General features: G+C 43.2%; 1 protein-coding gene and 1 pseudogene across 4 annotated transcripts; both read left to right on the forward strand.

The window, feature by feature from the left end:
* Positions 1 to 15,688: 15,688 nt before the first annotated feature.
* LOC147617690 (phosphatidate cytidylyltransferase 2-like) lies at positions 15,689 to 18,287 on the forward strand (annotated as a pseudogene). The gene is made up of 4 exons (XR_015262245.1): positions 15,689 to 16,122; positions 16,279 to 16,517; positions 16,645 to 16,796; positions 18,142 to 18,287. The product of XR_015262245.1 is annotated as a phosphatidate cytidylyltransferase 2-like (transcript).
* LOC147617691 (shaggy-related protein kinase epsilon-like) lies at positions 18,145 to 56,142 on the forward strand. Of its 3 annotated transcripts, XM_086775938.1 has the most exons (13): positions 50,423 to 51,942; positions 52,291 to 52,558; positions 52,706 to 52,815; positions 52,991 to 53,039; positions 53,374 to 53,646; positions 53,739 to 53,813; positions 54,287 to 54,343; positions 54,490 to 54,630; positions 54,750 to 54,800; positions 54,945 to 55,040; positions 55,119 to 55,202; positions 55,409 to 55,511; positions 55,615 to 56,142. In XM_086775938.1, the coding sequence occupies exons 1-13, from the start codon at positions 51,887 to 51,889 to the stop codon at positions 55,695 to 55,697; spliced, it is 1,446 nt and encodes a 481-aa protein (XP_086632064.1). In that variant the 5' UTR covers positions 50,423 to 51,886; the 3' UTR covers positions 55,698 to 56,142. The 3 variants fall into 3 exon arrangements, with proteins under 3 accessions (XP_086632063.1, XP_086632064.1, XP_086632062.1); XM_086775937.1 differs by lacking the exons at positions 50,423 to 51,942; positions 52,291 to 52,558 and adding an exon at positions 18,145 to 18,283 and having other exon boundaries at positions 52,706 to 52,801; XM_086775936.1 differs by lacking the exon at positions 50,423 to 51,942 and having other exon boundaries at positions 51,958 to 52,558; positions 52,706 to 52,801.
* The last annotated feature ends 15,947 nt before the right edge of the window (positions 56,143 to 72,089 follow it).

Below are 72,089 nucleotides of genomic sequence, written 5' to 3' on the forward strand. Positions count from 1 at the left end.
CCATAAATATGGTTCACATCCAGCAAATGGAAACAACACCTGAAGTAAATATCATAAAACCAGGTCTATGCAAAAGAAGTCCGACATGCTAGGGCAAAAGACTGCCAGACAACTGGACTTGGAGGAGCAAGCCCGAATCAGACAAGAAGCAACCAAGGAAGTGCAGGAAGCACAAGGTTAGGGTATGTTGATTCCGACTTGGCAACCAAAGTCACTGTCAAATGGGTGTCCGCCCCTTCAACTGCTGCCAGACAGCTAGACTTGGAGGAGCAAGCCGCCGAATCAGACAAGAAGCAACCAGGGAAGTGCAGGAAGCACAAGGTTAGGGTATGTTGATTCCGACGACTTGGCAACCAAAGTCATTGTCAAATGGGTGTCCGCCCCTTCAACTGCGGAGGAGACCAAGAAGGCAGAAATAGCCTTCGAAAAGATGAAGGTTCATGAAGAGGAAGATCAATCCCTCAAACCTCTGGATAGTCTCTGGAGGGGTGACACATAGTAGCATTTCCTAAGTTTGGTCTCTGGAGGGGTGACACATGGTAGCATTTCCTAGCTCTGGTCTAAAGGGGCCTAAAATACTGAAAGAAAAGGGGCCTCAAAACTGATAATATGCTTGTTGGAGACAGGTATGCCAACTCGTGTGTATATATATATATATAGAGAGAGAGAGAGAGAGAACTGTTGGTTGGATCAAATAAATTATAATTTGCATTGGAAATGGGGAGGCACGGATATGGAGCATGCTTCAACGTAGTTGTCCACAAGACTGGGGGCGCCCACACCGCCAACGGAGATCAAGATCTCACACATGCAACTTAGAGTCATGCCTCGCACCAGTTGCTTCATCCCATCACAACACGGCTTTGAAGGGTGGCTCTCCACACTACCCGAAGTAACACAATGCAAAGCAAGGCTCAAAGCCTCATCTTCATCACTGCAATAACTCGCTCCTTCAACAGCAGAGCCGAAACCATCCAAACCGACCATCATCATCATCATCAGAAGGACCACCTGTGCAAGCAAAATTGAGGATGGTTTACCTCAGCCTTGTGCAACGCAATCTAATTGTATAATCAACATTTTGATAGATTGATTTTAGCAATGGATAGATAGATAGCTTGAACAAGGAGGGACGAGTTAATCTTTCAATAGATGGATTTTAGCAATGCATAGATAGATACCTTGAACAAGGAGGGACAGTGGATCATGCCTCCAAGAGCCATGGTTGATGTGATGAAGAGAAGGAGCGAGTAACCTTGATTGAAGAAATCATTGAATAATGTAAGCACTAGAGATGAAGCCAGTTCCCCACCATATATAATACTAGGAGAAGATCAAGACTCATGTGAGCGTGTGTTGTATGTGGTATTATATATCTCGTGAGTTTGATGTGGTGCCGTTACAAGAGAGATTTCTTCTTGCCACATTGTACCATGGGTAATGCATGGGAGCATTCTCTCTTACGAGAGAGATTTCTTCTTGCCACATTGTACCATGGGCAATGCATGGCGCATTCTCTATTACACCTTGTAGTACCATGGGTAATGCATGGGGCCTTCTCTACTATTACACCTTATGTAAAGTAATGAGAAAATTGTGATCTTCTTCCCACACTTGTACCATGGGTAGCACATGGAGCGTTCTCTATTACACCTGATGTAAGAAGAAAATGGTGATCTTTTTGAGAACACTTCTTCTCACAACAATGGAAGCCTCAAATTCTAATGGTCTTGATGTACTTTTAAACCTATGGTGTTGATGTAACCACCCTTAGTTAGTTACTAAAAGATTGTTTTTGGATATATTCTTGGGTATAGCATGCCTCCAAGCTTTGATTGCCATCATGCCCCCCCTCCTTTTTTCCATTTTGACTATCAAATACTTGTTAAATTGTTTCATCCTTGCCAAAAATTACATATAAACTCTAAAAAATTCATGTTTTTTACTTTTTTCATTTAATTTTTGAAGGGCAAGGGTGCTTGTCAAAAGGAAACTCTAGAAGTTGGTGTCAATATCCTAGTTACATTCTAATCACTTTGTGCATTATTAGATCTATACTTTTATTATTATGGTATATTTTACCTCTTAATTGCATTGACTTTAAGCCCTTAAAACTTCCTTTCTATAAGGAATGAGAATATTGCCTATGATCTTTGATGCTAGACTTGATTCTATCTAGACCCAACCATCATGCACTTGCAGTCATCCTAACTCCTATCCAAAAATATTATTTTCTTAAAACACAATTGGAAACATGGGCTATCATCAGAGGTGTTTGGGTTTGAACTCATGACCTTTGTGTAGGCTCATGAGTGTTAACAATTGGGGTAAGAGCCCACAATAAATCATTGAAATAATGACCATGTTGAAATCACTTGCATGATAAGTATATGTCATTTTACTTATAATTATTTACAACTTTTATAATAAGAACGCAATATGTTCTCAATAATCTTGTTTTTAATATGAATACTAGATAATGAAAGGAGAACTTGTTAAAATTGCTAGCCATCTTTTCAAAGCCTTATCCTCAACTTGTGGATATGGTGAATCATACAAGATTTCTTGGTTATAAGGATCTCTCAAAATCTAGATCAATGTGTTGGTACACTTATTTTCAAGGTAAGCGTTGTCATATACAATTCCTTGGTTAACATATTTTCTTCTACTTAAAATATGATGTTTGTTTTCAAAATTTCTATTACTATGTTTATAAGTCCCTTCCCAATTGTGTAAAGCTAAGTCATGATTAAACCTTTTGTGGCACCTTTAATTTTCTCATGGTATGTAAGTGTGCTCAATTAAATTCTTATAGATCTTGTATATTGTTTGGAAATATTAGGCTGCCTTGATGTTATTGTTAAAGATGGGTAATTTTGGCTTCCTATTAGCATTTATGTAAATTTTAGATTAAATATCTTTTTACTAACCTTCTTAATCAATATGCACATTTAAATTGTCTTTGAGTCTTTGTTATTTAAAGAAATATTTATTCTTTTAAAGATAGGTATTTTGATAATCTTAGGCTATGCACTTTCTTATTAAAAATAAATTAGGCAAATTATAATAAGGCAATTATTACATTGAATGTCTTTTGGTAGCCTTGTTAAGAATTTTGTTAAATGACCTTCTTCATATACTTAAACAAAACCATCATGCTAGACTTGCTAAAAATAAATCTAGATACTTCAATTCAAAAAATGAGAAAAGGTAGAGTACTACACCCAATTGTAATCTCCTATTTCTCTTAGCCTTCTAGAATGCTGCGATGATAGGAAGCATTATAAGCAAACTCAACCAAATGAAGGTAACTTAGCCACTTACGAGGTTCCCGTCCATAGTAGGATCTGAGAATATCCTCGATCACTTGGTTGACCCGTTCAGTTTGACCATCAGTCTCAGGGTGATAGGCTATACTGAGATTCAAGGATGTACCGACAGCTTCAAAGAAGGCGGTCCAGAACCTCGATGTAAATTTGGCATCTCTATCACTGACTATCCTCCTGGGTAACCCATGTAGTCTAAAGATCTCTTTAATAAAGACCTTAGCTATATCCATTGCGGTAGAGGTCACCTTAACAGGGATCAAATGTGTAACCTTTGTGAGGCGATCAACCACGACAAAGATTGAATTATACCCAGACTGAACAGTAGGCAAACCCGTGACAAAATCCATACTTATACATTCCCATTTCATTGATGGAATGTCCAGAGGCTGCAATGTTCCAGGCATTTTAACTCTTTCGGCTTTGATCCTTTGGCATACAAGGCATTGGCGAACATGACGCAATACAACACTTTTCAGGCCTAGCCAGAAGAAACTCTTCTTGATTGACATGTAGGTCTTTATGTAACCAGGATGTCCAGCTATAGGACTGTCATGTGCCTCTACCAATAATCTTTTCCTGATATCCACATCCTTAGGAATGCATAGCCGATTATTGAAGTATAAGCAATCATTTGTCAGCATATACCCCTACACAATATTCAGTTCCTTGGGAGTCTTGCTCTCTTTAAGAAGCAAGGCGATGATTGGGGCAAAGAAACTGTCTTGGTTGATCTTCCCTTTGACTTCCTCTACCAGAGGGCTGGAGATCACCGAGATTGCTAGCAGGGACACTTTTCGACTTAAGGCATCAGCAACCACATTGGCCTTGCCTGGCCGATACTTGATTTCAAAATCAAACTCTTGGAGAGTCTGCATCCATCTCCTTTGACGCATATTAGGTGAATATCCATTTCAAACTTTGATGATCAGTCACCAGGGTAAACCTTTGACCTAGAAGGTAATGTCTCCACAACTTTAATGCATAAATGACTGTAAGCAATTCCAAGTCATGGATGGCATAGTTCTTCTCATGTGTTCGGAGTTTTCTGGACTCATAGGCCACAACATGACCTTCCTGCATCAGAACACCGCCTATGGCAAAACCACTGGCATCGGTAATCACCTCAAAAGGTATGCTGAAGTCTGGCAACTTTAAGATGGGATCAGACACTAGGACATTATCTTGGCCGCTGTGATAATCTCAAAGCTCATACACAAATTTGATGGAACCCAAGATCTCATCACATTTATCGAGACATTTAAATTGAAATGTGAGGCCATGGGAAACCTTAGTTGCCTGACCAAAGTATATGTTTTTAGCTTATGCTTAGAAGGTTGAGCAAGATAAGGGTTCCAAACATTAAAACCTTTGATAAAAGTGATCTTCAAAACACTGAGGTAATTCAAGGTACGGACCATGTTGGAGTGCAGAGCACATGAGCTCTATATGATAGAGTGAGAACCTGAGGAAACCATATAAGACTATATCGTACATATGATAACCTTGAACTCACATTGAAGACTAGGAGAAATTGAATGAAAATCAAATGAGATGTTATTTCCTCATGGGCTTAAAGAAAAACAAGTTGTACATCCTAATTATTATCACATTGAAGATTGGGAGAAATTGAATGAAAATCAAATGAGATGTTGTTTCCTCATGGGCTTAAAGAAAAACAAGTTGTACATCCTAATTATTATCTCAAACTTGGATACATTTAATTCATTTTGTAAATGAGGCAATCTAGTTAGATGATGGGTTATTGGATGAGCATTCTAAAATTGGATGAGCATTTTGAAATTGCCTCCCTCCCACTAAAGCATGTGCCAACACAAGCCACGTAGAGATAATTCTTTAAATCATGTAGCAAATAAGGCAATCTAGTTAGACGATGGGTTATTAGATGAGCATTCTGAAATAACCTCTCTCCTATATTAAAACATGTGCCAACACAAGCCAAGGAGAGATCATTCTTTGAATCATACAAAATTGAACTTCAAAAGAGCATGCTAGAATGCTGTTAGGATTTAGGCATAGCACATCCATCTACATTTAGAATACAAACACCACCCCAGCTTCTAGATGCTTATGAACTATGTGCTCTAGCTACTTTTGAACTATGTGCTTCCATTCAAATCATACAAAATATGTGCCTTTAGGGTTTAGGAATAGCACATCCATATGCATTTAGTGTACAAACACCACCCTAGCTTTCAACTGCTTGACTACGTGCTCCAGTTGCTTGTGAACTATGTGCTCCAACTATTTGGTGAACTATGTGCTCTCATTGCTAAATCAACTAAGCATGATAGTTCACCAAGAAATTTTGACCAAAATAGTATTTACACATAAAGAAGTGCAATCCACATTGCAATACTTCTATTGTAGAGGACCCCAAGTCCACAAAGTAGTAGAGTGCCCAAGTTGGAATTCTCCAAATCTAGTAGCTCTATTGAACCTTCACAATCCCTATGGTCAAAATGTGTCATTAAGCATTTATTTAAGGACAAGATATTCTGTTATCCAAAATGTTTCTAACGTGATAGCTATCAATGTGGTAAGTGTGACATGATAGCCATCAATGTGGTAAGTGTGTAGGATGGACAATTGTCCATAGTGCCACTAAATGTGCTTATATGCTTATATGCTTGCAAGACAAAGAGTGAGCTAAGCTAAAAAGATCCCACCAATAGAAATATATGCTTGCAAGCCACAGAGCGAGCTAAGCTAAAAAGATCCCACCAATAGAAATAGTACAACAAGAGGAAGTGAGTTGTGAAACAACAAAAAATACTAAAAAGAGAAATAAAGGGAAAGAGTCAATAGAAAAAGTGTCGAGTTCAAAGGAAGCAATGGTTGTAGTAGAGGATAAAACATCGATCGTAGCTACAAAAGGAACTACAAAGACAATTACCATAGAAAGCACAAAAAAAGTCTGTTCATGTTGCATGGGCAAGAATGAAGAGAAACCAAATACCCAAGATAGGGAAGCAAGCAAAGCTATCATAGCTATCATGGGATGATGTGTTTGTGAATGAAAAATTGGTCCACATACATGAAATAGAAATCAAAGTTGTAAGCATAGAGAATGTATCATGCAAAGATGAGAAATTTCTCTTCCCCTTTGAAGATGAAATAAAAATCCCAAATGACATATCCTATAAAGAAAGAGAAAGACACAAGTCTTATGCATAAGACACAAGTCTTATGCATTAGAAAGGTTCGGTCACCAGGTGTGGTATCAACCTTGAATGTGTCCACATCAATGGATGCCAATGATGAGAAAGACCTAAATGAATATTTGGATCTCCTACTCCAAAATGTGTATATGAAACCAGTGCCTACAAAGTCCATGAACATGTGTAGTTTACCATCAATGAGCATATGGAGCATGATTTAGGAAATGTACCAAGAAACCGACTCCTTCCACTCCACAACCTCAATCTAGGATTGCCAAGATCAACAAAGTAAAAACCTCATATGAAGGAGAACCTTAGCTAGAGGAGACTCCAATAAAGAAAGAAAAGTACCATAGACATTAGCAAAACACATGTCATAATTAACTATAAAAGTACCATAGACATTAATTTTAAGTGGGTTAGTATACAATAAGATTACTTAAATTTACACATGTATAAATAAAAATCATTAGATCTAGTAATAAAATGGGTCTACAAGTAGTTAATTACATTGTAAAAAATGCAACATTGGTATTTCCATAAGCAGCATGGATTTATTATCAATGAGACGATTTGTGGTTACATATGTGTTTTCAAATATAAAATGGTGTGGACACAATACATATGTGTTTTCAAATAAAATGGTTTAGACACAATACATATGTGTTTTCAAATGTAAAATGGTTTAGACAATACAAACTATAGCTTAAGTGGGCTAATACTTTTTTAGATCATAAAGACACTAACAAATTATCATCTAAGAAGAATTGAAAAGAGCTCCACATTTTGTTATCTATAGTGTGTAGTTAAACATTATAACATTCTAAAGCGTGTAGTCAAACAATATAACTCCTCTTATTATTTTTTATGTAGTTAGGACTAACCATGTGAATGAGCTTTCTTGTGATCATACACAAACCATATTTTTTATAAATGCACATCTAAAAGAAAGAACACCATATTAGATAATTTGGGAAAAATCCCATTCCCATTTGAAAAATGGGATCATGGTGAACCTATCCAAGCTTTTGTCAAAACCCCATCATGTGACATATCATTAGAAAGATCTTGAAGAGTAGGATCTAAATCTATAATGTCCGACAAATTTGGAGTTAATATGCTCAAGATATGGCCAAAACTATGTTGTAAAGTTAATTCTCAAAGTATGAGATTTTTTCCAAATTATCTAATATTGTCTTAAAGAATAAGAAGAATAAATGATGATGGCCTAGAGAGTTGGTCTAGAGAATTTTGTCACCCAACTAATCAAACAAAAGGCACATTTTGATGGATATAAAAGAGTAAAACCAGTGTCACTCTTGAAATTTTGGATGGATACCATATTTTAACATTGAAATTTGGTTATAAAATATCCTTAAGAATCTCACAAATTTTTTTTTCAAAATTTGATATAAGCTTACAAAATATTTTATCAAAAGGATCTTACATTATTGTAATACATTTTCTAATGACAATCTCAACCTCACTATCAAGCTAAGTAGTAGGGAACTCCATGTGTATCCTACACTTGGATGATATGGACATACTATACCTACCAAAATATAGGGATCTAAGGCTAGACACTAGGCATTTTCATTGTGCACCCTTGTTTAAGGATTACTTGCCAATGTACTACACACAATGGTGGTGATAATTATGCATATCCCACCACATATGTCATTGTCATGACTATCCCACCCACATTTGTAACCCTCTTATATAATGTAATATTATCATGGCCATTTGGTTGGGTGCTCTTTTGTTCAAGTGCAATTTGAAGGAGAAGGTGTGTGTGTGTAAAAGCATGTAACAATGACCCTAATTTTTAGGGTGACTTGGACTAAGGTCTTTATATTGTCCACCAAGGGCCTCGCTCTTAATAAAATCTCCCCATATCATGAGAATGAAAAGGATACCTAAAAATAGGTCTACATACATGTTTTTGGGAATATACATATCATTTCTTATATGTATACATTCTTAAAAATACAATAGCAACTGATAAATAAGACACCTATTACAAGTAGTATAAATGGCCTAGTAAAAAACAAGTCTTTATATGCACTCACTCGATATCATAAATTTTTTTATGTGGAGCCACCAAGGTCTTAGGTAGGCCTAGTAATATAAAAGACCTAGTAAAAAATAAGTCTTTATATGGACTCATTTGATATCATAAATGTTTTAAAGTGAGGCCCCAAAGGTCTCAGGTAGCATATTAGCTACCTAAAATGGGGGCATGTGTAGTATAGAGTGCCTCAAGGCTAAGGGCAAGGGCTTAAGGAGGGCTTAAGTGTGGGTCGCATGGCTCTAGCACCCTTATATGTGCTTTTCTATCTTTTATATCCCATGAGACTAGCCCTAGAAGCATAGTTAGCTAGTCCTGTAGTAGTCTATGTGCTCTATATCAACCCACACCTCACCATCTCATTATTGCAAGCCTTGGTGTTAAAATATCACTAGAAAAGGTAGCCCTTATCACTAAAATGGAAGCACAATGGGATCCCAAGTTTCATTCCCTCTAACAAGCCTCTTTCTAGCCCCTTTTCTAGAAAAGTTCTAGCTACTTAAATTTACATTTAAAGGAGGGTTAACTTGCCTTGCTACCATGGGTGAATTCTTGATTCAACTTGATCACAAAAAGTGTAACTCAATTGCATGGATACATAAGAAATCCAAGCTTCTAAGGGTTTGTGAAGGTAAGAAACCACCTCAATTACTTAAAAAACATTCTCATATCCACATTCCTTTCATGAATTTTTTTTTTAAAATAAAGAACCTCTTATTCTATTACAATGATATACAATCATAAGATGATGTCTTGTAAGCTTTACACATGCAAGAATGATTTTTAACATAGTTGGATTCCCTTGTTCCATGTTCATTGATGATGTGCTACAATATATAAGTTTTACCGGCTGCTATGCAAGTGGAATATGATGCTATTGTGAAGAATGGCACATGGTCGTTATGTGATTTGCCTCTTAGTTTGAAGGCAATTGGCACTAAATGGGTATATAAGCTAAAATGTAAGCCTGATGGTAGCGTTGATCGCTATAAGGCTAGGCTTGTGGCAAAAGGTTATGCTCAGCAAAAGGGCATTGACTTTGATGAGACCTTTGCTCCCACTTGCCGTATGACCACCATTCGTAGCATTTGTGCATTGGCAGCTCATCATAGTTGGAATGTACATCAGTTGGACATTAAAACTGCATTTTTGAATGGTGATTTGCATGAGAAGGTGTATGTAACACAACCTCGTGGTTTTGTTCAGAAAGGGCAAGAAACCAAAGTATGCAGATTGAAGAAAGCACTATATGGCTTAAAGCAAGCACCTCGTGCTTGGTATGAGAAGATACATGCATACTTGATTGCACATGGTTTTTGTAACAGTCCAACAGAGAGCACCTTGTATGTCAAGTGTGCAAGTGATGTACTTCTGATCATTGTGCTATATGTGGATGACATGCTGCTCATCTCACTGGTCCTAACGAGATGCATGTTGCTGATTTCAAGGTTGAATTAAATTCAGCCTTTGAGATGTCAGATTTGGGCCTATTGCATCATTACTTGGGCATTCAGTTTAAGCAATGTGATGGAGGTATTGCTTTGTGTCAGACAAAGTATATTGAGGCATTGCTGCGTAGATTTGGGCCTATTGCATCATTACTTGGGCATTCGGTTTAAGCAATGTGATGGAGGTATTGCTTTGTGTCAGACAAAGTATATTGAGGCATTGCTGCGTAGATTTGGTCTTAAGGATTGTAAGCCTATTGCTACACCTATGGAAATAGGCTTACACCTTAGCATTCATGATGCTGGAGACTACTATGATGCCACTCTCTATCAGCAGGCTATTGGTTGCCTCATTTATGTATGCATTTCGAGGCCAGATATTCAGTTTGTAGTCTCACAGGTGAGCAGATTTATGCATAGCCCAGGCACTAAGCATTGGCAGGCAGTGAAACGACTCTTTCGCTACTTGAGTGGTACCAGGCACCTTGGGTTGTTTTATCCCAAGGGGGGATCATTGCCGCCAGATTTACATGCTTTTTCAGATTCTGATTGGGCTGGTTGCTATGACACTCGTGTGTCCACAAGTGGATTTTGCTTCATGCTTGGTAACTCATGCATATCATGGTTGAGCAAGAAGCAGCCTACTGTGGCCACTTCCAATTGTGAAGCTGAGTACAGGGCAGCTTTCACAGCTACAGTTGAGTGTGTTTGGCTCAGACGCCTTGTGGTTGATTTGGGTGTTGGGCAGCCATCTGCTACCACCATCTTCACTGACAGTCAGAGCGCATTGGCAATTGCGAGGAACCCAGTGTTTCATGCTCGCACTAAGCACATTGAGGTGCACTATCATTATGTCAGGGAGAGGCTCTCTGCGCGGGTGAGATCAGTTTGGCATATGTGCCAACATAGGATAACCTTGCTGATCTTTTCACAAAGGTGTTGCCTCGTGAGAAGTTCGAAGCTTTTCGCAAAGCTTTGGGCTTACTTCCATTTGTGGATTGATCATCCATATGGCCCGGCACTTCCCTATACATTGAGTGCCAGTTCATGTTCACAGCATCACTCCCAAGGGGGATTTGTTGCCATGTTATGGCAGTGATGTGTGTGAACACACTTAGGACCGCCGGGGCACTTTTTCCCTCACTAAGAGGTTTTTTCCCCCGTGCGTTGTATATACGCCCAACACTCTAGAGCAATCTTATCTTTGTTCTTGCACACTAAGTAATACTACTTTGTGTTGTGTGCTCTTGAGCTTCTTCTTCTCCAAGCTGTGTGTGCATTGCTGCAGCCCTAATTCCAACAATTTTATCCATATTTTGACCTACAATAAATGTGGTCCTATCCACACCTCTACACCTTTTGGATTTTTAATCTACCCTTTTATAAATGCAATCCTATCCACAACTCAACACCTTTTGGATTTTTAATTTACCCTTTTATATATGACCATATACAAATGAACCCTTCCAAATGAACTTTTACCCCTTTATAAATGACCATATACAAATGAACCCTTACAAATGAACTTTTGACAACTTTTGACAACCACAATTCTTACAATTCGACATTGCAACAATGACTAGGATTTTTAAAAGAGGGGGGCAAGAGTAAGGGGGAACTAGGAGAGAGAGAGAGAGAGAGAGAGAGAGGGGGAGGAGGAAAGGAGAAAAGGAGAGCTGAAGAGATTATAGAGAGAGAGGGAGAAAAAATGCTTGCCACTCGCGCTAAAATTCTCCCCTACCCAAATGATTTACATGAAGCTTGGCTTCCTCATTCCTCATATGTCATGAAGTTAATCTTAAGGTCACTTTTATAGAAATAGTTTCATCATACAAAAGATAAGATTAGTTAAAAAAATGGGCGAATGCCTTGCAAAAGAGGAGAGGTGAGGCCATGTTAATCATGGTGGTTATATCAACCACCTATATGTGACCTAGAAAGTTCTAGATTTCCACCAATTCGTATAATGTCAATGTAACTCTAACACAACAAATAACCTCTTGCTAATTTAGCCTTCCTAAATTTGCTAGTCACCTAGTCTCAACAACTAGGACCTAATGCTTAAATCCCTTAGAAAAAATAACATGTGTGAGTGTATTTTTGTGTTGTCATATGCTTCAAAGTTTAGGTAGCATGTATGCTATTTTGCATCCATGTAATTGATTAATGTAATAAATTTTATTATACTTTATGCATATCTACCTATGCATTTGTCAATGCATAGGTAGATATGCATTGACAAATGCATTTGTCAATGCATTTTTTTCAACATGCATTTGTCAATGCATGTTGAAAAAAATACTTTCTCTAAGTGCAACTTAAGTAGTGCATATGTAGGTAAATGTCATCTTAAGGGGCTGACAAAGTAACCTAATGCTTAAATCCCTTAGAAAAAATAACATGTGTGAGTGTATTTTTGTGTTGTCATATGCTTCAAAGTTTAGGTAGCATGTATGCTATTTTGCATCCATGTAATTGATTAATGTAATAAATTTTATTATACTTCTTTATGCATATCTACCTATGCATTTGTCAATGCATGTTTAAAAAATATTTTCTCTAAGTGCAACTTAAGTAGTGCATATGTAGGTAAATGTCATCTTAAGGGGCTGACAAAGTAACTTAATCACTCAATGGAGGGAGTTCTAGGTTATGCTACATGGTTCATAGGGGAGGGTGGGTTTTAGGGGGGAAGGGGCAACTTACCCTCACAATTAGAGAAGGTGCTCCATTGAATAGGTATTTTGGCATCCCTAAGGTGTTTATGTTGTTGACCTCATGGACCATGATATTTTCAAATAAGGATGAAACAATAGAGGGTTTGAGTTTTACTAAAGACCATAAAATTGTTATCTTGCTATGTGCATGTGGACATGCTAACACATGTAGTATGAAGACCACAAAACTCCTATGTTTGCACAACCCGTCTCTTGAGCATAAAATCTATATGTTTGCACAACCCGTCTCTTGAGCATAAAATCTATATGTTTTTATACTCTCTAAGCATTTTAGGTAGCAAAGATGCTCAATTTTAGGGCATGTTTTGAATGCTTGAACATTATTGGGTGGATATCTCCATTATGTGCCATGAGTATCATTTCTTTTTACAATGGGTGGAGGGTGGTTAAAGATATGGTTTTTAAAATAAAGTAAATAGACAATGCTTTATGTACAAAACATTGGCTCTATCCTTGGGTGAAGTTGACAGTAGCTAGTTTTCTTTAATGATCCTGGATTCTATTTCAACATATTACACTCACTCAACACATGAAAAGAAGATGTGCAAGGTTACACAATATACACTAAGGCAATGCTTTATGTGAACACAATAGACACTAAGGCAATGAAAAGAAGATGTGCAAGGTTATGTGAACACAATAGACACTAAGGCAATGCTTTATGTACAAAACAATGGCTCTATCCTTTGGTGGAGTTGACAATAGCGATCTACTAGTTTTCTTTAATGATCTTGGATTCTTTCATGTTACAACACATGAAAAGAAGATGTGCAAGGTCATGTGAAAGCATTGCCAAGGCTATGCCAAAGGATAGGTTAACTTGATTTAATACATAATTAGCAAACACTAGGGCCAAATTAACATAACTAAATGTAGTTAATTTGAAAGAAACATGGTGTGTTTTTACATGCCAATGAATGCTACCCAAGCAACACCAATCATTTAATGCTCCAATAGTTAATTACCAATAATAATTTCATTCATAATTATCTTAAATTTACTATAATTTATGCTAAATTATCATTGATTTATATTAATCACTTTATAATTATACTAACCACTCAATGCCCACCTCTTAGTATGTATCACACATTGATATATAGTGCACATTTGTAAGGTTCCCATTATGAGGAGAAGCCATTGGTGCATGTGTCTTTAGTGAGAATCCTGACTTAGACATTGATGGGGTCATTATTATGACCATTGATGGTTAAGAGATGGTCAAAGTGTTAGCGAGGGTCCAAGGGCGAGAGCTCACAACGACCTGATGGTATGAGTTCATTATTAGTGGGCAATGGATGATTGCCCACTAATAATGGATGATTGCCCGTGTTCTTGATATGTTGGCAGTGGTTATGTCTATGCAGCGTGATCGAGTGCATTGTATGGCAAGAAGCCATTGGTGCATGTATCTTTAGTGAGAATCTCGGCTTCGATGCTGATGGGGGCGTTATTATGACCATTGATGGTGGTTTAAGAGATGGTCAGAGTGGTGTTAGCTAAGGTTCAGGCCCTCAGCCTAATGATGGTATTAATTCATTATTAGTGGAAAATAGGTGGTTGGTCGCATTCTTGATATACAGGTGGTGGCCATGTCTATGCAACATAACAACTGCATTGTATATGTGCCTACCACACCACCTTTGCAACACTATATATGGACATAGTTATCACAAACGAAGGCATCCAATGCTTGTGAGTATCCACACCCTCTACCCTAAGTACATTCTCCATCTAAGGTCTGTCTAGATTGCCATCTAAGCTCTACACACGAGTGGACAAAGCCATCACATTATTGTACCTATCTCCTTGTTTGGTATAATTAGAATTTTAAGATTCTCTCGATTCTCTACTTATTGCATTTTCTCTTACTAGACTTTCTTTTCGTTGTGCCATATTCTTATAATCAGCAAGCCCTTTATAAATGTACTAAATTATCATTGATTTATGTTAATCACTTTATAATCATACTAATTAGACCCTTCATTACACTAAATATAGTTGTAATAAAAAACATCTCAATTTTTTTTACATAAACTAATGGGCATGGGACATGCATGTCCTCATTTTAGGAGAGGTAATGCTAACATGTATAAGGAACATGCATCTCAATTGGAATTGAGCTACACACATATGAATTACTGTGCTCACACAAATGTATAAAGAACATGCATTTCAATTGGAATTGAGCTACACACATACCTCAATTGGAATTGTGCTACACACATATGAGTTACTGAGCTCGCACACATGTATAAGGAACATGCATCTCGATTGGAATTGAGCTACACACATATGAGTTATTGTGCTCACACACTATGCTTGAGGTAAATCATTAGTGTGGGTTTGTGATCACACTAATGGACGTGAGATATGTACGTACTAATCTCACTAGAGGCAGTTCTAACATGCATAGGGAACATGCATCTATATTAGAACTACATATATGAGTTGTTGCGCTTACACACACAATGCTTGAGGTGATTCATATGTGTGGGCTTGTGATCACACTAATGGACATGAGACACACCCGTATTGATCTCATGATCTCACTAAAAAACATGTGACATGTACTCACTTAGCTTTTGCTTGAATGTCTTCTCTAATGTGATGATGATAGATAGTAAACTGATTCTTCTAGATTTTTTTTTTGGGGGTGCCATTGCGATGATGGAATAGGACAAATTTCACCCTTAGGCTAGATTCATCGGCGTAGGCTCTCTAGATTCATGGACATAGGCTCTCTAGATTCATGGACATAGGCTCTCATTCTAAGAGCCAAGGAACTACACCAAATCATCCTCACACAAGCACCCGTTCTAGTTTAATTAAAAAAAACTTAACATGATTAAGACATGGCTACAAATAAAAATAAGGTTACAAAAGGCAAATGTATAAATTGCGGTAAAGAGAGTTGTTGAGGGCCAAGCACGACTTCATTTGGGCCTGTTTTCCAAAGTCTTACGTGATCTCTTCTCTCCTTTTGTAGTAGCACTCTGCGTTTCTTATACGCATCAGATTAGGGTTTGGAGAAGCTACTCGATGGTCGGGTTTCCCTGCATTCCTGCCTAGCTTTATTCAGCTGCCCACCGTCAAAGCGGCAATGTCACCTGTTGAGGCGACTTCTATCGAGCTCGCAGAAGACACTGATAAGAAGCCCTAGAAGAATACATAGAGAGAATCAGGAGAGAGGGAAGAGTAGGATACAGGGGATAGAAACCCTAGCTGGAGACAGAGAAAAGAAGTCCTGCAGGAGACAAAGGCACAGTAAAGAAACCTTCAATGTTGAGCGCCAAAAGCAACGTATTGTCACAGTCCATACGGCATCGCATTCGCAGACGTGCTGCCGAAGGAAGCAGAGTAAATCTACCCTTCGCAGCAGCATTTCATCATTTGCATAGAAATTTCATGGATATTCTTGTTGCATTGAAGAAATCAGTTCGAGTCTCCCTTTATGTCAGAGTTTGAACAGAAAGTTCATGTGTTTTTTTTTTTGGGTGCATTTTCTATCTTCAGAACGAAGCAAACGGTAATCATCTCCTTGTAGACGATCGTGAAAAGTATCGGAAATTTCGAATTCGTACCCTCTCAACAGTATGGATGATCGGTGGCTTCATCCTCATCGTGTACATGGGGCATCTTTACATCTGGGGAATGATTGTGGTCATACAGATTTTCATGGCCAGAGAGCTTTTCACCCTGGCAGCCCGTTCCCAAAGGGAGAAGCAGCTACCTGGCTTTCGCCTGCTAAACTGGTTTGTGTCATGAAACCCTGCCCTTAAACTCTAGCTACTTTTACATGAAAGCTCTAGCCTTTATTTATGAAAATCCTAGCTTTGTTTATTCCAAGACACATTCTGAGTAAGAACAATCTTTTTGTAGGCATTTCTTTTTTACAGCAATGGTGTACGTATATGGACGCTTTCTCAGTAAACAACTTGTTAGCTCCATTTCCTCTGACAGGCTTCTAACTCAGATTTTCAGTGGATTCATCAAGTACCACATGCTCATTTGTTACTTTTTGTACATTGCTGGTGAGAGCTGCCATTTTTGTTGTGTGCCTTATGTTTTGGAATCTGTTGAGTTGTAAGAAGATCTGAAGTTGTAAGATCATCGTGTTTAGTGTTGTACATATGTTGTATAGAGGCCCCAGAGAGTATGTGGAGGATTGTATTTCTCATGTTCCATATCAGCAGAGAGCCATTTAATCTTACATGGGGCATAGTTTCTTGGCTTATGGTTTGTGGAGGTCAGGCCTCATATTATCTATGAGGGTACACAGGATTATCATGGCATACGTGCATCTAGATATAGTACAGGCCTTCCTCTTGGATTTGTTCCCCCTGTCATCCTTCAAGACACATTGTTTTGCTGTAGGCAGAGGCCATTAGGAGCTTGACTGCATGGCACGTTTGAAGAACTCGCCATACAAAGGCCGTTGAGGCACCCAGATTTTCCCCACTTAAGCTTTATCAGGCACAACCCTTGTACTTGAAAATTCTAGCACATAGGCGCAAATGTTCTACAGTTTTTATGTTGTTATTAGAGCTTAGGTAACTTGCAATTTTTTTGCTTTTCTGGCATCCATGCATTTTGACTACGTGGATAGTGTACAACCCCTATATTCCAGGAGTGCACAAGGTCGGGTTTGGGACAAGTCATTAATTGGGTTCTCTCTCGTTGTTTTGGGTACAGATCGTTTCCTTGTCCAACCTTCGCTTCCTCCATTGTGTAGGGTTGGATCTTTTGCCATTTCTTTTTTATCATTGGTTCTAGGATACTTGTCATGGATTCATAGTGCACTGATTGGCTTCTCAGCATGAAGGTCTCTATAGATGCACAAGCTGTTGCATGGAGACAAAGGCTGCTTAATTGGCAGAATTCTCTCTGTCTAGATAGGATGGGCTGGACACCTTGAGTGCTTATTTGCTGCAGATTTGGCGTCAACTATGGCTCAGGCTTTGGATAAAGGGTTGGATGGTTCCGAAGACGAGGTTGTAAAGCAAGTGAGGGTTGAGTTTCTCGCTTCCTTGGAAGCAGGTATAGATGTATGTGATGAGCATCACTCCTAGTTCAAGAGTCGTCATTCTACGCTTATAGGTAGTTGGCACGAAAGACGCCATTTGCATCGTTTTCATTTGCCTTCATCAGCTTGATGTTGGGGTCTACCGGTTTATTGAGTTTTTCCTCTGTGTTGAAGCCTCCCAAGTTCATGAAGAAATGTTTTTATTTTTAAAAATGTCACAAGGCTGTAGGATTCTGTTGACTTTAACCACAAAAGGTTGATCAACTTAAGCTTGCAAATCCTTTTCTATTTATTGTCTTGTTTACTCATTGCTACTTTTGTTGTTAATGATTCTTATTGATTGTGTCTTGCAGGTTTTGTTTGGTTCATTTTGACTTTGTGAAAAGGGAATTATCAATATCAATTTGGACAATATGCTTGGACACACATGATTCTGTTTGTTGTCTTTACTCAGTCAGCTTTCACAGTTGCAAACATTTTCGAGGGCATAATATGGTGAGTAAATAAAAATGTGAAGCTTTAGGACTTTGTAGACTACTAAGGTTCATTGTAGATATTCTTTTCTTCCAGTTTCCCAGCTCCCCCCGCCCCCCCCGGCCCGCCCCCTCCAAACATACACACCCCACCCAAAGAAAAGCTGCTTCTGCTACTAGAAGAAAAATGATGTGTGCTCAAAAGTGGACTACAACCCTCTCGTCTCATAAGGTAATGATACAATGTGATACAAGAGGGAGGGCTTGTAATACCAAACTAGGGCAGTTTCCTCGAGTAAGGAAGGGGATGCGGCTCCAAGTGTGGGGAAACTAGCTTGACACCGTTGCATCCACGTCCCTAGAGCATGTGGAGCACATGGACTCCCTTGACAAGGTGTCAAAACCCTCGATGACTGTGTTGTGCCAAGCTTGCCAAATATGTCAGGCCACAAAATGCTGTTGATAGATCATTATCTTTACACAGCCCAGGCGTCTCGGGTCCAGGAGGACATTCAGACTGATGCGATGGGGGTGGCTGTGATCTGAAAGTGGGTGAGCTGAAGTGCTAAATCTGAGCCGTCCTTCTCGAAGTGAAGTGTTGGGCCAGCCTCAATGGCCCAAGCGATGGCCCCACAAATGATGGTCGGTTGAGTGCTAGGCTTGATGGTGAAATGGCAGAAAATCCTTACTAGACTTGTTGTGCCTTTGGGCAATCCTAATGGTAATGATGTTGAGTCTCTAGAAGGGCTCCACATCAGCTACATGTGGCAGGACAGATTGTTGTTATGTACCTAGATCTAACCTTAGGATTAGGGGACCTAACTAGGGTCTAGGGGGACCCGAGAGTTAGGTAATGCAGGCTGATTATAAGGGTCAGGGTTATAAAAGCTTATACGTTAATTATAAGTAGTTTCTCTAAATATAGCTTTATTAAAGCTATATATAAGAGAAGGGGGTGTGGGAGTTATTGTATTGTGCCTTGGTGCAACACACTTGGTCAGTACTTGACCATGAGAGTGTGACCCACTCCTGCCCAGCCATAGCGATGTAGATCCGTCTTACCAACGGCCCTTTGGGACGGGACCTAGTGGTATGAGACGCCAAGGCCTCTTGGTATGATCTGTCTTGGATGGAGCCTTGACCCTTATGCTCGGGGGTGATCTAGCGATTCTAGATCTATGGTTGGGTGGTGAGCCTGAGCCAGCCGATTCTATTTGGTTAATCTTGTGTTCGTTGTACTTAGGGGATCTTAGGGGAGGGTTTGGTCGCGACAAACCTCTGATAGTTGGTATCTGAGCAACCCTAAAGCAACGCGTGTAACAAGGTGATGCGTGGAGCGTGATTTCTGTGAGTTTTTCGAGCCGCTTTCCTATGGTTTTCAAGCTCTCAAGGTATTCCTTATGGTTATGCTTTTGCAAGGTTTTTTTTTCTCTAGGTAGAGAAGGGTTGTCATGAAGCATGTGTGTAGGGGGTTGATCCTGAAAGGGGGAAGAGGAAAAAGTATGCATGTAGTCCTGGAAAGTCTATTTTTTTTAAAACTTCGGAGACGTGTGCGGGGGGGGGGGGGGGTTTGGGTACATAAACACCGAGATCCTGGGAGATGCCCTACCCTTCATCGCTTGGGGCTCTCATGTCATGTTTTGTGGAGATTGCCACATGACGCCTGGCCATGTAGCCCAGTCCTGGCAGCAAAGTGGCTAGGGCTTGCAAGGTGGCCATCCGTGGTTGCAGGGCGGCCATGGCCTGCAGCATGGCCATGAGCCGTGGACAGCAGGAGAATAGGTGTTCATGGATTGTTTGATGACATTCAAGATGACGTAGTTGTCATCATGATAGAATTTGTGGCCAAATGATGCGAGTCCAGGCATGTACTTGTTAAAATATAGTATCTCATGTGGATTCAGTCGTATCTAAGTGAGTCGGCCATTTCCATTTAGAGGGTATATATACCCATGCCCAACCATTGTAAAATTCAACCTATTCATTGCTAATACATATCAAAGCTGTTCGCCAACCTCTCTCTCTCTCTCTCTCTCTCTCTCTCTCTCTCTCTCTCTCTCTCTCTCTCTGCGTCAACTTCTCTCTACATGTGTGTGTATTCCGCTGCACCAACTCTGACATGGTATTAGAGCTTCTGGCTCAATGATCCTCAAGCGCAGGTAGGAGCAGTTGAGAACAACAGCTGCGTTTTTTTTGGCTTGCGTGCTGTATTGGCGGCGATCGTGAAAGGTGGTGTAGTGCTGCTGGACTTCGGCTTCGCTATCAGGCGAGGGGCTGTGTTGTACTTCGGCTTCGCTATCAGGTGAGGGGCTGTGTTGTACTTCGGCGTTGCTGCAGACAAGGTGAGGAGGGACTGGGGTGGCATCTTGCGTTTTTTGTTCCAGTAGCGCTTGGTGGCGCAAGGTTGCACACCACAAGCGGCTGCAGCGAGCAAGAGCTTCAGTGCTGCGTTTTCTCCTGGTTGGCTGTGGGCTTGCGTTTTCCTGCCCTGTTGCTGGTCGGCCAGTTTTTTTTTTTTTTTTAGAGCACTTTGGAGGCTGTTTTTGCTTTGGACAGCATCATAGCAGGCCAGGAGGGCACCGGTGACGCAAGGGTGGAGCCTCGGGAGTGGAATCCAGGACGCGGCCAAGACTTGCAGGTCAAAGTGCTCGAGGACTCGGGACGAGATTTCAACTGTGTTGACTGTTACAAGAGGGCGTCGGCTACGGAGAGGAGGTTTGGATCGACTGAGAAGATCTTGGACGGAGTTTATGAGATGGGTCTCCCGTGTTCAAGCAAGGACGACAAACTGAATGGCGACAACTATGCACATTGGAATTTGATCATGAGGCTATGGTTTAGCAGAAAAGGCTTATGGGACATTGTTGATGGCTCGGAGGAACGTCCCCGAAGGGATAGCAATCGGTTCACACGTCTTCAGGAGGAGGAGTTTCTCAAATCTCTTGTGGATTGGGAAGCTCACAATGCGAAGGCGATGTCGGCGATTGCAGAATCTCTCACCAAGGAAATTTCCCCTGCCATTCAGACTTTAAAGACTGCCAAGGAAATGTGGTCAAAGCTTGCAGGAATGTTTGATCGAGACTCAACAATGCGAGCAGTAACCCTTCTCGGCCAGTTGTTTTCCATCAAGTTTGAAACCGGGACCTCTATGCAGTCACTTCTAATGAAGGCAAAGGTTATCCATGATCAGTTATCGGCTATGAATAGTGCGTTAACTAGTACCCAGTTAGCTGCCTTGGTTCTTACGAAGTTGCCTGAGGAGTACGAGATGGTCTCGAGGGCATTACGCTTACAAGTCACGAAGGAAAAGCTGGAATTTGATGATCTCAGCTCTTTTCTCATTGAGGAGGAAGCAGTGCTCATTTCCCAAGGCAAGATTCGGGTTCCGAAGGATGTAGAATCGGCACATGCTGCATCGGAATCCAATAAGAAGTCTAGGAGCCGTTGTTATAAGTGCGGAAAGCGAGGGCATTTGGCTCGGGATTGCAAATCCAAAGCTAAAGCTCAAGGCTCGACGAATGACAAAGGCAAAGGCAAAGCTGACGAGGATGACAGTGACAGTGATTCTAAGAGGGATGCTACGGCGTCTGCCGGTGTGGCGAGGACTACACTGGCACATGCTCCAGCATTCTAGCTTGGTGGATGGATGCTACCACGTGCTTCAGCCAGAGAGAGGCATGTGAGTGGCAGAGAGGGGCAGTTTGTGCTCCCGTTTTTTGGTGATTTGGACCCGTGTGTCGGAGTTCAAGGCACATGCATCTGGCATGGAACAGCTTGACAAATCTATGGACGTGATGTGTTCGTAGTTCATTGGTAGCAGACTATGGATGGGATGAGTTCCTAGTTCATTGTCAGAGAATTTTGGGCGTCATGTGTCGACAGTTCAAGGTTCAGAGGATTTTTTGAACGTGATGTGTTCGCAGTTCAACGAATGGGGGATCATGGATGTGGAGTTGTCTGCAATTCATTATTCTATGTGGCAGCTGAAGCTCAAGATGGCATTCCTTGAGGAGACAGGTTGTTTGGTGCATTTTTCGAGGTGTATTCGGTATCCGGCCGGTACTGAGGTGTCCATGGTTGCATCTACATCAACTTGGTTTCTTCATCTATGTCCACTATGAGCTACAGAGAGGGTGTTAAAATATAGTATCTCATGTGGATTCAGTTGTATCTAAGTGAGTCGGCCATTTCCATTTAGAGGGTATATATACCCATGCCCAACCATTGTAAAATTCAACCTATTCATTGCTAATACATATCAAAGCTGTTCGCCAACCTCTCTCTCTCTCTCTCTCTCTCTCTCTCTCTCTCTGCGTCAACTTCTCTCTACATGTGTGTGTATTCCGCTGCACCAACTCTGACAGTACTTGTAGCTTGCGCAACCTGTGTTGGGTACATGTGTGCACCCTGCGCTGGGTGCACGAAGCTGCAGGGCAAAAAAAAATCTAATGTATATGTGGAGGTCTGGAAACACAGAACTGTAGGTAAAAAAAAGCACGCAGCAGTCAGACGTTTTTTTGTTGTTGTAATAATTCTTTCTATTTGTTATAATCCCTTAGTGCTAGGCTTCATTATGGCTGAGTCTGCCCTGCATCTCCGGAGCTATGACAGAAACTCAGTACACAGATCTTCCTATGAATGTATGCTCTTGTGTGTGTGTGTGGGAGCATATATTGATACCAAGTTCTACACCCACTATTGGGCACTGATGACGTTAGTGGGGATGTCATAGTATCTAGTCCATATTATGCATGATGGAGTTGATGGTTATATAGTCTTGTGGATGACTACCATGAGTTTATAACTTGCACTTTCCTATAAGGTGAATTTGGGCATGTTCCTGGATTCATCTAGGTATATATAGTAAAAAAAAAGCAGGGTTGTTTAACGTTTTTTTGAAAAAACATGCATACTTAGAACAAAAAAAAAACTCTTGACAAAAGTACTCTTGTGCACTTTTGTGTTTTTTTTAAACTTACCCCTATAAAAGAAACCCTCCCTCTCTCACTCTTCCACATCAACTTGAAGCTTGGAAGCTTGAGCGTGAGGAGGAGGCGCTTTGGATCAACCACCACCGCCTATACCATCGTGCCGAGTTCGTGACCGTTGTCCTACTTTCTTGCGTTCACAAATAGGAACTTCGAAAAGAGGTACATGCTTTGAGAGATTAAATCACACTTTTGCAACGTGCCCTTTTGAACCCTCAACAGACCCTTGGAACCGGGGCTCCTTCTTTCGCACCCGAAATGTTTGGGGGCGAGAAAAAGGAGAAGACCCAAGAATTCATCGATGCTTGGTAAATAGGTTGAACACTCACTTTGCATTCCATCCATTCTCGAATAACCGAAGAATTCAAATGGTGCAAGGTTTCCTCAAGGAAAAAGCCTTGACTAGGTGGAGAGATCTTCGCCAAAAGCCCAACACATGGATTGATTTTGAGCAAATTTTTTGGGCTGAATTCGTTCAACCCGAAGACGAGTTTGATGTGTCGAACAAACTCATGACATTGGACATGCGGAATACCTCTTTTGATAACTATGTGCAGTAGTTTAGGGACTTAGCCCAACGAGCTTCACACATGGACCTAGACATCATGTGTGGCTTTTTTGTTCACAGTCTACCTACAAATTACCAATATGAAGTTAGAAAGAGTCATAGCAAGACCCTGGAGGATGCTATTCACTCCGCAAAGATCTTTGACGATACCATGGCCGGCACTTTAAGATGGTTTCGAAGACTAATACCACTACCGAGGAGAGATTTAAGGGTAAACGAAAGTTTACATCTCAAAAGCTGTTTCAACAACAATAACCACGTGAGACTACTACATCTCAATTTTCAGCGAAGCGGATTCGCAACATTAAAGAAGGCCGATGCTTCTCTTGCAACCAAAAGGGCCACACAGCTAAGTTTTGCCCAAGGTAAAAAGTGGTACCAAGGGAGGGAACGTGACAAAGGCCAAAGGTAATCCCGAAACTTTCAAAGTTCTTTCTGTGGATACTTATTTGCTTGATTATAGTTCTTGCATGAATTGTAACTTTAATTCCACAATCTTCGGTCCCAATGATCTCATACGTATATATGGATCCGTATTGGGGAAGACCATGCTTGTGTTATTTAACCCTGGGAGTACTCACAACTTCGTTAATGCTAAATTGGTGTAGAAGTTGGGGATAAAAACTCAACCAAGTGATCCAAGTCTGAATTTGGTGGCGGGACATGCACAAGTGTGTGATAAGTGTGTGTTTCAGTTACCTATAACGATACAAGGATATTCCGAGTGTCTAGATTTTTTGCTTATGCATCTAGATAGAGTAGACTTGATATTAGGTAAGGAGTGTTTGTGCTCTAAGAACCAGGATGTCCATGTGGATTGGAAGGGTCATATCACGATACAAGGATATTCCGAGTGTCTAGATTTTTTGCTTATGCATCTAGATAGAGTAGACTTGATATTAGGTAAGGAGTGGTTCTGCTCTAAGAACCAGGATGTCCATGTGGATTGGAAGGGTCATACCATCTCCTTTTCTCATGATAGTGTCCATTTTTGTATCATGGGTGATTTTGTGGATAAACCCAAGAGTCTTGTAAATTGAGCCGAACTAAATAATATGATGTCTTCTTTTGAGTATAAAGTGTATCAATGTGTCGGTTCCCGTTTCTTGTGACTTGGATTTTTCTTTGCATAGCATGGAGATAGAGTAGACTTTATATTAGGTAAGGAGTGGTTTTGCTCTAAGAACCAGGATGTCCATGTGGATTGGAAGGGTCATACCATCTCCTTTTCTCATGATGGTGTCCATTTTTGTATCATGGGTGATTTTGTGGATAAACCCAAGAGTCTTGTAAATTGAGCCGAACTATATAATATGATGTCTTCTTTTGAGTATGAAGTGTACCAATGTGTCGGTTCTCGCTTCTTGTGACTTGGATTTTTCTTTGCATAGCGTGGAGTTGGATCCATGGGAGACACGTGTCATTGAGAGCATCAAGAGTTATTACTCTGATGTTTTTCCTGCTAAATTACCACATGGTTTGCCTCCCGAAAGGACGGTAGATCATAAGATTGATCTCGTTCAAGACGCTCAATCTATGAGCATCGCTCCGTACATGCTGAGTCAGGTGGAAGAGGGTGAAGTTGCCTGACAATTGTCGGAATATCTCCGAATGGGCCAGATTCGCAAAAGCAAATCTCCTTTGGGGGCATCCGTGCTTTTGAAGCACAAGAGGAATGGGAGTTGGCGAACGAGCGTTAACTATAAAAAAGTTGAATAAAGTTACTATTAAGAATAGATATTCCCTTTCGCGAGCGGATGACTTGATTGATAGATTGCAAGGCGCTCTCTATTTTACGAAGATTGACTTATGTACTGGCTACCACCAGATACGGATTGCGAAGGAAGATGTCTTTAAGACAAGCTTTCGTATACTGTACGGACATTACGAGTTTCTCGTTTTGCCTTTTGGGCTCACGAATGCTTCGGCTATGTTTCAACAAATGATGAATGATCTCTTTGGAGACTATTTAGGTAAATTTGTTGCCGTGTTCTTGGATGATATTTTGGTTTTCAGCTGTTCTCTTGAGGAGCATAAGACGCACCTCCAACTCATCTTAGACGTGAGAAGCTGTATGCAAAAATCACTAAGTGTGAGTTGTTTCAAAAAGAACTCGTATACCTCGTGCATAGAATTTCCCAGTAAGGTATGAGCATTGAGAATGAACGGATACAAAAGGTATTGGAATGGCTGGTTCCTCGCACGATTAGACAACTTCGTTCTTTTTTGAGATTTATTGTCTTTCTTCAAAAGTTAGTATGATACTATTTGAAAATAACCTTGCCTTTGATGAATCTTCTCCGAGGACTTGATGCAAGTCCAATAGCCCCATTCAGTGGACACCAAAGCTCGATGAGGCTTTCTCGAGATCTTAAGCGAAGGGTGAAAGATTCTCCGTGTTTAGCCTTACCAGATCCTGACAAGCCTTTTATTGTAGAGGTTGATGCTAGTGATTATGCGGTACGAGCAGCTTTGTTCTAGGAGGGCCAACCTATGGCTTTTGAGAGCAAGAAGCTCACAGAAGCACAACTAAAATATCTTACTCGGGAGAAAGAGCTTTATGCTATCATACATGCTTTAAAGGTTTGGAGGCATTATTTATATGGCTCCGGATTTGTTCTCTTGATTGACCATGAATCTTTAAAGTATATATGCGATCAACTTGAGTTGAGGGGAAGAAAGACAAGGGGGGTGAACTTATGCAGGATTTTCACCATCGATGTTAGGGCTATATGATAGTCCTTGAGGATCGAAAGAAAATCTCGAAGATCCGACCTCATGATCAATGCATAATTGTGATCTCCCAAGAATCATGGTTGATGTAAGATGTTCTCCAATCGAACCATCACCTCCAAATGCATATATGGCAAGTGTCTCCATAATGCACTCCGACATCAGCATCCACCGAAAAGATACTTCTCTAGCTCCCAAGAACATAGGAACATGCCAACAATACTAGCCAAAGGAGCAGAACTCATAGTCATAGTTATACAAAGCGGTCTTCACTCGGAACTCCCGAAACGGTCTTTTCTTTCGAGCTTACCCATGTCGTCCCTAGTTCTCCACCACTGGACTTGAGAGTTATGTGATGAGGAAAGTCACTCCCTCTTCTACTCAAGAAATGGGAGTACTCTTCACTTGACGGGGAGGTTTATAACTTAAAACAAGCTTAGTGGGTAAAATTGCAATGAGAGGCTTAAGCCACAATCTAGAGAAAGGTGGCCATGGCTGCAAGCTACTGGATTTTCAGATTTTATCAAGCTTGAAAGTCCTAAATTAGTGAGCATAAGCCTTGGAAGAAGTATGGGCTCAACAAGCTAGATTTAGGGGGATTCCTTGCAACTAGGGAACCCAAGCATGCAAGAGAATGAAGCTTATGACTGGCTGGGAACAAATGGACAGCATGGGCACTCAACAGGAAGGTAGGAGGAAGCCAAAATGAGAGCTAAACAAGGGCTAGAGCAAGAGGAGAAGCCCTACCTTCAACTAGAAGGACTAAGCATGTGAGGAGATGAAGCTAGGAGCTGGCCAAAACTCTGCAGCAGAGTAGGAGCACCTTCTCAGAGAGAAAAAAGGCAAGGGAACACAAGAGCATGAGCTTATGAGGGGGGGAGAACTTTCCTCCCAGTGAGCTCCCCCTCCATGGCTTTTATAGCCATGGAGGCTCAAGAGAGGGACCATGGGGTCCCTCTCAATCCAAGGGGAAGGAGGCGGCAGCAGCACGCAGCAGCATAGTGGATTACGTGAGGAGGGGGGGTTGATTAACCCCCCCTTACATTGACTAGTCAAAGCTTATTTTTTTATTGCTTTGTTTATTCATTTTCTCATGGGTTTTCAAGAGTGACCATCAAATGACAAGGTCATTTTAATTCTGCTGGATAAGGCTTTTCATGCTAAATTATTCCTACCAAATTTTAATTCCCATTTACTCACTTTATTTGTGGGCAACCTCAACTTTTACTCCTCTTCTTGGTACAAGTTTCAAGGCTTGATGTAACAAGGACATCTTAGAGGATTTTTTTTATTTTTAAAATGCTATCTTATTTGAATATCTCCTGATAGAGGTCTCCTCTTATTTTATTATATTTTCCTCTTTCAAGCACCCTTTCAAACATAAATGCTTGAGGGCCATAATATCCAATCATATTTTCTAAAAATAGATATTTTCTCAACCTAAGGTCTAGCCTTTGGGTTTAAATTAAAACTATGGGTTCTTGGCTCAACCATAGGATAACTTTAATTTTCTAAGGTGTTCCCATGATCATTTTTGACTAACTTGGGCTAGAATTAATCCAATTGAATTAGTAATAGTTCTCCAAGGTCAGGGGAATTTATCCCAATTGCCAGGACACTATTTTGGATTAATTTCTACCTTAGACAAGGCAATGGAACATGATCAATGAATTTGTAAAATGTGCATGAGCAGGGGTATTTCACTTACACTCCGGAGGGGGAATTTACATGTATTTCATTTGTTTATGATTTCATCAAGAAAACAATAGTAAGAGGAATCTTACAAGATGCAAGGGCATTCTAAGTCAAAACATAGATTCCTAGAATGGACATGGGGCCATTCTATCCAAAAGAGAATGGCCCTAGGTCAATACCTAGAATGGATCTAGGGGCATTCTAGGCCATGATAGAGGATTCTAGAATGGACATTTCACCACCAGAAGGTTGATGTACAAGATGTAACTAAAGCCTATGGACCTAGGGCAATTCTAAGGTAAAACGATGGAGCCTAGAATACCCAAAGAGAATGGACATTATAGCCAAAGAAGATGGACGTAGGCATCCATTCTCTTTTGGCTACAATGGACCTAAGGTAATTCTACCCAAAGAGAATGGCCATAGGTCCATTCTAGGGTATACATTCTGTTTGGGCTAGAATGAACCTAGGCCCATTCTAAGCCAAAACATAGAGGCCTAAAATTGATATGGGGCCATTCTATCCAAAAGAGAATGGCCCTATGCCCAAGATAGAATCCCAAGGCCTAACTAATTCCTAGGGCCATTTGAAGCCATGATAGAGGAGCCTAGAATGGAATGGACATTCTAGAAGAAGGGTGATATCTAGGATGTAACTAAAGCTTGGAATAGACCTAGGGCCTTTCTAAGCCATGTAAAGAAAACAGGAGATAGAGGCAGCACACACACAAGAGAGTAAACCCTAGTTACTTCATTGCATCAACACACAAGAGGGAAGCCATATCCATTTCCCACAAAACTCACACAAAGAAGAACACAACATAGTGTAATGTTCACACTCCAAATAACCCTAGACATAATGTCCACACACATGACCAGCTGGACGCGGTCATTATTCCACACATGCTATCCACCTAATATGTCAGCACATCACGTGCTATCACCAGCTGTCTCCGAGCTACCACCAGTTGTCTCCGAGCTTGCATTCTCAACACTCCCCCTCAAGCTCATAACATCCATCTCATGTACTCCAAGCCTGTCTCGGAAATACTCAAACTTCTCTTTACCTAATGCTTTGGTAAAGATATCTGCAACCTGCTCATCGATCTTCACATAGACCAAGTCAATCTGCCCATCCAAAACCTTCTCACGCACAAAATGATAGTGGACCTCTATGTGTTTGGTCCTAGCATGATAAACAGGGTTGCTAGCCAGCTGTATACTGCTCATGTTGTCACAGAACATGACAACTTTCCCATCATGATGCTCACCAAGATCCTTGAGCATCTTCTTCAACCACATAATGTCACATGCAGCCATAGCTGCTCCTCTACACTCTGCTTCCGTGCTAGACAAAGCAACAGTAGGCTGTTTCTTGCTACTCCAAGTAACCACTGCACTCCCAAGTGTAAATGCATAACCACTTGTGGATCTCCTGTCATAAGTGCTACCTGCCCAATCTGCGTCAGTGTAGCCATGAACATCCAAATCTCTCCCATGTTCATAAAACAATCCATAATGTGCCGTGGCTTTCACATATCTCAAAATCCTTCTTACTGCATCCAAATGAGGCTTTCGTGGACTTTGCATAAATTGACTTACTAGTCCCACTGCATAGCTCAAATCTGGCCTCGTGATAGTCATGTATACGAGACTACCAACCATTTTCCTGTACATTGTAATGTCTTCTACCTCATCACGACAATCAGCCCGCAACTTCATGTTTTGCTCCAAGGGCGTACTCATTGGCTTGCATGCCATCATACCATATTTAGCCAACATTTCCAAGGCATAATGTCTTTGTACCAGCCATATGTCCTTTTTGGTCTTCACAACCTCAATGTCCAAAAAATACCTCAACTCACCGAGATCTTTCATGTCAAATTCTGCACATAGCATCTCTTTCACACTGGCTATATCATGGCCAGAATCACCTGTGACTATCAAGTCATCCACATAGATGACTATGACAACAATTCCTCTTTCTGTCTTCTTCACATACAATGAAGAATCTGAATTGGCTATATCATGGCCAGAATCACCTGTGACTATCAAGTCATCCACATAGATGACTATGACAACAATTCCTCTTTCTGTATTCTTCACATACAATGAAGAATCTGAACTGGATACCTGAAAACCAATGCTTATGAGGTACCTACTGATCTTATCACTCCAAGCACGTGGTGCTTGTTTCAACCCATATAAAGCTTTCTTCAACCTACATACATGTGTAGGATACTTAGGGTGTACATACCCTTCTGGCTGTTCCATATACACTTCTTCTTGCAACTCACCATTCAAAAAAGCATTCTTGACATCCATTTGATGTAGTTTCCAACCTTTTGATGCTGCCATAGAAATGACTGACCTCACTGTGGCCATCTTGGCAACTGGACTAAATGTTTCCTCATAGTCAAGGCCCTGAGTCTGTGCATAACCCTTTGCGACCAGCCTTGCCTTATGCCTTTCTATTGATCCATCTGAGTTGCATTTCACTTTGAAAACCCACTTACAACCAATAACATTTTTCTCACTTGGAAGAGGAACCAACTCCCAAGTATCATTGCGGACCAATGCATCCATCTCCTCATCCATTGCCTTTTCCCATACATGCTTGCCAATTGCTTCATCAAAGCATGATGGTTCCACATGCTTAATCATTGATGTCATGTATGCATAATGCATTGCATCCCCTTTATATGTCAACCTGTCCACTGGATATTTCACCCTTTGTGATCTTCTTAATACCTGTGGCTCACTGTGAATCCTTCTTGCATGTGGTGGCACATATCTTTCTTGCCTTACTCCTGGTGTGCGTACGGATGGAATGCCAAGTTCCTCATCAAGGCTTTCCGAGCCTAAGGACTCATAACCTGTTATGCCAATTCCTTTGACTTTCTTCTTGCCTTTATCCACAGCACTACTACTAGTGCTACCATGCTCATTCCTCAATCTCCCATTCCATGGGTTCACACTGCTACTATCACTTGATCCTGCAGGTCTTGTTAATGAAGTAGACACTTCATTTGGCAAATTTACATGAATATCTGAATCAATGTCATCAACCATGACATCTACCTTGTCCTTGTACCAACTTGCCAGTTCATCAAACACAACATCTCTTGCCTTGTGTTTGGATTGTAGCATTTGTAGGCCTTCCTGTCTTGTGCATAACCTATGAATATGCACTTCTCTGCCTTAGGATCCAACTTCCTTCTTAGCTCATTTGGCACATGTACATAAGCAATGCACCCAAAAACTTTGAAATGGCCAATGTCTGGCCTATACCCTGTAAGTCTCATCTCAGGTGTACTCTCATGTATGGCAGCTGTGGGTGTCTTGTTCAATGTATACACCGCAGTGGCACATGCCTCGGCCCAATAGTAATTTGGCATGTTCTTTTCATTGAGCATAGCTCTAGCCACTTCACAAATCACACGATTCTTTCTCTCTGCTACTCCATTCTACTGAGGAGTATACCTGCAAGTAAGCTGCCTTCTTATACCATGCTTTCTAAGATAGTCATCAAAAGCATTTGAGACGCATTCTCCACCACCATCTGATCTTAGACATTTAATCGAAGTCCCATATTGCTTTTCTGCAAAAGCCTTGAAAGTAATGAACTTTTCAAGAGCTTCACTCTTCTCTTTGAGAAAACATATCCACATAAACCTTGAGTAGTCATCAACAAAAGTGATGTAGTACCTGTTTCCATTTAGAGTAGGGGTTTGAGCTGGATCCCAAATGTCACTGTGAATAATTTCCAATGGCCACTTGCTCATTTGACTATCCCTTGAGAAAGGTAGTCGTGCCTGCTTTCCAAATTGATAGGCATCACACATATGATTGCTTCCATCATATTTAAATCTGGGTAACCCACCAACTATGCCTTTAGCCTGCATAGTCTTCAACTTCTGTATGTTCACATGTCCAATCCTCTCATGCCAAATATCAATGTCTGGCACAACACCTTGTCCTTTAGAAAACATGTCTGTCTTCAATTCAGGTATTCCTGCATCAAGTTTGAATAACCTGCCATCCTTTTTACCCTTGGCCACCAACTTACAGCCATTCTTAAAGTCTTCAACAAAGCATGCATGTTTGTTAAACCTCACCTGCAAGCCTTGCTCAACCATTTGACCAACTGAAGCAAGATTCTTTGAAATAGATGGCACATACAACACATCTGACATGTTTTTGATTCTACCATCATGCATTCTGAGAGGAACACTACCTGTATGTGTGATGGCATGTTGCGTATCATCACCTGTCACCACATATCCCTGTGTTTGTGTAGGCAACATCTTATCAAACCACTCACCACAACATGTCATGTGGTTTGATGCTCCTGAGTCCATATACCATGACTCATCTCTTCCATCACTGTTAGATGTCATAGTCCCCATAACATGTGTCATAGCAAACAAATGATTTGCATTTCCATCATTGTTGCTAGTAGATGCATAATTCCCATGCTGTGGTCTACCACCTCCATTCCTTACATCATTCTGCTTTTTATAGCAGTCCTTCACCATGTGACCAAGCTTACCACAGTAATGACATTCAATTCCACTAGCATTTTGTTGTTGACTTTGCCAACGACCTCTTCCTCGAGCACCTGTTACACCTGTTCTCCCCCTGCTTGAGGAATATGTATGTCTGCCACCACCACCTCGTGCACCATAAGAGTTCTGAAAGTTTTGTGGTGGTCTATCTTGCCAACCTTGACTATTTCCACGTCCTCTGAAAGAGAATCTCCCCCTGCCTCTCGCACCTCGAGAGTAAAATGCTTGGTCTCTAGCTTGAGTAGATGTACTAGAGCTAGTACCAAGTCCAAGTTTCATTTCTTCAGTTATGAGTAATGAACACAACTCATCAAAATTTGGGGGGTTTCCACCTCTCACTGCAATAGAGGTAGCAAAGTTCTTGTACTCCTTGCCCAAGCCATTCAATGTAATAGCTACCAAGTCACTGTCATCCATCGGTGCATTGATGGATGCAAGAGCATCTGCCAAGCTCTTTATCTCTTGAACATAATCATGCACATTCCTACCATTCCTTACCACACTGTGCATCTTTTGCTTCAACTGGAGCTTTCTTGCCTGTGTATTGGTGTCATACAACCTCACCAAAGTATCCCATGCATCCCTGAGATTATCCGAATTCTGTATGTGACATAGCATACTATCTGTCACACATATGGCAAAGTAATGCAATACTTTGTTAGCTCTTTCCGTCCAATTCTTATGGGCTTGTACTTGTGCCTGGGTTGCATTGTGAGTCATCAATGGCTCCACTTCTTCACCTGTTACTAAACCCCAAAAACCTTTTCCTTTCAAGAAGCTTTGCATCTTGTACTTCCAAGATTGAAAGTTGTTCCTGTCAAGCTTCTCTCCCACAATTTGTACTGGGCCATCTCCCATTTTGAATACCTGTGATGTACCCTGATGTAACACTCTTCCCGATGCTTTCCAAAGCTCCAAATGCTTATGAACCAAGCTCAATATGTGCTATACATATGCATTCACACCACAAATGACTTCATGTTGCATAAGAACTTCATTTGTATCATCAAAATTTTGAAAAGGTAAAGTTGAATTTTTTGGTCTTTTCCTCGCCAGTAATTCCTCGCCAGTAACCAGTCAAAGATTATGCTCTAAATCCTTCAATTCTTGTCCAAATGCAATGATTCAACTTGCATTGGCTTCCCAACACATTGCTCCAACTAACCCTAAGAGGGTTTGATCAAATTCTTCAAGATGAAAGAGAACCACCAATTTTACCAACTCTCTGGTTTGCTATTTCTGCTCATGACAGGGACCAGCACTCACATAAATTGCTCTAGATTCTTCAAATCTGAACCAAATTCAAAACTTTTTGATTCAAAAGTTTAGCAACACCTTGCTCCTTTCTTGTACCAAAGGAATTAGTCAAATTCTCAATAGGTAGAGATTAATGCTTGCATTAGTGAAGCTCTGTTTCTGCAAGACAGTTCTGGAATTTTGCTAATGACTGGTTATTGAGTTGAATGAGCTCCAAATCCTTCAAGTAAGCTTCCCAAATGTTAATGCCAGATCCAAACATGTGTTTTCTAAGCTCCAAGTGACTTCAACCTCTTGCAAAGACTTTGTAATGATCAATTAGGAGTGAAAATAATGAAAACTGTCCCAAACACAGCTCAGATAAGTGCCGCCTTCTTCCTAGGGCTTTGGGGAGAGGGCAATACACAAATGATGTTATAGGCACCTTAGCAATGACCTAAGGTAGCTTGGGTATGAGGGGTTTGGCTCAATTTTGCTTCTATCTTCTGCATTCGATCCTCCACCGGGCATATGTTCTCTATTTTTGTAGAGTCCAAAAAACCAGAATTTTTTCCTTCATAAATTGCTTGTAATGCATCAATTTTCCATGCAATGACTTGCCCCAAAGTTGCTAATACATGTGTTCATTCACAATACATGAGAGCCTCAGTGTTTCCCTTGCATTTGATCTAATACATTTGCCAAGAACATACTCCTTCATAAGCTTTCCATTAAAGCTTCAAAACAGAAATTCTCTACTTGCTTTTGCACCTTTAATCTTCTCTTTCACTTGCTCTTGATACCTGCAATCCGCAGAGGAGGTCTTGCTACACTTACCAATGGTCCTTAGCTCTCAGATCTGATGCCGGTGTGTGCTCCACAACTTCTCCTTTGCTTCAAGCTCCAATGGCTTCCTTCACAGCTTTTCTTCAAGTTTCTTCTTCCCTCTTCTCTCACTCACTCACAAACCCTAATGTTGAGCACCAGGCTCTGATACCATGTAAAGAAAACAGGAGATAGAGGCAGCACACACACAAGAGAGTAAACCCTAGTTACTTCATTGCATCAACACACAAGAGGGAAGCCATATCCATTTCCCACAAAACTCACACAAAGAAGAACACAACATAGTGTAATGTTCACACTCCAAATAACCCTAGACATAATGTCCACACACATGACCAGCTGGACGCGGTCATTATTCCACACATGCTATCCACCTAATATGTCATCACATCACGTGCTATCACCAGCTGTCTCCGAGCTACCACCAGTTGTCTCCGAGCTTGCATTCTCAACAAGCCAAAACACAGGAGTCTAGAATAGACATGCAGCTAGTCTACCCAAAGAGAATGGCCTTAGGTCCATTCTAGCAATGTTTAGGACCTAACTAGATCTCTGAATGGACCTAGAGCCATTCTAAGCCAAAATAAGAAGAACTAGAATGGAGGTGGGGCCATTCTACCCAAAAGAGAATGGTTCTAGTCCATTCTAGCCCAAGATAGAACTCCAAGACCTAACTAATGCCTAGAATAGACCAAGTGCCATTTGAGACCACGATAGAGGAGCCTAGAATGGACATTCTAGCAGAAAATTGATGTTTGGGATGTAACTAAAGCTTGGAATGGACCTAAGACCATTCTAAGCCAAAACAGAGGAGCCTAGAATCATGGACATGGGGCCATTCTACCCAAAGAGAATGGTCCTAGGTCCATTATAGCCCAAGATTGATGTTTTGGACCTAACTTAATCTCTACATGGACCTAGAGCCATTCTAAACCAAACCACAGAGGCCTATAATGGACATGGGGCCATTCTATTCAAAAGATAATGGTGGCCCTAGATCCATTCTAACCCAAGATAGAACAACAAGACCCAACTAATGCCTAGAATGGACCTACAGTCATTCTAGGCCATGATAGAGGAGCCTACAATGGACATTCTAGCAGAAGGTTGATGTTGAGGAGGTAACTAAAGCCTGGAATGGAGGCAAGGCCATTCTAAGCCAAAACACAAGAGCCTAGAATGGATATGGGGCCATTCTATCCAAAGCGAACGGCCCTATGTCCATTCTACCTAAAGCAAATGGCCCTAGGTCCATTCTACCTAAAGCGAATGGCCCTAGGTCCATTCTAGCCCAAGATTGATGTCTAGGACATAACTAAATCTTTGAATGGATGCAAGGCCATTCTAAGCCAAGATATAAAACCTAGAATGGACATGGGGCCAATTCTAGATCAAGATAGAAGTTCAAGACCTAACTAATACTTGGAATGGACCTAGGGCCATTCTAGGCCATGACAAAGGAGCCTAGAATGGACATTCTAGCAAAAGGTTGATAATAGGATTTAACTAAAGCCTAAAATGGACCTAGGGCCATTCGAAGCCAAAACACAAGAGCCTAGAATGGAGATGGGGCCATTCCACCCAAAGAGAATGGCCATTATAACCAAAGAGAATGGATGTCAGTATCTATTCTCTTTTGGCTACAATGAACCTAAGGTAATTCTACCCAAAGAGAATAGCCCCATGTCCATTCTAGGGTATACATTTTGTTTGGGCTAGAATAGACCTAGGGCCATTCTCAACCAAAACATAGAGGCCTAGAAATGATATGGGGCCATTCTATCCAAACGAGAATGGCCCTAGGTCCTAGGTCCATTCTAGCTACAAAGGTAGAAGCCCAAGGTCCTAACTAATGCCTAGAATGGACCTAGGGCCATTCAAGGCCATGATAGAGGAGCCTAGAATAGACATTCTAGTAGAAGGTTGATGTTTAGGATGTAACTAAAGCTTGGAATGGACCCAGGGCCAGTCTATGCACAAACAAAGGAGTTTAGAATGGACATGGGGCCATTCTACCCAAATATAATGGCCATCTTTGAATGGACCTAGAGTCATTCTAAGCCAAAACACAAAGGCATAGAATGGACATGGGGCCATTCTATCCAAAAGAGAATGGCCCTAGGTCCATTCTAGCCTAAGATAGAAGCCCAAGACCGAACTAATTCTTAGGATGGACCTAGGGCCTTTTGAGGCCATAGTAGAGGAGCCTAGAATGGACATTCTAGTAGAAGGTTGATGTTTGGGATGTAACTAAAGCTTAGAATAGACCTAGGGGCATTCTAAGATAAAGTAGAGGAGCCTGAAATGGGCATCGGACCATTCTACCCAAAGAGAATGGTCCTAGGTCCATTCTAGCCCAAGATTGATGTTTAGGACCTAACTAAATCTTTGAATGGACCTAGAGCCATTCTAAGCCAAAACATAGAGGCCTACAATGGACATGGGGACATTCTATCCAAATGAGAATGGCTCTAGTTCCATTCTAGCCCAAGATAGAAGCCAAAGACCTAACAAATGCCTAGAATGGACCTAGGGCTATTATAGGCCACAATAGAGGAGCCTAGAATGGACATTCTAGTAGAAGGTTGATGTCAAGGAGGTAACTAAAGCCTAGAATGGAGCCAAGGTCATTCTAAACTAAAACACAAGAGCCTAGAATGGACATGGGGCCATTCTACCTAAAGAGAATCGCCCTAGGTCCATTCTAGTCCAAGATTAATATCTAGGACCTAACTAAATCTAAGACAAAACTAAATCTAATTAATATCTAGGACCTAACTCTAAGACAAAACACAGAGGCCTAGAATGGACATGGGGCCACTGTATCCAAAAGAGAATGGCCCTAGGTCCATATACCTTAGCTAAAAATAGCCATGTTTTCTAAAGGACAAGGAGTGGTGCCAGACATTGATATTTGGCATCAAAAGATTGGCCATGTGAATATACAAAAGTTGAAGTCTATGCAAGCTAAAGGAATAGTGGTGTGGGTAGACTACCTAGATTCAAATATGCAAGCTAAAGACACAGTGGGTGGACTGCCTAGATTCAAATATGATGGCAGTAACCATATTTGTGATGCCTGTTAGTTTGGTAAGCAGGCATGACTACCTTTTTCAAAGGATAGTCAAATGAGCAAGTGGCCATTGGAAGTGATACACATTGACATATGGGGTCCAATATACACTCCTACCATAAGTGGATGCAGATACTGTCACTTTTATAGATGATTATAGCAGGAAAACATGGATTTACTTGTTGAAAGAAAAGAGTGAAGCATTTGAGAAATTCGGAGAGTTCAAAGTCTATGCTGAAAAGCAATATGGTGCATGAATTAAATGCTTGAGAACTGATGGTGGTGGAGAGTACATGTCAAGAGCCTTTTATGTGTTCTTACATGAACATGGCATAAGAATGCAGGTTACATGTAGGTACACACCCCAGCAGAATGGTGTGGCTCTGAGAGGAGGAATCGTGCAAGGGCCATGTTGAATGAGAAGAGTTTGCCTAATTACTTTTGGGCAAAAGCATGTGCAACAGCTGTTTATTTGCTAAACAAGACTCCCACTGTAGCTATTCATGAGAGCACTCTAGAGATGAGGCTTACAGGTTTAAGGCCCCGGTAGTTGGACACTTGAAGGTTTTTGGGTGCATAGCTTATGTGCATGTGCCAGATGAGAGAAGAAGGAAATTGGATCCGAAAGTAGAGAAATGTGTTTTTATTGGGTATGCACTTGACAAAAAGGCATACAAATGCTTTAACCCATTAACAAAACAGGTGGTTATTAGTAGAGATGTTATCTTTGATGAGCTAGGAAGTTAGTACAAAGAGAGTGATCCTCATATGTCAATTGATGACATTGATGCAGATGTGCAAGTGAACTTGCCACTTATGGATACCACTACTAGCATGACAAAGGTCCCACAGAAACATCAATGAGTGGTGATGCTAATGTGGGGTGATGCTAGTGTGAGACCTTGGTCTGGGAGATTGAGGAATGATGATGCTAGTGTGGGGTGGTTCGAAGAGAACAACACAACGAAGAAAGAATCTTAATAGGGTGAGATACGCGCACACACAGTGGTTGTGAAGCTACGCAGAGAGAGGGAGAGAGAGAGAGCTTGACACTCAGTTTGGTGGTAGTAGCAAGTACTACCTTATTCATCATGTTTATGATATATATAAGGTATGGGCTAAAGTACATACAAGTACACGGGTCCTTTACCCCAACAACCTCCCACTTAAAGGCCAACGTGGCGCAAAGTGAAGGTGTAAGAGTGAGACTACCAACTCACCCAATGCCCATCATCTGTTTGAGGCGTACAAAGCGCTCAGAAGGTAATCCCTTTGTAAGAAGGTCTGCAAGATTAACATCCATATGCACTTTGACAAGTTCTAGCCGCTTGTCCTCAAGTACCTCTCTGATGAATTGATACTTAACCTCAATGTGCTTCGTCTTTGCATGAAAGACCGGATTCCGTGCTAGCTGTATAGCACTCATACTGTCAATGTGCAACACAGGAGTATCTGCGGTAACTCCCAAATCACCCAAGAGCCGACTAAGCCAAATAGCTTCCTTGCAAGCTTCTGTAGCTGCAACATACTCGGCCTCTGTGTGGTAGAAAGTGATACACACTTTTGAGCACGTGACATCCATGACACTGCACCTCCGGCAAAAGTGAACACATAGCTAGAAGTCGAACGCCTAGTGTCAGGGTGACCTGCAAAATCTGCATCTGTATATCCAAGTACACATGCATCACTGAGAGAATCCATCTCTGACTGCATAGCAAGCTCCCACTTCCTTGTATCATCACAAAGCATAGCTTTTGTGTAGCACGGTTCTCCACAGTCCATCAACAACAGCAGGTAGTGTGCACCTGGTGTACGAATCGCTCAGGTGGACGGGAAACCCTGCTCGACCTCTGCAAAACAGCGAAAGGATTTTCTTGCATATCAGCTAGATCCGGTTCCGGACAGACAGCACTAGAGGAACTGGCATCTGCACTGTACGAAGATCTGCTGTGCGACAACCCACTTGGAGTCCCTGGTTGTCTTACGGGATCTGCAGGGAGAACAGGAATAATCTGTCTTGGATTTTCCTGTGCGGGTGGAATCGCATCCTGAAAAGTGACTCTGCGTATTTCAGAATCTTGTACGGGTGTTTTATGCATCTGTTTTTCATTCAAGACTACATTGTGACTGCGGGGATGATCTTCTTACTTTCGGGATCCCAGAGACGATACCCCATCTCTCCAGTTTCACCATATCCTATAAAGATGCATTTCTGTGACTTCAGATCCAGCTTCTTCCGAAGCTCTTTCAGTACATGTGCGAATGCTTCACATCCGAAAATGCACCTACTGTCATGGTTTAGTAAGAAGCAGCCTACTGTGGCCACTTCTATTGTAAAGCTGAGTATAAGGCAGCTTTCACAGCTACGATTGAGTGTGTTTGGCTTAGATGCCTTGTGGCTGATTTGGGTGTTGGGCGGTTGCCACCACCATCTTCACTGATAGTCAGAGCGCATTGGCAGTTGGTGAGGAACCCTGTGTTCTATGCTCGCACTAAGCACATTGAGGTGCACTGTCATTATGTTAGGGAGAGGCTCTCTGTGTGGCAAGATCAGTTTGGCGAGATCAGTTTGGCATATGTGCCAACACATGATAACCTTGGCTGATCTTTTCACAAAGGCATTGCCTCGTGAGAAGTTTGAAGCTTTTTGCAAAGCTTTGGGCTTACTTCCTGTCATGACCCTGTGTTTTTCTCTGGACAAGATGCAGATGTGCACGGGGACATGGTGGACAGTGTGAATGGCATCAGGAGGGAGTGAAGATGGAAGCCCATGTGTGGATAACCCCATTTGTGAAAGGGGGCAAAAAGATTTTAGCTTAAAAGGTTTAAAAACCTTTGAAATCATTTATAAAGCCTTTCATTAAAGAAACGTGGCCCTTATGCTATTTTTGGGGCCACGTGTGAGCTTTTTGGTAAAAGAGGGGCTGTTGGGCAGAACAAGCAAGGAGGCGCCTATCTTTTGTGGTGGGTGTGCTTTTCCAGTCAGGAGGGCTGCTCATCTGGATATACAGGCGGCCAACGCTGAAGATCTAGGCTTTTGCTGCGTGCTGAACTGGTACCGAACTGGCCGTACAGACAGGCTGTACAGAACTGGCCGTACAGACCTGAAGACTGCAGGCCGTACAGAGTAGGTGGCGGTTGTTGTTGCAGGCGCCTACTGTGCAGGTACATGCAGGCGGCGGACCTGGACAATTCTGTCCAGCAGGTACAGGCGGGACAGTTCAGGTTTGTACTGTTGCAGGCGGCGCAACACCAGGGTATAAGCGGCGCATAAGATGCTAGGCCATGCGTGTGTGTTTTTCTGAAGGAGGGCTGGCGGGCTGAAGCGACAGTATAGAGTCAGGCTGCAGCTTACAGGCTGGTTTCTCCAGACACATAGGCAGCCAAGTGGGTGCTTTTTGGAGGACGCCGTGTTTTTACAGAAGGCAGAGGTTAGTTTTCCATGAACATAGACATCATGTCGATGGCGTTCAACTGATGGAACTTTCAGCTTCTCTAAGCTTTGGTACAGGACTGTTTTGGGACAGTTTATGGGCTGTTTTTGTTTGGTTGCAAATTCAGCAATGTGCTTGGGTTTTTGACTGCAAGTACAGGTCTTGTGGTTATGTTTCTTGGCATGGGAGTGAAGCAAGCTCGCATGGCTGCGTGCTCATGGAGCAGATTGTTTTCTTCCTGCTAGAAAGGAACAGTGGGACCTACAGTTATGGGCATCTCTATGTTGCCAGATGTTTCATGAGGGAACAGGTAACTAGATGTATGGGAAACAGGACATAAGTTTAAAAGGGAAACAGGCCTAAGGGTTTCATGTGGAAACAGGTCGTAGGTTTCTCGATGAGGAAACATGTTTATGGGTTTCTCCAGGAGATAGGTCACATGCAGGCAGAAGGTACAGGAGTAGACACATGTTTGGTACAGCCTTGCTACTGACAAGACAGGGGACAGGGAATCCATGACAGAGATGGATAGTACCCTTGGAAGGTAGAGAGGGTTTGTACAGGTGTGTCGACTGTATGGTATGCTGTGCTGTGATACTCTTTTGAGAGACAGTTTGGGAGTCTGTGTTGTGATGCAGGAGCACTGGATGTGTCAGGGTGTGATGCTGTTCATAGTGTGAGAGGCTATGGATGGTTGTGGCAGCCTTGATCATGGGAGAAAGCTTCTGTATGCAGACTCAATGTGAGAAGAGTCTTTCGATATGAACAATGGCTGGACTTGTTTGTGGATGCCATGTGGATAAGAAGCCAGATGCAGGTTCTTTGCAGGCTTCAGGAGTTCTACTGGGACGGCTGAATTACCAACCTTATATTGTAATCAAAGCTCTTATTTTCAATTAAAGAAATACCGCAAGGGGCGCCACTGCGATTTGGGGCCAATCGGTGTCCGTGTACTATTTGCAGGAGCACTCTAGCTCCCCCTGTTTGTTTTCCTTTTCTACGTCCTCAATGGTGTTGAAGTGTTTTATGTGCGAGTGTTTGTTTCACCGCCCTTTGCTTTCTGAAGGCCGGTTTACACTTCCTTTTGTGGATTGATCATAGTCATATGGCCTAGCACTTTCCTATACATTGAGTGCCAACTCATGTTCACAGCATCACTCCTAGGGGGGATTTGTTGACATGTTATGGTAGTGATGTGTGTGAACACACTTAGGACCACCGGGGCACTTTTCCCTCACTAAGAGGTTTTTTCCCCCGTGCATTGTATATATGCCCAACACTCTAGGGCTATCTTATCTTTGTTCTTGCACACTAAGTAATACTACTTTTGTGTTATGTGCTCTTGAGCTTCTTCTTCTCCAAGCTGTGTGTGCATTCTTGCAACGCTAGTTCCAACAAAAAGCAACATGGAAATTGGATCAAATGCTTAAGGACAGATGGAGGTGGTGAGAATACATCTCTCATACATTTGATGACTACTTGAGAAAGCATGGCATACGAAGACAACTTACATGTAGGTACACTCCTCACCAAAATGGAGTTACTAAGAAGAAGAACAGGGTCAAGGGCCATGCTAAATGAGAAAAATATACCAAACTATTATTGGGCTGAAGCATGTGCTACTGCAGTGTATGTATTGAACAAGACACTAATAGCAGCCATACACGAGAGCACACCAAAAATGAAGCTAACAGATTATAGGTCAGACATTGGTCATCTCAAAGTATTTGGTAGTATTGCATATGTGTATGTTCTAGATGAGAAGAGAAGTGTTGGGATTCTGATGTGAATCTTGATTTCCTGTCCGATGTGACTGATAGGATCTTGGATCCTGAACACCTTACAACTCCTTCCGGAATATGTATTCTGGAAACACACACAAGATAACTTGCTCGAGGCATACACTCATGTTGGAAGATTTCGGACGAGGGGATGTCGGATCCGATCCGACGTTCGATGGCGGATCCAATCCGATCCGATCCGAAGCCTATTCTAAGGCGGATACGATCTGATCCGATGGTGGATACGATCCGGGTGGCGGATGCCGATCGAAGGCCGGAGTAGTCCGATGGCGGACGATGTCCGAAGCCTGAAGTAATCCGAAGATGGATGCTGACGGACAAAGAAGATAGACCTGAGTCGGGCTGATGAAGACGGACGAATTCTGAAGGAGTCGGACGAAAGAAGACCAACGGAGGTGGTTGTTGGTTGCTAATCAACACGACAGTGCAGTCCGACTCGTAGTGGAAAAGTCGGGATCTGTAGATGTCCAACGCGCAGATGCGCAGCAAAAACACTCTCACACTCTCACTCAGCTCACTCACAATACTCACAGTACTAAATAGTAAACACAGCAATTGATCAACATGCAGTATATTCCTCAATGAATACAATCGGACAATGTCCGCTTAGTCTACTGAAAAATACTTGCTATACAGCTGATACTCTTTTGTGTACACAGAATCTCCTCTCTTCCTTTCTTACACACAAGCCTACACCACCACTGTTACATCAGTTTTCCGTTGCTTATATCTTCGCAACAGTTTATTCAGTTACACAAGGCGGCCACTACCCCACTACTTGGGACAGACCGTCAGCCGCCGCTGCGGACTGGCAGGCGGTTACAACCGACTCAGCGCACAGGCCTCTTAATGTTATTATTACAAGTAAAACTGTTACATGTTGCTACCAACTTGGCTCATGGGCACCGCCCGTCGGATGGGTGTCCGATGCATGATCAGACAGTCGGATCGGCCGGTCAACACCTGGCACGCCCGGTGGCTTGTCCGACGCTCGGACAAAATAGCTTTTGGAGGGGTCGTACAGAGGCTCGTACATGGGCTTCCATGCCTGTTTCTTCTGGTATCTGCGAGCCTCTTGCTCCGAGCAGCCAATTCCTCTTCGATCCTTGCCGGATCGGATGTCATTGAGATCCACGATCCGGGCTGTCCGATGTGTGGTGGCCATTAGGTCCATTTGTTCCAAAGCAAAGTGAGGGGCTGAAATCGTCCACGGTTGTAGTCGGCTTCGGATTTGTCTTTCAGCTGGATTGGGGATGCGGAAGGGTGGCTGGATCTTTTGAAATGGGATGTGTCGTTGAGAAATCTCAGCCCATGTCCCTTCCGATGCCTCATGTCACAAGATGTCGCTGCTGCTTTGGACAGCCCGCGATGGAGATGCTGGGTGTGATGCTTGGACTACTTCAGGCATTTGCGGTTCGGATTGGGCCATGTGGAGCATTGTCTGCTCCTCAATGTATTGGATTAGTTGGTGGCTCCAATCTTGCGGATGTGGAACATTATGGTTGTCGAATTGCAGAATGGCCTGAAGTAGTCCTTCTGTCAGCATTTGCACGTTTTGGTCAGCCTCTGTTTGCTTGTCCTGTGCATCGCGGAGTTTGTTTTCATTGCGTTGGAGAGCTTCTGTGTGTTGTAAGTGTCGGACAGTGGTGTCCGACCTTACTTTTAACAGTTCAGTTTGCAGCTCTGCAGTGGTTGTCCGGCGATCTTTCTGAGTTTCTATCCAATTTGATAATTGTGCGATCACCTTCTTATGTTCTTCAATCCTGTTTTTGAGCTCTGCATTCTCTTTGTCTTTTCGATTGGCCCAGTCTTGAAAATCTAATATCTGAGCATCCTTGGCTGCTGTCCCTGTCATGAAATGTGAGTGTTGGAGCTTACCACTTTCTTTGAGTTGCTGAATTTTAGCCGTGAGCTTTGCAATTTCCAATTTGTCCGTGTTAGAATCGGACTTACCTGTTGGCTCTGGCAGATGCTGTTTTTTCGATGCACTCCTTGTCTTTGGCGGATTTTCCTTTAAGTGCAGGAGTTCTGCATTCAGCATCTTCAGCTTTTTGATTTGTTCAGTATCTTTGGTGTTCTGCTTTTCGAAGGCTTGCCTATCCTTTTCATAATCTTCCACCATTAGTTTGAAGGCAGCTGCTTGATCCTCCATGGTTGCTAGGGTGCGGCTCATGATGAGGATCTGTTCTTTCAGCTCATCGGAATTCATGGCATCGAGTGCTCGTCTTGTCGGATTTGAGCTGGGCTGTAAGTGCAGTATTTTCGGCCTTGGGGCTTCTTCCGTGATGACCTGTTTGCCCTTCTCCAGTGTTCTGATCTTCTGAAGGGCTTCTGTCAATTCTTTCTGCAGTCAGATTTCTGTATCAGATTGCTGGCTGCCAGAGGATGTTTCTTCAGGGATGTTGATGGGTATTCTACTGGTCCCTGCTCCCTGTCCACTGGTGCTGGGCCCTGTGTGGGTGTCCTGCTTTGCAGCATTGCCTTGGTCATCTTCAGATTTGTCATCTTCAGGAGCTGGTAACCCCAGTGGTTTGCATGTAGCCGGCGGAATTTGTAACAGTTTCTGAATCTCTGCCATGTTTGCCTCCCATGTTTCTTTCGTTGTTTGGAGGGCAAAGTCCTCCCAGTTCTCCAGCATTTCCTTGGGCAGAGTCAGAACTTCTGTTTCCTCTTCAGCTTCCAGCAGTGCTAGTTTGCCCTTTGCCTTGTAAAGCTCCAGCCGTTCTTTGGCCACAGTTGTCTCGAAGGCTTCTGCTGTGAGTCGCATTCCTTGGACTATGTTGGCTGTTTGGATGGTCATGTCAGAAATTCTGAGTTCAGCTTTTTCTACCCGTTGTTCTGCTTCTCGTATCTGAGCATTTAATTCTTTGTTTTGCTACTGTACTGTCCGCAGTGCATAGTCCAAGTTGGTTATCATGCTATTATGTTGTTGATTTTTTGCCTTTAGTTCTTCCAGTTCTGCATTCAGCCGCCCCGCGGTACATCATTCACTTGTTCCTTGAGCTTGTGCACCTGGGCCTGCAGTGCCCTTGTTTCTTCTTCTTTCTGCTTTATTTGTTCGACCAAGGTCGGAAGTAAATTCTGCAAGGAATTGAGGGCACTCTGCCACTCTTCTGCTCCTTGAATGTGTGTGGTTGGCTGTGATGAAGTTGCAAGAATCAATTGCTTCTGAGCAGTTTCAGATGGGACTGTCTTGGTGGCATCAGCTGTGGGCCTTTGAGTTTCCTCTCGGACTTCTCTGTCTTCTTCTTGAACTCGGGCTTCTTGCTCTTTCTGTTCCGTCTCCTACTGAGCCTTTCTTTCAACATCCGCTGTAGCTTTTCTTATTTCTTCCTGTGTCTTCAGTGCCTGAATTACTTGCTCTTTTCCTTTAGCAGTCAAATTTTCTTTCATTTGTTGTGTGGGGGTGGTTCTTGGCTTCTTCTGGAGAGGATTAAAAGTGGATGTTTGAGCGCCTCCAAAATCGAAGGTTCTCTTCTTTGCAGCCTCCTTTGTGGGTTTTGGACTGGTGTGTCCGAGCAACGCCTGTGGTGCTTGCGTATTGGCCTTTTGCATTGCTGTCTTGGAAAGCTGGCTCAAATGCGCAACGATCTTTACCTTGCCCCCTTTGCCATCTGTTTTCTTCAGGATTTTATTTAGGTTATTATACAAGACTGCTCCCCAGGCCACCTGGTTGCCTTGCTCAGCCTGTCGGATGAGGCCATAGGTTGACCTTCCCATGTAATGAGATTTGGCCAAGAGCATGACATTTTCGATGAGAAATTTGTATTGATCTTTCTTGGCCTCATCTTGGCAGGTGCTTATGCTGAATTCTTTACCTTTCTTTTCTTGGAAAACCTCCAGCATTTCTTTTTCGGACGCCATGTCCGCCTCTGTGATGCCGTCGAGTGGCAGGTTGAAGGCTTCAGCCACTAGTTCCTCAGTGAAAGGAACAAAGTTTCCGTCAGCCGTCGTGAACCCGTGGTTCTGTGCAAGCTCCTGCAGAAGGGTTTCCGGGTTGTTTGTCTCCTGCAGTTTGTTCCATTCAAGCTCAGCAAGGCCGGATAGCTTCGTCTTGGACAGCCATGACCTGTTCGGCGATTCATCAGTCGGAAGGAGATGCTGTTGGGGCTCAAAGTTTACGTGTTTTGCCATGGGTGATTGAGGGGTGCCCGAGGAGCGGGGGTGATGGTGGTAGTGTATGAGAAGAGAGAGAGTTGAGAGCTGACAGAGAAGAATAGCAAAAGTGAGTTTATCAGGCTCTTCAATCTGGTTTGGGCGTTTCGGCTTCCCGTTCTTGGGATTAGACAGCGTGGAATCGGGATATGATCTTGTGGTACTAGTAGTAATGCATGGCGGGTGGTGGGTAGGAAGTGGGCGGCAGAATCCAAGTAAAGTATTTAAAATAGTATATACACCCACGTGGCGCGCAAATTTCCCGGTTTCCCAAAATAGACATTGCGGGTATAATAATATATGCATAAATTTAATAGTGGAATTTAATACAGTATTTATTGTATATGAGTTGGGTGCCTTTGTACATGCTGAAAATTCCACACCTATATGAAATGCATTTACCTCACTAGTCAGAAGGATTTCTATTGGGTCGGATGGGTCGCTGCGTTCCCTTGTGTCGGATGTGGTCGGATCAATTCTTTGGTCGGACTGGTGTGTCACTGCCTTGTATGGCCGTAAGCGGAATCCATTTACAGCCTTGTCCACTGGTTCTCCTGACAGTGTTTCCAGCCGAAAAGTTCCCTCTCCTATCCGGTCGGAAATCTTGTATGGGCCACTCCAGCGGAGTTTTAACTTTCCAGTGTGAGGTCCGGTTTTTGAATTGAACAGTAGGACATGATCACCAATTCTGAAAATTTTGAACTTGGCATCTCTGTCCATCCATTTCTTTTGTCTTTTCTGCACTGTCTCTGCTGTCCAAGCCGCTTTGATCCGTTGTTCATCCAATTCCAGTAATTTCTCCATCTGAGTCACAATGGACTCTTCCAGACTAAGTCTTTCGGACACAGCAATCCGCAGACTTGGTACTAAGAATTCCATTGGCACGACTGCCTCAAGTCCATAGACCAGTGAGAATGGCGTCTGACCTGTGGTTGCTTTGTATGCTGTTCAGTAAGCCCATAATGCGGAGTTCAACTTCTGGTCCCAATCCTTCCGATTCTCGCTGACAATCTTTTTTAAGATTTTCAATATGACTTGATTAGTGGCTTCTGCTTGTCCATTGGCTTGAGGATAATACATTGTTGATTTCTTGTGTATTATCATGTGTTTCTCCGTGAGTTGTCGGACTACTTCATTGATGAAGTGTCCGCCTTGGTCACTTACAAGCTCGATCGGGCAGCCAAATCTTGTCATTATGTTCTCATAGAGGAACTTTGCTACTGAGTTAGCTGAATTATCCCTTAAGGCCTTGGCTTCTACCCACTTGGTGCAATAATCTGTTGCCACCAAGATGTACCTGTTCCCTGTATTCCTGGCACTTGGTTTAATTGGTCCAACAAAGTCGAGACCCCATTTCTGAAAGGGTTCCAGCGCCAGTACTGGTGTGTGTGGCATTCTATCCTTTGCTACAGGCTGTCCTAGCCGTTGGCATACATCACACTTGCCTGCAAACTCATGGGCATCCTTTAATACTGTCGGCCACCACAATCTGGCTTGCAGGATTTTCCTGCCTAGAGTGTCCCCATGGAAGTGGCCACCAGAGATACCCTGATGTGCTTCTGTTAGCACTGCATTTTGCTCATGGTCTGGCACACATCTTCTCAGGATTTGGTCAATCCCCTGTATGTACAGTCGTTGGGCTACCTCCACAAATTTTTGGCTTTGTAGGGCCATCCGCTTCCTTTCATCTCTGCTGAAGTCCGTCGGAAAGACACCATGCATGATGAAGTTTAACATGTCACAGTACCAGTTGCCTTCCGATCTTGGACTTGTGACCACATATATCTGAGCATCCGGTAGATCATCACACTCCTTCTGGCTGTTCCCCATGTTCTATCCGAGATAGAAAATCAGCGAGGGGACAGCATGTTCATTGCCCGGTGTATGTACCACAGTGAAGTCAAATTCCTGCAGTATGAGCATCCATCTTGCCAGCTTCCCTGTGAGGTTGGGTTTATTGATTATGTACAATAATGCTTGATGATCTACATGGAATACAAATTTGTTGCCTAAGAGGTAGTGTCGGAACTTGGTTACAGAGTAAATGAGTCCCAACGCCTCCCTCTCGGTGGTGTGGTAGTTCCTTTCTGCTGTGGACAACATCCGACTAGCATAGTAGATGGGTCGGAACCACCCATTTGTTTCCTGCATTAGAGCGCTTCCGATGGCAATATCGGATGCATCCACAAACACGTGGAACTCTTTACCCCAATCAGGTTCTTGCAGCACAGGTGCAACTGATAGAATCAGCTTTAAAGCTTGGAAAGCTTTAGCACATTGATCCGACCATTGGTAGACCACCTCTTTCTTTGTTAAAGCATATAAAGGATGAGCAATGTGTGACAAATACCTCATGAATCTGGTATGCCACTTGATCTGTCCGAGGAATCTGCTTAGTTCCTTTACATTTGTCGGTGCCTTGAGGTTTCTGATCATCTCCACCTTCTTGGGATCCACTGCCAGTCCATCTTTGGACACGATGTGTCCGAGTAGAGCTCCACTGGTTACTGCAAATGCACATTTTACTGGATTGAGCTTCAGCTTTGTTTGTCTGCACTTGATTAAACATAGCTGTAGTTGTTGCAGGTGATCAGCCTGTTTTCCGAAGACACTGAAATCATCCACAAACACCCTCAGCAAGGTCGTCAGACCATTCTCCTTGGCACCAAGCACATGAATATTTTTATAGCTTTTTTGAGTAATCAAGTTGAATGAAATGCTTCAAGTAACAAGTCCTTAGGTCAATGAATCTAATTGTTGATACCATGGCATTGAACAAGTGTAAAAGATGTCGAATGGCTTTCTAGTGTAGAAAGGGACTTGAACAACAAGTGTAAAATATAATTTCAAAAGGGTTTAAGTTCTTTAGGAGATGGGGCTTGGAATTGTTACTTTATTGGTGGGGTTTGCGATACCATGGCATTGAAATGCTAACTTTAACCGAGTTCACCATTTTTCATAGACCACTCAAACGTTTGGAGCGAGTGATAAATGAACATGAAGTCCTTGTGAGATCCATTAAAGGAGTCAAATAAGCAAGCAATACAAATACAATGTAGTAAAACGTATATACTTTTAAGGGTCTTTATAGACATCTCCCATGGGAGCTTTCTCGTCGCTACAAAGGAACATGTGGGTGAGATCTGTAATTTTCAAGGGTGGGGCTCAAGCTTGAATTTTGACGGACACTCTTGCCCTTCAAAATTGACAGGTTTGGTGAAGTTATTTTGTATTATACTATAATTTTTTACGGGCATTCGAAAATTTTATGGCCAAAATGCTAAAAATGGGCATGACACCTGTCAAAAAGTAACTATGGTGGTAGGGCTCGAGGGTTATGTTTGTTTGAATTGCTGAGAAACTTAGAAGGGTCTTTTCTTTGACGCTAGTCTTACTGTGGTCTTTTCTTTGACACTAGTCTTAAAATGCTCGTGAGATGGTGGGTGGATTTGTAAAGAGTTAAGAAAGTTCAAAGTGGGGATTAGAATTAGGATTGGGGAGGAGGCTTTTTGTAAAGGAGTTTCTGTGATAATATTATATATATATATTTCCCAAAAAAAAAGAAAAGAAAAAGCGTGCCACTTGCATATGCCCAACATTGCTTTTACACGTGGAAGCTTTATGGCCCGCCACGTCAAAACAGAGTTGGACCACCTTGCCAATCCACGTCATACAGCACAGACCCCACACGACGGCGGCGGCAGATTGAACGGCTAGCTTGCCACGTCACCATTTTGGAAAAGAACTTGCCATGTCATCCCATGCCTCTTGCCATGCTGTCTCGTGAAGGAGCAGGCTGGCGGCTTTCGCAGCACCGGCTATCGCCCGTCGTAAAGGTTGAAGACCACGATTAAAAATGCTCGTTAATTTTGATTAACAGGGGTTATTTCGTTTTAGTGTGGTCCTACTCTTTTATTGGCGTAAATTTATTTTTTCAAAAAACACTGTTTTATTGGCGTAAATTTATTTTTTCAAAAAACACGCGCTCATTTGACTTAATTAGGGGTTGTGGGCGCTCTAATCACTGCTTTAATTTCCGACTTAGTCGTGGTTTGAAGTTTGATTCGTCGGGAAAAAAAACACATAGAAAAAGGCTATAAGAAGGAGAGAGCCTCCATTGTTGTACACCCAGACAGCAAGCAAATTTCTGATTTCTCTTCCTAATTCAGCAGAAAACCCTGGGAAATTCGCAGGTGACTCATGCTTAGCGGCGATTATCGCAATTAAACGCTTGCTTAACAGAAATTTCTCTCCATCGAGCGCTTGCTTGGCGCAGCAGGAAGAGATTTGTGCATTTGGGCACTTGCTTAACAGGGATTTTTGCGGTATCAGGCGTTTGCTTAAGCAGAGCGCACAGGTTTGTGCTCTAATTGGGCACCTGCTAAGCCCCTTAATTAGAGAGATTTCCGCACTGAGAGCTCGATTGGCTATTGGGAGCCCACCGAGCCTTCCAAATTGGGAAGCCCACAGGGCATGGAAAACGTTGGAAGCCGTCATCATTCCTGCGTTTAGAACAAACCTGCGGCCATGCATATGATGCGACGATTGAAGAGCCTTGCTTCTGGCCGCTCTTCAATATCTGACCCGGTAAGTAAACCATGCTCAATCGTTGGGTTAAATGGCTTAATTTAGGCAAACCATGCTTAATCCTTGAAGTAAATATCTAAATGTTGTTTACGTTGTGGTTAATTCTTTTGCCCTCATTGCTAGTTAGCGCTTAGGACCTTGCACCGTGTCCTTACCCTAGAGCCATGCTTGCCTTCACGTTCTTTATGATTATCAATGGGTACCATGCTTCTATGGGCCCAAGACCAGCCCTTCACCTTCAGTGAATTGCTAGAAGCTGGAGGGGATATTGTGCATCTTGTTTTTGGATTAACACAACAATGACTTAGTTTTCAATCACAACGGTCTTTACATGTTTTGAACACTCGGGCTGGAGATTCTGGTAAAAAGAGAGCAAAGGTAGAACAGGAAGGCGTAGGGACCAATCAACATTCATCTGAATCATGGTTCAAAGCTACAGAAGCAGCTCACTCTTCGAAACGGCAGATGGGATCTGTAAAGGTACAGCCTGCCATGGCTGGTGCCGCAATGGCAAACTCTAGCATGTTCCACACAGGATCCGGTGGGGCAGACCAGCTTCCGAAAGAGATGTGTGAAATGAAGATTCAGGATGACAGAGTTAATGCCCATAAGGTTAATACATACAGATCCCTTTGAAAGATTTTTCATGTAGACAGTAGTCACATTCCTTGCACAATGCTAATTTGATATCGTTTTAAGTTATCGTATCTCGAGGTGCTTTTTGCTCAACAAGTGCATCTGCATTATCTTTTGATACAGGAATCAGAACCATCTGTCGTTGATGGCAATGGCACAGAAGCAGGCCACATAATTGTTACAACTGTTTTAGCAGGATCAAATGGGCAACCAAAGCAGGTACTGCTTTTCTTGTCTTTCAAGGGTTTGTGTGTTTTTCATGGTGCATGTATGTGTGTATGTTGTGTATGCTACATATGTATGTATACATTAATGTGTGCACGTGAGCACCTGTGTAAACATATAGAGCGAGCATACATTTTTTACTTTTTCTATTTTAATTTAAATGTATTTTTTGGTGGTTTGCAGACTATTTGAACGCGTTGTTGGCACTGGATCCTTTGGCATCGTATTTCAGGTGTGCCTGGTTTAAGGACTCAATTTGTTGAAAACGATGAAACAGTGTTGGTATTGTTATTGTGACATACATACATGCATGCATGCATATAGCATACACACGTACATACCCGTTACAGACATGCATACACATACATACATATGCACATGTACATTGCATACATTGCTTACACACGCATGCACATGCCTGGGGTCATTGGCCATTGCCGTATGTAGAAGGCTCTCATTTGTATATGATCAGTTTGCAAGAGCTCTGCGATTGTATGTTTTGAGAGTACCTTTTTTTAAATATCATGAAGATAGCTGATTGGTAACTGTTCTTTTTCTAAATGCAGGCAAAGTGTCTTGAGACAGGTGAAACAGTGGCCATCAAGAAAGTCCTGCAAGACAAACGTTACAAAAACCGTGAGCTGCAAATCATGCACATGCTTGATCATCCAAATATAGTGACCCTCAAGCATTGCTTTTATTCGAACACGGAGAAAGAGGAGTTATATCTTAATCTAGTATTGGAGTATGTACCTGAAACTGTGTATCGAGTCTCGAAGCATTACAGCCGAGCCAATCAACGAATGCCCCTCATTTACATCAAGCTGTACACTTATCAGGTGAAAAGACATGCTTTATTAATGATCTGATTATGCTAACACATTGCTAATGATTTTCCAATGACATTATTTGAGTGTTTTCATTTATGTAGATATGTCGAGCATTGGCCTATATTCATAGTGGTCATGGGATATGTCACAGAGATATTAAACCACAGAATCTTTTGGTATGTTGATTACTTCGCTCTCTTTCTCAAAAGCAAGTCAGTCCACACACATGCATGCACTTGCAATATGTGCACACGGACACACAGGTGCACGTGCGCGCACACACGCACACACACATGCACAACACAAACGCACATGCAGGTGCATCTTACACCTTCATGCGCATGCACATGTGCACACGCCCTCACGTACAGGCGTGCACACACATGCCCGTTCCCATCCCCATCCCTTCGCCCTCTTCTCTCTACCACATGTGACATGGGCAATCTCAGCAGATTGTCATATAACTGAATGACGGTTGTGCATGATGAATCCATTTAACCTGTGTTGTTTGGAGGGTTTTGGGTGCCTAAGTCATGGATGTCTCCAAACTGGGGCAACAATTGTGTATGTGACCACTTTGGGATCACCCCCCATCCACCCACTTGTTCATGCACACACTCTTAACGCTTTTTACTTCCAAAATTACGAGGTCAATCCACATACCCACCAGTTGAAGCTCTGCGACTTTGGAAGTGCCAAAATGCTGGTAAGTCTACTCCTTTTTATTGATGTTTTACACGATTAGGTAGATAATCTTATTTTAAACCTTCCTTTAAGATTATGGGAAGTCTCTCTTAGTGTTTTTGGCTTTCAATATGTAATGGTGGCGCATCATAATACTGTGGTTTGCAGGTAAAGGGAGAGCAAAACATTGCATATATTTGTTCTCGCTACTATCGAGCCCCAGAGCTCATTTTTGGAGCTGTGAATTACACCACAGCAATTGACATCTGGTCACTAGGTTGTGTCATGGCCGAGCTAATTTTTGGGCAGGTATACTCTATATATCTTCCAACGTGATATCAATGTTCTTGCTAATCACTTCTTAAGCATTGTATTATTGTGGTACTGGTATTCACACTGGTGAAGCCTTTTCTTTTGTATAAATCCAGCCGCTTTTCCCTGGAGAGAGTGGTGTTGACCAACTTGTGGAAATAATTAAGGTCAGTGACATTAGATACCATGTTGTAGGAGAAATGTTCAAGGTCTGCATGAATAATAATTGGGTGGCAATGGCCGTTTTGATGATTTGGGATGATCATAAACTTGGGTGCTGTCTGAATTTTCTGGATTCTTTTGATTTAAAGGTTTTGGGTACCCCTACAAGGGAGGAGATCAAATGCATGAATCCAAGCTATACTGACTACAAGTTCCCACAAATTAAGGCACATCCTTGGCACAAGGTTTGTATATCACCATTTCAATTGTTGTGGTCTGCTGTAGCAGGTTTGTGATATATAAGTGCTCGGTTTCTGTTTCAGATCTTTTCAAAACGGGCACCACCGGAAGCGGTTGATCTCGTAACGCGACTGCTTCAGTACTCACCCAGCCTGAGATACACTGCTGTGAGTGTTATAATGGGCCATTGTTGTGAAGAGGGAAAGTGGGCTGAGGGGTGAGGGGGGCTAATTAATAAGACCAAAGAGGAGGTTGTGGAGTGGGGTGGGGTGGGGTTTAAGCATAGGGGGTATTCCTTGACTTCTAATTACACTGAGTTTACCTCCTAATTACACCTAGCTTACACCTGAGGTTTGTTTTGTTCTTCCTGTAGCTCGAAGCATGCGTGCATCCTTTCTTTGATGAGCTTCGCAACCCTGCTACACGGCTGCCCACGGGGCGTCCCCTCCCTCCTTTGTTTAACTTCAGGCCTCAAGGTAGCTTTCTGTTAGCTTCATTGACACTGTCAAAGCTATATTTCTTTTTGCAACTGATTGAGAATCCATATTTGGGTCCGTGTGTTGCTCTTGGGTTTTACAGAATTGAAGGGCGCAACTCCAGAGTTGCTTCAGAGGCTTATACCCGAGCACGTGCGAAAGCAAAACCCAATGCTGGCCATGTAGAGATCTGTGGTGTGTTGTGTCCACTTTCACGTAGAACATTACACAAGAAGATGGGGGGCTTGTGTGTGTACAGAGATGATGGCATGCATTGCCACTGAGATTATTTGCATTATAGAGTAGATCCACCACCACCTTCTACATGGAAATTCTTTGAACCAACCATCTGGTGCTTGTGAATGCAGACTGGGACTGATTACAATATGCAATTCAGGCAATGCCTGTTATTAACACTGAGGTTTCTCATTGGCCTTTTCTTTCAATAGTTTAAGGCTTGCTCGAGAAGTTGATGTTATTTCAAGTCGTCTTTGAAAGCTAGGATGAATACACAACCCTCTGCCAATGGGACAGGTGGGCAACATTAAGTGTTTTTTTTTTTTTTGCTTTCCTATGGGATTGGGTAAAGTGTATTACTAATCGAGAGAGCATTTGATGCCTTTTTCTTGTACATTTTTAGTTTATATAGATTGTGCTTGTGAAGAATTCGAGCTCTCAAGAGGTCTCAAAGAACAATATAAGTAAAAAGCCTACATCATCATGACAAAATTTAATACTAGACAAGTAGTGATGGGTTGGATTTGAGCTAGGTCCTAATAAGTATACATCATCTTAGCCTTTTATAGTATTCCCTCTGGGTCCAATTTTGCTCCTTGGTCTTCCAAAATCTACTTCAAGTCTAGAGATTATCCTAACAATTGAACTATAACTGCAACTATGGATAACTCTTATGGAGGGCATAAGTCTTGCGAGCAGTCCTAGAGTTGGTTTGGTTCATGGAAATATGGGTCGAACTCTATTTGTGCATGTATGCATACACTTTTTCAGGTAGAGGTATTTTTGTATTCTGGTGCCATTGGATCCTGGTACCATTGAGAATACATTGGGAAATACTGTGCATTGTGTCATATGCTGCATGTATGTTGGTATGATACATCAAGTGCTTTATTATGTTCATGGATGCACCACTGGGTGTAACTCCTACGGGATGGCCATGAGACATGTGTGGGAAAGTACTTACTGGATGTAGTGTTTGGATGCATTGAGTGCTTGCATATCCTCATGTTGTACCATCAGTCGTGGGTCCTGCGGGATGTCCATGGGCGTAAGGCTTGCAAGCAGCCCTTAGACTGTTACTTTGGTGTTGGTAGAGCATTTTTAGTTGGTCTAATGTGACGGTGTACTTTAGAATGTGAGAAAGCTACCTACTAGTTAAGCTACCTACTAGTTAAAACAAGCTTTGCCTTCTTATACTTGAGGTGTAGAAAGATACAAGTTGAAGTGCATGGAGAAGTTTCATGTTCACATTAAGCCCAAGATACTTGGAAAAAACAATTCTTGTGAAATAAGAACTAATACTTGGTTTAAAAACCTCGACAATGCATATGCATTCCCAATCATGCTTGACGTTCATCCTCCCTAGAAGCTTGGAAAAGATTCTTATTGTGAGATTAAGAACTAATTCTCGAGTTAGAAACCTCGACTATTCATTCCCATTGATACTTGACCTTCATCACCCCATGTCATAGCTTGAGTACTGTAAATTTCATTGCACCAACACCACTATGATTGGTGCAACGATACGTTACAAAAGTGAATGAAGCAAAAAGGGGATTGTAAATTGAGCTTCGGTCCATGCCTCTTTCAAATTGAAAGGGGTCTAAATTTGCAATTCAACATGCACACCATGCCACAATTTCTTGCACCATTTTATGTCGTGAATGAAATCTATGGACATTATAGTTGTGTGAGTAGGACCATGGACATGCAAGACAAGGATGATTGATAGAGGTGTCATCATCACTTGTAAGAGCTAGACCCCTTCCATTTGAGGTTTGAAGCATGGTATGTAGACTCCAAATAAAACTAGAAAAAGAGATGGAGAAGTATAATTTGATTGGAGAAAAAAGAGAAGGTGGTACGTAGACTCCAAATAAAAGTAGAGAGGGAGATGGAGAAGTATAATTTGATTGGAGAGAAAAGATGAGGTGGTGTAGATATTGCAACTCTTTATGAACTATGTATTGGTGTATAGTATTTTGGTTCATGCTTCTATCGACTTGTGTTGTTGCATATGAAATAGAGCATTTGTTGAGGGTGAAATGTGATAATAAAGAGGATGGAATAGGTGATGGAAGGGAAGAGGTGACATAAAAGAGATGGCAAAAGAGAACGTTGGTACTGGAGAGGGAAGCAAGGAAAATTTAAGGGAATAGTGGGAGAGGAGGTGGAGGAGTGGGTGGGGATTAGAGAGTGTAGCTAGAGTGGAGAAGGGAGGTGTGTAGGGAAGCAATTTCAAATTTGGATTTCAAGGAAAACTTAAGTTGTGTGCCATAGAATCTAAAACTGCACTATAGGATCAACCTTTATATTTTTTTAAAAGAATCCATTCTTTTATAAGAAAGTTTGACCACCTTGAAGGAATGCCATTTTTTTAAACTTTGCCCTTCCATAGTTGGCTACTAAAAAAAATGCCTCAAAAACATATTTGTTAGAAATAAAATACTATTTGTTTTCAACAAGGTATTGTACAATGGTTTGTTATGATGTGGATGTCATTCTCTCTAATGAATATAAATGAAAAATTGATTTACTAGTGTTGGACATGGGGCCAATAGGTATTGTGTTGGGATGCAATTGGTTGTCCACACTTATGAAGGGTGAAGAGGTTGGTGGGGTTGTGTTGGGATGCGATTGGTTGTCCACAACCTGAGAACAATGTGTCCTCAGTTTGTCGTCTAGCACTCACTAATCTGGTCACTCAATCCACACAAGCATGCATCCTACTTGGCACAGTGCCAAGTCTACATAAGCTGTCTCCTAACCATCTGGCCACATTTGGTCACCATCTAATGTGTAAACTGGGAATTGCTCGATGCCCGAGTGCTCACCACAATGGCTACTCCTCATAAAGGGGGCCTTACAAGATAGAGTACATATGTCATCTGCAGAAACAACACGAGTGCAGTATTGAGAAAATACTTTTCCAATGCCTGTCATGCCGTGTGTTGCACAGAAAGACCAAACTCCCCACCAACTTCCGGTATACTACTTCATATCTACAAGTAGATAAGCATCTTTGATAGAAAGCTTCGCATCAACCTCCATGGGTTTAACCACTAACTTACACTCAGTCATGCCATGTCTTCAGAATTTCTCATGCATACCTTTGTTGAGAAATGAAGATTCCATTTGACTCTTGCCATACCTCAATCCCCAAACAAAAATGCATAAGCCCAAGGTATGTCATATCAAACTATGTACTTAACATCTCTTGTGCCTGTCGAATCTTCTCTTCATGGTTCCCCGTTATAATGAGGTTCTCCACATATAGGACAATGACCATGTACCTAGTTAGCTCAAAGAAAATATACAAATTTACATCTGATGGTCTTTTAAAAAGACAATACTTACAAAGAAAGCATCTATCCGCTAGTACCATGCCCGAGGGACCTATTTCAGCCCATACAATGCCTTCAAGAGTTTGCACACTTTGTTTTCTAAGTTGGGTACCTCAAACGTGAGTGGCTACGCCACATAAATCTCCTCCTTGAGATGGCCATTCAAAACGGTTGACTTCACATCTATTTGCAATACGGCCACTTTCCATGAGCAGCCAAGGCTAATACTATGGAGATAAAAAGTTGGTGTGAGCTAAGAACTCAAAAGTCGTGCAAGCTCCCATCAGCTCCCTCCCTCTCGCCTGTGTCGCCTACGCCGCCTACTGTGCGCCTTTCCTTCCCCCCTGTCACACTCGTTGTTTCCCTCCCATTCCTTGCTTCGTTGACTCCCCCCCCCAAATTCATAGTTTCGCTACTCGCATCACCCCCATTCATTGCTTCACTGTGCCCCCCCCTCATTGCTTCGCTGCCCGCCTCCCCCCCTCTCTTCATTCTGTTGCCCCCCCCTTTTCATTACGCCCCTTGTGCTGCCCCACCCGCCCTTTTCATTATGCCCCTTGTGCTACCCCCCTCCCCTATTCGCTACTCTACCCGCCCCCCTCTCTGTGCCTTTTGCCCACCCACTCCCCCCTCATCTTTTTGGGGATGCCCCCCACCCCCCTTCTTTTCTTTTCTTTTCTTTCTTCTTCCTTTTTTCTTTTCTTTTTTTTTTCAGAGCCGCCCCTCCCTCTTTTCTTTCCATCCTCCTCTTTGTTTCCTCGTCCCTCTCCTCTCTCCCCTCTCGTGCAGGTTGGTGCTTTCTAGCTTCTAGGGTTTTCAGCTTTATTCGGCAAATATTCTAGTCTTCACCCTCAAGAGGACTCCATGGCAGCCGCTCCATCATCCCCAACTAAAGTTGCCATTGCTTGCATTACCTTCTCCGAAGTAGATCTACAGCTTCTTGCAACGACTGTTGCCTCACTTGAGGCCTCCACCCTAGGCTACAAAATTGTTGGTAGCCACCATGCGCATGGACAGCTCAGGGATCTTTTTCAAGCCAGCCTCATTGGCAAACCTATAAAGATCACTGATATTCACTCTCTAGGGCGCGGATACTACCATGTGGAGTTCGACTAGCCATTGGCATCAAACCGAGTCATGCAGCTGAGCCCCCTTGCACTACGTACGACGCAAGACTTCTTTACACGGTGGCAGCACAGCTTCAATCCAACGTTTGACCCATTGGCTGGTGTTTCGGGCTTCCCAGTGAGACAGCAGTTTGCTTCCCAGGCCTTTGGAAGGAGTACCTTCCTATTCTCCTGGTGATTGGTGGTGCAATTGGGAGAGTGATGGAGTCTCCCCCCCACCGTTGCCTCGGCCCTCTCAAGGGCAACAGGGATTCCATCCCTCCGTAGTCGTGTTGCCTCGTTCCAGTCTTTATCGCATTGTACATCTATTCTTAACCTGTGAGGCGACCGCATACAGCAGGCGCATGGAGTATTTTGGCCTTCCAGGCCAATGCTTCATTTGCAAACAGATGGGTCATTTAGCCAGAGCTTGCCCTCGACGGCAATCCAAGAGACCACCTCTGATGGTTCCTCTCCCTAGTTCTCGGGCTAACCCTCCCTAGGGGGTAGAGAGAGAGGCAAGCCTTCAAGCAACAGCAGAGCACCAAGCCCCGACTTCAGATGACCCAGTGGACGGCGGGTGGTAGGTGGTGAACGGCTGCACCACGCCCGGGCCAACAGAGCCTTGTGCCACCACCATGCGCAACCAGGCTGGCAAATCTCAGGAGGATTTGGTTCTATCAGAGAACCGTTATGAGCATTTATCTCAGCATTTTCCCATTGGTGATATGCCCTCTCTAGTCCCAAAGCGGGACCCTTCTGTCCCACCAGTATGGCGGCCGATTCCTTGTCGAGACCCCCCCCGATCCCGAGTGTTCTGAGAGACCAGCCGACCTCTCTAAGCCCCCGATGGGTCCCTCCCCTGAGCTTCCCTCTCCAATGGATCCCTCACAGCAACAACCCCTCCTCGGCCTCTATGCTCCCCTCCGCCCTCTCTCGCCGCCGCCTCCCCCTCCTCCTCCCCCAATCTCGATATCGACTATACCTGCCGCACCACACTCTACCCTGCCTTTATCATCTGAGCCCTATTGCAGAGCACTCTCGTCGCCACCCCAATAGCCCCTGACCCAAAGTGGAGGCGGCCACCACTGGGATCATTCCGTTGCTTTCATTGATTTTCCGAGCTAGTAGAGATGACCATTGCCGCCTCCCCGGTGAGGGCTCTCCTACCAGAGTCCCTAGGGGGGGGCTAGGATCATGGGACAGTCTATGGACTACAGTTTCTTTCGATGTTTTGCTGTGATGGAAGGGACCGACATGTTTGAGGAGACAATAGCCCCTGTTCGGGTTTGTGTGGTTTTTCACCCCTCCATGCCCTCTACGCTAGATAATGGTGCGATGATCTTCTCTTTCCCCTTTAGTGCAGCCCCAGGGATAGAGTGGGATCTTGAGTTGGTGGCAGCTACCATCCAAGGTCAAGCAGTTGAGCTCTCTTGCCATCTCCACGATCTCCACATCACCGACATTCTCACCCATTTTTGGCCTATGGCTAGGATGGAGCCTGGGGGCTCATCCCATCAAGGCCAGGACATGGGGAGATGGTAGTCTCCAGTCTAGAGGTGCTGCTTTTTGTGTTCATGCATAATTCTGCTACGGTACCTCTTCCCCCCTCTTACACATACCACTGTGATCGATGGAGTCTGGAGCATGCATATGCGTGCACTCGTACAAAGTGGCGTCACATGGAGGACAGGATTAGTGCCCACCTGGCATACCTTCGCCCTCGCACAGATTGTGATTATTCCCCGTCTAAAGCCTTGCCCAAGACTCTTCGAGTGGAGGGCAATTCCGCTAGTGCCGCATCACACCAAGATTGATATGCGGATTATTTCATAGCAACATTCAGGGTTTAGGGGGGCTCAGTGCTTTCATAGACGAGGTGTCCTACGTGGTGAGCTTCAGAGGGCCATAGTGGGGGGACCCCTAGACATTCTTTTCCTCTAGGAGCATCATCTCTCAGAGGGGCACACCCACAAATGTGGGAAGATTCTTCCAGGCAAGAGTCGCAGTTCTCGGTCCCCATCCTTCGGCCCTTAGGGCTGTAGCGAGGGGTGTGTATATCTGTCAGTGAGCAATAGCTACCGGCAATGATGACTGGCTTAGGAGTCATTGTGCTGGGGCGTGCACAGTGGATTACCATTACTATTGGAGAGGATGGCATTGGCTTCCTCAATGTTTACGCTCCGAACATTGCTACAGGTAAAGCCCTCTTTTGGAGCTCAATACGGCAAGACCCTCCCTCAGGCTGACTTTTGGTGCTTGGGCGGTGACTTTAACATGATAGAGGCAGCATAAGACAGACTTGGGGGTGGCACGGCCATAGTTTCAGGAGCAGAGTACTCAACTTGGGAGGAGATGATTCTTGCAGCCAGGGGACAGGAACCTTGGCATCTTCGAGAGTTTGGGCAGAGCTTTGGGAGCCTTTTTTTCTCGAGATTAGATAGGAGTAGCACCGACCCCAATCTCTCTAGACTTGACAGATTTTATGTTGATGAGTGGGCTTGTAGAGCCGAGGGGGTATGATTGGTATTTTTGCATGCACTTCATTTTCTGACCATGCCTCGATTATTTTATCCTTATTAGAGGACCCCTAGAGGCATGACAAGCATATCAGCTCGAGGATTATGAACAGCCTCATTCAAGACCCCGAGATTTGCGGCAAGATAGAGCAGATATGGGTGGGATTGGATTTTCTTTTAAGCTCTACTACGCACACATTGGATGAGGGCCTAGGAGAGATCAGTTGTTTCTTGCAAGAGGCAGCCTAGAGCCGTTTAGAGGGTTTCTAGGAGCAGGATGGGAGTTTAAGGAGTCGTCTTGCCTCTTTTTACAACGGCTTCAAGAGAGGTTCCCGAATAGCCAGTGGATCAAGAGCCAGCTTGCCGCCGCTCGCACGGAGATTAGATCTATAGAAGAGAGGAGGGTGGAGTACAGGTATCATGCCAGGGCCTCTTTCTGGACTCAGGCAGGTGATATAGTGACAAGGGATTTCTTTGAGATAGCCGGCCCCCACAAGAGGAGAGACGGTATTCACAAGATGCGTGGCCAAGATGGAGCTATAGTTTAAGATCTCCCCCAGGTGAAAGCCATCGCCACAGACTTTTGTCGATCCCTCCTCAGCATCTCCACAGGTGTTGGAAGCACGCAAGAGGGTCTAGTGGCATACGAGGGAGGTGGATCCCCCTTCTCTTCGGTCATCTCCACAGGTGTTGGAAGCACGCGAGAGGGTCTGGTGGCTGAGGAGTTGGCGAAGGCATTGATGACACTTCCCAGGGGCCAACGGGCTTCTAGTCTCCTTCTTTCTTCGCCATTGGGACCTCATGCAAGGTGGCCTTCGAGCTGCCTTCAATAAGATTATGATCACAGGTGCCATGCCAAAGAGGCTCTTAGAAGGCTTGATTCACTTGATTCCCCAGGAGATTGGAGACCCATCACTCTTCTAGGGACATCCAAATCTTGGCCAAGGCCATCAACAGGAGACTTTGGCCTTTTCTCCCAGACTTGATCCACAACACTCAAACCGGCTTTGTTCATGGTCGAAGCATTCTGGACAACATCTTTACCTTCTGGGAGAGAGGCGATAGCTTCGGCCAGGATGCGGCAGCAGCACCTCATTGTGCTACTCCTAGACTGATAGGGTGGATTGGAGCTTTCTGGAGGGCACTATGAGCTGAATGGGATTCCCCATGGAGTGGATTCATGGAGTCTCAGGACTTTACTCAACCTCACACAATCATGTTCTCATTTAGGGAGCCCGTGGGGCGACAAATTCCCCCTCTCTCGCTCGGTTAGACACGACTATCCTTTGGCACCTTACCTCTTCCTATTCGTTCGTCTCGAGGCCATGAGTAGTTTTCTCTCCGCCCAGGAGACCGAGCTTCAGGGATTGTGTCTTCCCCTCCACATGCATGAGGAGCTGCTGGACTCAAAGTTTGCAAATGACACAGTAGCTTTCCTTGCAAGAGATGTGGGAAATCTACAGAGATTTGCGGAGGTGATCAAGGTTTTCTGCCGCACATCAGGAGCACAGATGTTGACTGGCACAAGTCGAATGGTTTTTGGGTAGGCTCAACACCATGCCCGACTTGGTGGCGACCAATTGAGGATTTTCAGTGGATCCCGAGAGACACTCTAGTTCGATATCTCCGTTGCTAGGTGGGCATTGATATCTCTTCCGAGCAATAGCTCACCCCCCCGCTTCTTTTGAGTATTCGGAAGAAGCTTCTATATTGGAGCTCAACAAGGCTCTCCCTATAGCAGGCATGATGGTCATGGTCAACAAGGTACTTCTTGACACCATGTAGTACATCACTTCATGCTGGGCCTTTTCTCGGGCATGTATTTGCCAGGTACAGCAATTGATCCGAAATTTCTTTTGGGCCAGAAGTGATGGGAGGCCACCAAGGTGGCATGGAGAGTGATTATTCAACTTCATCACAGAGGGGGGCTAGGCCTCATTGACCTGGCTATTCATAGCCGCACCCTACTAGGCAAGTTGATTGTTAAAGGCCTCCTTCCCGGTGGTGAGCCATGGAAGGATTTCTCGTTGGCCCAGATTTCAGCCCACACTCCCAGTCTTGGAGACCCTTCGCTGCAAAGTACCATATGGATCTTCATAGAGATTTGAGCCCATGGTTTTAGCCTGGCTTTTGAGGAACGATTTGTAGCTAGCTTACTTTGTGCTTGGGAGCACCTTAGGCCTGCCCTCACATAGATAGCTCCAGTTGCATCAGAGGAGTGGCTTTGGCAGCCTTTGGTCTGGAATCCCTGATCCGTTTACCCCCAGTGGCCACATCCTAGGGGCTTGACAGCATGTTTCTTGGGGCACCTTGAGCATGGGACTAGCAAGGTCTCTTGGAGATTGGATCGCCCACAGGAAGTTACCCATGGTGGTGTGGGAGAGAGGCCTGGTAGGGATCCGGGGTAGAGATAGGCTCAGCATCGACATCGACTCTGCTATCCCTTAGGAATGGCAGACTCCCCCAGACCCGAGTCTCCCAATGTGGCTAGGTGTGTTTACCAAACACGATATCCTAGTGGCAATCCACAGAGTAGATGAGGACAGTGGTTAGCTCACCTTCTCTATTGGATCCCAATGCAAACTAGAGAGATCTGAGCTTCCCTTGGAGGATTTTAGTGGCTGCACCTTGCAAAGGGTGAGGGTGATTGGTTTTCGGGCACGAGAACGACATATTGATCGCGCACTAGCCAAAGTGGCCAAGGAGAGATTATGGCAGCTATGGATATGGCAATGTCGACCTCTCGCATGCCTTCAGTGGGATCCAGGAGAGTGGACTTGGCATGATCCAATAGATTGGGAGGAGACTCTGGATATCCCCTTCTTTGCATATACTGTACGGCTAGGCCGCAGGATCCAAATGCCCGAGATAGATGGCACATCGGCAACAATAGCACATTGGCAGTCTCAAGGCCTCTCACAACGTTTCCTTTCAGATTTCTAGAAGATACAATGGGACAACTTTCGGCCAAGAAAGATCACCCTCTTTCTTTGGTTGATGGCACATATAAGAGTTTAGCGGTTGGCACCTGGCTAGCAGTTGGTGGTCGACCAACGCGTTGCTCGCGGTGCAGCCACCCCAAGAGACTCAAAGACATTGCCTTTGGGATTGCCAAAAGGCTCAGCAAATTTGATTCTCTGCATCTTTGCTATTATGGATAGGGCATCGACCCAGATCATCACATGGGACTGTCGCTTGGGCCACAGAGGCTGGAGTGGTCATGGCTTATGAGGAGGATGGGGGAGGGCTAGGCCTTCAGATATCTCACCATCGTATTGCAAGAGTACCAATCATAGCCCCACCTACAGGCGATTTGCCAGAGATGGGAGTTTTGTAGTAGCATAGCAGCCTGGCACATTTGGCGTGCGAGATGCAGTGAGGCCATCAAGGGCACCCACACTCCACCGATGGAGATCATCAGGAGCATACGGTTTGATATCATTCACACCTCCGCAGTCAGTGGGGAAAGTTACAAGGAGGTTCATACCGCATGCAGAAGCAAGGGGAAGCTTTCTTGCGAATTTGGATAACCCATTACTTTCTATGACCACATCTCCTAAAGATAACCAACAATGAGCTATGCGTTGCCTTATATAGGCCATGTAAGGTCATGTGGACTAGCTGACCTGCTATCGACTAGGTCCCTGGACATAAAATAAACCTTTGTTGCAGCCAACACCAGAATGCCTTCTTTATCTGATGGTGGCCAATAGCCACTGGCCCATCCCAATGCCTTCCCTACCAATAATAGCTACTAAAGCTCCTAAATCTCGTCCTAAATATGATCTTTATTTGTTGCCCTTCATGGATTAGCTATGGAATTAGCATGTATATGTAGCTGCTCCCTATGGAAGGCCTACAAATCGGAAGATAAAATACACATTATTAGATCACTTAACCAATGCAAACAATGGAACAATAGTTGCAACATTAAAACTGGAAATGACAAAGAACAATTGACACCATCACTGGGGCCGGAAAGCCCCCCCTCAATACAGTCTGTATTTCTTGGAGTATTTATATGTACAAGTGTTCAAGGGCCCCAAGGCCAGATTTCTTCATAACATGGAGTGAATACAACTGAAACAATAAGGTTTCTCTCGATGACGAATCGATTGTCGGAGTAGACCAAATCACAGGCAGTCTCCCACCTTCACTGGGTGAACTCCCGCCCCTCACTGGTCTTCCGGGACTGTGCACCAATAGGCACGCCAGTATTAACACCTGGCAAGGTGAAGCACCACAACATATAAAGATTAGATTCAGGAGCTATATAAGGTGGTGCATAGCTCACATGTCGTTATAGAGTAGGACTTTTTGGCATCAAGAATACCTTTTTATGGGGCAGCTTAGGACTTGCCAAGATTGTATCCTTTTTATGGGGTAGCTGAGGGCTTGCCAAGATTGTATCCTTTTTGTACAATATGAATATACTAAAAACACAGCTATCTCTCTCTCTTCTCTCCATCTTCTATTTGCATTTTGCATCAAGATGTTCTTGAAAGGTGTTTAGAGTTGGAAGAAGACACAGAGCTTTCGTGCATGTGACATTGGTATCAGAGTGTAAGCCCGGCGGGGTGGGGCGGGGTGTGCTGTGACAAATTCTACCACGTATCCAAGAGATATAAATATAGAGAGAGGAGATAGAGAGAGGGAGAGAGAGAAGGGTTTAGAGAACTTTGCACAGTACACCACATTGAGCCGGGAACAGGCCCCGCTCCCTTTCAAGAATTTATTCAAGAACAATCCATGGGCACGTTGGCCAGGATCAATACAACAATGAATACAAAAGCAAACAAATATGGCGATGCAGAATCCTAAGTCGAAGTCAGTGTCGAGGCACAAGATCTTTGATGCTGAGCACACCACAGAGATGACCCACAAGAATATCTCACCGCGTTAGTACCAGATCCAATATCCAATTCCAAGCTCAAATCCAAGTCCAAGTCCAAGTCCAAGTCCAGTAGTTCTAGATGGTAGCTTTGTGTGGATAGCAGCTCTAGATGGCAGAAGTGTTGGCAGCACAGTGGCGGCAACCAAGAGTAGTTGTTGGCGGCTAGGTGGAGTTGGTGGGCCAGGGACAAAGGATGGCGGGCAGGTACAAAGGGTGGCGACAACGCAAGTCGGGTAGCACAGGCCGGAAAAAGGACAGTTCAAGAGACACATCAAAGCTAGAGAAAGCACTAGCAACAAGTGGCACATAGATGGTGACAGCCAGGCGCACACATAAAGATCGGGCAGTGCACAGAAGAAAGTTGGCAGCGCTTTCAGATAAGCGTTGGGGGCAGTATTGATGACGTCGACCAGCAGACAGCTCCAGTCAGTGGCGGTTGGCTACAGTTGGTTCAGAAGGCAAACAGGTGCAGGTGTTCAGCAGAATGACAACGTACAACAGCTTGGTGGCACACACAGGTACAGTGTTGGTTAGCACACGAGTGGATGGAGGTTGGCTGATGAATCCCGCGCTTTTGCACTCTTGTTGATGATGATGATGTTTTGAAGATGGCAATGTTGAACACCAAGACTTGATGATGAAGTTGTTGATGAGCCCATAATAGTGAGAAGGGAGGGGTTCATGCTTCTTTTATACTTGAGGGGAAATAGAGCTAGAAGTGCGAAATGGTTACATTCCCTCCCTCTTACATTGCAGTTGTCCTCAACTGCGGACTGCAAGTTTTCCAAGCATATTCATATGTTCCAATACATCCATATGTTTCCAGTACTAGCCCTGTCAGGTGAGCTTGTGCATCTGGTCTTTCCCAGATGTGTGGTGTCATCTGCTCATGTGGCAAGATCTCTATGCCTTATCTCTCACCAATGTCTTTGTTCTTGATGGTACGTCTTCATGGCCTATCACGTGTGTTAGATAAAATAAATGCATACTTACCTCTTGCAAAAACTAGATAGAAGCTAGTCAACAAACAAGTATGCATCATTCGTGTCCACTGGGTATTCTAGGTTCTGGTCAAGTAGTCTGGAGCCTTGTGGACTATCACATGCCGTTAATCCAAGCATTGTCCACACATCAAAAACAACACACAAAGTCAAAGAAATTCAAACATACATCAGTATGTAGTGCATAAGTAATGATCCTCCTGTTCATGGATTGTCCTGTCCGGTTTCATTGGAAATTGTATTGAGCTATCTGGCTCAGACTATCGCTCAAGGCCATCTGGTCACTAGGACCGTCACAAAATTCCTTTACAGCTTCTATTTTTCTACTGTTCATGTGTGGGGCATGTGGAGCCTGACATGACATACATGTATGGCTGGTGTAGCCTGACATGGTGTGTCTGTGTGGCATATGGAGCCTAACATGACAGTACATGTATGTCTGGTGTAGCTTGACGTGATAATACATGTGTGGTTGGTGGGACCTGACATGGTGTACATGTATGGCTCATGGAGCTTGACATGATGTAATTCCCTAGGACTAGCTATCTTGGAGATCTTTTGTATCCGGAAGGATCATGAGCCCTAGACATTTTATCGGATACAACTGAGAAGATGGGTGTTTCTTCCAATCTAGCTGCACTCATGTGTGTGCATGACTTTGATTTTATCTTTGGATGACTTGTCTTGTTTGCTTGGACAATACCTGAGATTTCTGCCTGCATTGTCCATGGGGCCGAGGACGCTTGGGCACCCTGTGGGCGTGTATGTGCACACCTGCTTGGGACTGATAGGTGGTCTACATGTGTTTTCCAGGTGGTAAGTATCTCGAAAAACTCAATTTACAGCTTTATGAGCTCACATGCTAATAATTTTTGGTGCAGGTTCACACTCACTTATATGTGCCCGGACAACTTATAAGTGAGTGCACATTGAGCAAGACTTATTTTATACATGTGGCGGCCAAAAGCTGGGCACTGGACAATATTTGAGCCTCCTTCAATTAGGCGCTCCCTTCTGGACCTAAAAATCACACGTGGGAGCTCTAATCTTGAGTAAGACTCTAGTTTTATGTGAGGCGCCTGTTTTTTTGGTGCATGGGAGCTGGTCGACTACTTCTACATGCTGTTTACAGCCTTTTACCACCGCCGACAAAAACCTAATAGGTGCATGGGAGGTGCTGGTTGACCCCTTTTGCATGTTCTCCACTACTGACCGCGGTTGATTTATAGCTTGAACAGAGGCTGTACAGATGATAAAAACAGAGAGGAAGTGTTGGTCGTGGGCATTTGGACAGTTTCCCTTCTGACCGGGGGCTTGCAGGCTTGTGTACTGTTGCTGGCCAATTTCTTCTGAGGCTACTGAGGGCTGGTTGATTGCTGAAAACAGTCTTTGAGGGCTGGTCGACTTGCTCTATGAGCCAGATAGGAAGAAGACGATGATGGCTAGGCTGATGTGGGAGTGCTATGGGCTGTCCATAGTTGTCCTACATGTGCTTGATGCTGGGAATGCTCACTTGTGCTGAGAATTGTCAGCAAATTCAGTTTATGTTATGTTTTCTTGTTTTCATATTGTATTGGAAGAAACGGGTGCAGCCAGTGGGTGAACCCTGGGCACCCGCAAAGTTGTATTGGAAATAGACTCCTTTTTGGTAATCTAACCAGAAAAGGGGGGAGGGGGTCAGTCCATCTTCTGGCCCCTAGTGTGGTGTACTGTGCAGATTTGTCATTTTATTTAGCATGCTCATGTGTATTTTCAGATTTCATGTGACTGATAAGATTTTCTGTGTACAGTTGCCCTTCCGTTTACAAGGACCGCCCAAGAGTTCATCAATAAGTCATTTGGGCCATCTGGTCACATTGACCGCCCGACTATGAAATGCAATACAGTCATCTGGTCATAATGACCGCCCGATTGTGAAATCCAATATAGTCATCTGGGTCATTTGGTCACAATGACCACCTGACCGTGAAATCCAATATAGTCATGTGGGCCATCTGGTTGGAATGACCACCCGACTGTGAAGTCCAAGATATTTGGCATTGTTGCCGTCCAATGGATCATTTGGCATCGTTGCCTCCCATATCTACAAATCTCGTTTTGGCATCACTTTCGTCAATGGGTCATCTGGCATTGTTGCCTTCCAAATACAAATCTTGCTCCTTGGCCTATCGGGCATCGTTGCCACCCAAACTAGAGCATGTCCAAGTAACCATTATATACACAGAATAATGATCAATTCCAGTCTAATATATATACAATGAAGAGGGCTAGAGGTGCAATCCCTCCCTCTTGAATCTGTCTTGATCGCAAGACATCTATATGCTTGTACTTCAAATACATCCGAACCAATCACTTCCTCATAAGCTTCAAGTATATCTAGATAGTCCTAGAGGTACTCCTCTCGCATCCATTTCACATTCAATAGTGTGTAATTCTTGAATTACAAGAGGAACTCTCTGATCACTATCTTTCCTGTTTTTCTCACAGAATGAAGCTCAATTTGTTCTGGCTCTTCTACCCCTAGTAGATCCTTGAAAACAGGCTCCTTTGGGGATAACATGTATATGGTTCTAATAAACTGTCATGGCAGGCATTATATGTCCTCCAATGATCTGAAAGATCCAATTGATGACATACATGGTATATCTTCTTGGTTTCCTGAAGAGGTCCATATACCATCGTTCCTTGACTTTGGCAATCCAAAGATAAAATGCATGGCAATACTCTCCCATAGAACATTCAATGGGTGCAATATTCTTGCTAGCTTTTGTCGATCAATCTTGATCATCCAACAAAACCAAACATTCTTGAACATAAAACTTAATGTTCTTTCTGCTACGCCAATAGTAGAAGCTTCTCCTAAGCTTGAGTTGTAGTCACTTTTGTCTTCAAGTCCTTTGTTACACACAAACGGGTTTACTTCATAAAAGAATCTTCTTGGATGACAAGAAAAGTCACAAAATTTCCATTATACAATCTGTTCCAATACAATCCTTGGAATCCTTATCTAAGACTTTCATAGGTCACAACATGGCCCTCATAGTACAAGTCTGCTCCAATGTGGTTAACCTCCTCTTGATAAACTTTATGATAGGATGTCGATCTCATGATCTTCTGATCTGTCTGGCTTCTTGCTTTGGCTTGTTAGGATAATTTGCAGCCATATGTCCCTTGTTTTCACATTGGAAACACTTCCCTTCTTTGGCATATTCCTAATGTTGCTTGAGGGACAATCTTCTTCGAAAGAGTGGAGGTTTGTTCCCACTCCCATCCCTCTTCTCTTGAGACTCAGCTCTAGCCTCTTGATGGGGATCGGTCTTTGAACTTCTTCCTTGAGATGGATCCCGATTGTCGTTCTTTGTCCTGAGCTTTTATTTTTTGCTTTTTAGATTTTCTCACAGTTATAGCCTCAAGAGGCCTAGCATACTCTTCGTTGGGTCAAATGAGTGTTTGTTTGCCTTAATTAGCTTAGACGTT

Source organism: Cibotium barometz, chromosome 36 (assembly GCF_041138505.1).
Source record: "Cibotium barometz isolate CiBa-2024 chromosome 36, ASM4113850v1, whole genome shotgun sequence".
In the NCBI taxonomy this organism is placed as follows: domain Eukaryota; kingdom Viridiplantae; phylum Streptophyta; class Polypodiopsida; order Cyatheales; family Cibotiaceae; genus Cibotium; species Cibotium barometz.

What these genes read in the sequence shown, in the direction of transcription:
- LOC147617691 (XM_086775938.1), top strand. Translation starts at nt 51,887, where the DNA reads ATGCATATGATGCGACGATTGAAGAGCCTTGCTTCTGGCCGCTCTTCA. An exon ending in GGCCGCTCTTCAATATCTGA is followed by an intron (nt 51,943 to 52,290) that starts CCCGGTAAGTAA and finishes TGTTTTGAACAC; the next exon opens with TCGGGCTGGAGATTCTGGTA. An exon ending in CCAGCCTGAGATACACTGCT is followed by an intron (nt 55,203 to 55,408) that starts GTGAGTGTTATA and finishes TTCTTCCTGTAG; the next exon opens with CTCGAAGCATGCGTGCATCC.